The sequence below is a fragment of the Rhipicephalus sanguineus genome, chromosome 10, assembly GCF_013339695.2.
Source record: "Rhipicephalus sanguineus isolate Rsan-2018 chromosome 10, BIME_Rsan_1.4, whole genome shotgun sequence".
Taxonomy (NCBI): Eukaryota; Metazoa; Arthropoda; class Arachnida; order Ixodida; family Ixodidae; genus Rhipicephalus; species Rhipicephalus sanguineus.
The window spans coordinates 17,439,444-17,500,391 of record NC_051185.1 but is presented as its reverse complement, the minus strand read 5'-3'; the positions used below and the strand labels follow the sequence as shown (position 1 = coordinate 17,500,391).

At 47.5% G+C, this 60,948-nt stretch overlaps 2 protein-coding genes across 2 annotated transcripts; both read left to right on the top strand.

The window, feature by feature from the left end:
- The first annotated feature begins 1,182 nt into the window (after positions 1-1,182).
- On the top strand, positions 1,183-7,613 carry LOC119407145 (transmembrane protease serine 6). The gene is made up of 7 exons (XM_049419663.1): positions 1,183-1,299; positions 3,330-3,466; positions 3,995-4,083; positions 4,479-4,557; positions 5,309-5,504; positions 6,402-6,523; positions 7,267-7,613. Exons 1-7 carry the CDS (start codon positions 1,230-1,232, stop codon positions 7,423-7,425), a joined length of 852 nt encoding a protein of 283 aa, XP_049275620.1. The 5' UTR covers positions 1,183-1,229; the 3' UTR covers positions 7,426-7,613.
- A 2,753-nt stretch (positions 7,614-10,366) lies between these two features.
- On the top strand, positions 10,367-54,043 carry LOC119372372 (uncharacterized). Its single transcript, XM_037642845.2, has 14 exons — positions 10,367-10,690; positions 11,726-11,831; positions 12,549-12,603; positions 12,668-12,736; positions 14,157-14,212; positions 15,742-15,815; positions 20,093-20,198; positions 26,175-26,654; positions 33,311-33,384; positions 38,314-38,416; positions 38,509-38,563; positions 40,072-40,140; positions 45,334-45,389; positions 53,912-54,043. The coding sequence occupies exons 1-14, from the start codon at positions 10,572-10,574 to the stop codon at positions 53,957-53,959; spliced, it is 1,470 nt and encodes a 489-aa protein (XP_037498773.1). The 5' UTR covers positions 10,367-10,571; the 3' UTR covers positions 53,960-54,043.
- Positions 54,044-60,948: the final 6,905 nt, after the last annotated feature.

Below are 60,948 nucleotides of genomic sequence, written 5' to 3'. Positions count from 1 at the left end.
TTTTGGCGTCCATTGCGAATGCATTGAGCTGTCCGGACTAGTTGGTACTGATCGAACACTTCCACAATACTAGCGAACACGTACGAAGACTACACAGGAAGACACACAGACTACGCAGAAAGCGGTTGTCTGTCTCGTGTCGTCCTATGGTCTTTGTGCGCGTTCGCTAGTATTATGAAAGCGTCACTTGCGAAGCTTGTGTTCTTTAGGGCTTGGCCAACGTCGTGGGAGGGAAGGGGGGAGCACTGTGGCGAAACACAGTGCTCCCCCTTCTCAATTCTATGGCGAGGGGTTCGAACCCCTCGCCATAGCGGGAAGCTATGCGTATGTATGAGACAGTGAGTGTGAATTAACAAATAATTTACTTGTGAAGAACGGAGATGCTTGTTTGTGCTTGGAAGTGCGCCGAAATTAAGTGGGTTGATTACTTTACAAATTTTATTACTTCTAATTACAGGCCGCTTAAAGGCGCAACACGACTGAGGTCTTTAAGTGGTGTTGATAAAATATTGCGATCGGCTTTCAAGCAACGCACGATCGATATGAAGAACTCGTGCCATGAATCACGAAGTATTTTATCTAACATGGTAATCGAAAAAAGCCGGCACCTCACTGTCACTGTAATGAGTGTGGTTTCTGTCAGATGGTCCTCAGTAATCTAGCTGGTATCAGCAATCGCCAAAAGGAAGATACTATATGCCCCCTGTTGTAATATATCTTCTCTGGTTCAGTGCAGTGACGCATAGCCATTCTATTACATGCACATTATCAGCCCAGTAAGCGGAAATGGCAAATCGTAGATTAGTTTGTTATAACCGGTTTACTTTGAATACTCCTTTTCTAAACGACCGTCAGTGCTGTCTTCATTGTGAGGCAATCGGACGGCTGACGCTGTGCCGATTTTAGCTCCCCATTTGTACTTCTTTCTCTCTCTCTCTCTTTCTTTCTTTGATGAAATTTATCCACTTATTTCGGTGGTGAATGCGGAAACAGCAACTGTCATTCGTCTAAGGTCGTTTTTTTTTTTTTTATCGTGATCGAGGTTTAATCTTGACACTGCACGTGTTTTGAACTCGCGACTAAACTTATGTCTCATCTTCTGATACCGAAAATAAAGAAAGGGCAAGATGAAAAAAGTGGAAAGGGAAAAGTATGCCTACTTAAAGCAACGTTGAATAGCGCCCAACCTCACAACGATCGACCATCAAGCGACAGCCCGACCAGACGCCATGGATCTGCGTGCGATCGTTGTCCTGTTCGTTTCCTGCTGCATTTCTGGCCTATGTGGTGAGCTCCTTTGTCAGTGCGGAGAGTTGAAGTTGTTTCTTAGTTAGCCGTTGGGCGTTAGCAGCAATAACTTGCAAGAATTGGAATTTGGGCGAGTTTGTGGGAATTTGTATTGCGCAAAAGCCAGGACCACAAGAAGGAACAGCAAGACCAGACGAGTGCTGGATACGAACCCAACGTCCTACCGGGCTCCTTCGGAGGCAGACCGGAGCGTACATGCCACCACAGCCTGGTGGGACACTTGGTTCGCATCTAGCACTCGTCTGTGCTAGCTCTTCCTACCTGTGTCAGTCTTTTGCGCTGCTTGTTCAACAGTAATAACTTCCTAGCTTAGGCTGGTTGGTACAACGTTTGAAAAATCGAAACATTGCTCAAGGACGGGACGAATAGAGCTTAAACAAAGCGCTTCGTATGTATCAATCTCTCCATCCCGTGCTTTGAGCTGTTCGCTTTTTCGAAGTGAAGAGAGTGGCGATGCTTGCTTGTTGGTTCGTCATACTTTGCCGGGGTGTACGTTCCTCTTTTCGTACATCTACTTTTTCGCGCTCAAAACCTAGGTTTTCCAAGTGGTTAGCTGTATCCCTTGTCAGCGTAATGCAGTCCAGTATAGTCTCGGCTAGTTCAGTTTACTGTGGGTATGCATTTTGTTCTTCCTTTTTCTTTTTTTTTTTTTTGCACAAGCTGTCTGGTGTTCGGCTGTATCACCGGTCGCATAGCGCTGCCAAGTTCAATGTCTGCAGCAGGGCGTCTCTTTCGGAAGGCCTGTACAACATTCCTTTGTCTAGGGAAGCATGCCATACTGCCTCCCTCCTCGACGAAAGTTCATTCTGAATACGCAATGTGGTTAACGTGTCGTGCAGGATGCGTTCTCGGCATGAACACCATTTTAGGGGTTTGACTGCATGCAGCTGACTACATCAGTATTGTGCTTATGTAGTCTTCACGACAAGTTGCGACGCAGCTCCTCATTCTGCTAGCCCGTACTCGAACATGGCGCCCGCGCTGTTCAACGTCGGCGCATTTTGCCACGTGCTCAATCCATTTTTATTCCGCATGACTTTTTGCTTAATTCCTTGCGACACTCCTGTCAGTAGGTGGCCACTATTTTGATTTTCAGGTCACAAGGCCAATGCAGCGCACACTCCACGAAGACTGCCAAGGAACAGCGCATGCTCGTGCTCCTGTATGTCTTCCTGAAGTGGGCGCTGTACTTGCCTTGTGATGAACAACTAGCTAGCGATGTGTTGTTCATTCTTTTCAGGGCGTCTCGCTATGTTGTCTTTAGTCCCATTTCTGTATGGGCGAAAGTCGGCGTCAAAAGTTTAGGGACCGCGTCAAAGCCAACAGTCCCCGCTGCTACGACAGAGAGCTTCGAATTTCAATTTCCGGCCTGTTCTAAAACGCGCTGACATTACTATGCAGTCCACCGAATGGTCAAGTTGTTGGCAAGCAGCTTTCTCAGACCTATATACGGTTTCGCTGTTTACAAACACCTTGGCGAGTAGCCTGTAGGGATGCATGTTCCAAACGGGCGGCGCCAAAAACAAGGGACAAAGGAAAAACTACACAAGAGCGCCTTTGTCCCTTGTTTTTGCGCCGCCCGTTTGGAACATGCATAACCAGTTCCAACTTGCCCAGGCATCAATTCTTCTGTAGCCCGTAGGGTTTCAACACTTTTCACCTTGTGTCTAGCAAAATAATTCAAATATGTATTCTTCTAAGCTATGCACAACATTACGAGTTAGTCAAGCGCCTTTCCTTTATGTGAAAACGGAAAAAGAGTATACTTCTTTACTGTGACAAAAATGCGCTTTCCGCTTCGGTGTTCTAGAGCAATAAATAAAATGACCGGAAGTATCTTAGGGTACAGCACGTAGTCCTGCTATCGCAATCTTGAAACAGTCTATATAGTGTCCCCTGAACGTTCGACACCGACCGTGCGACAGTCCCCCTTGGCATTAGCAGATCCTTCCGAAGGACTGGTATTTCAATTACGGTGGTTGATGGCGGACATATCAGAGTTGCCTTCTCATTCTTTCCAGCGGCCTCGTTCCCGTACAAGCCCTACTGCCTGGCATGCGTGCCTAGCAACTGTGGCCGGCCCCGCGACCCCTGGGACCTGCTGTCCGGACGAACCTACGGCGGCTCCAACTCCACCAGGGGCCGTTACCCGTGGCACGTGCGTGCGCTCTTATACGCTAACGTTGGAGAAAATGAGTGGCTATATATGGACACGTTCATGAATGTCTTAGCTTGTACTTTCGCCATGGGTTCACGAATGTTTCGGGTGTTTATCCAGAACTTCGGTTTTCGGATGGTGTTACCAGAACACGGGCTTGGCTGGATGAGCGCCTGTGTGTAAGGGGGAAAATGGGAGAGGGTTGGTCTCGAATAAACTTTGGGGAGATGTCGGTTCGTGTGTGGGCGGAGGGGGTTAACTCGCTGTAAAATGTTCACGCGTTCAAGTAACTAGATTGTGGGATAAGGGTTTTTACTTCACGAAGACAGCATTCACAAGTCGGCCGAACACATGATCGTGTTCAACTGATACCCCCCCATGTGTCGATTTCTCAGTTTTAGTGCTAACTCTGCCTTTGCAATTCAGTTATTGCCAACCACTGTAATTTACTTTCATTGTCACGTATTTGACCATCTTCGTTGTAGCTTGCTAGTCCCGTGATGCATCAGTTTTTCTTTTTCTGTGCAGGCCATCATCTACGCTGACGGTCAACCCATAGGCGGTGGAGCCCTGGTCTCCTGCAACTTCGTCCTCACCACGGCCTACCTCGTTCAAGAGTGGGTATATCCGATTGAACTTCGTCAGTGCATGATCTCGGACACCACATGCGCAGTGTGTTTCAGTCCGTCCACTTCAGAACATTTCGAAAGCGATTGGCTAATGCGTGTTTCGTAATAGGCCGCCAGAATCGTGCAGTCCTTTGCTTTTCAATGATCAGTGACAGTTCACACTGCACATGCATCTCCCACTCCTTCATATTACCCATGCCCTATTCGACCTTTTGCAGTAGTCTACAATTGAAGGGCTAGGCGCAGATGCAGGACTGCTTATCTTTTGTCTTCTCAAACCTCAGTCTAGCCCTTCACTAACCGAACAATGTGTGCCACTGAAATTTCTCTAGTGCGGCTCATTCGCCTCGGCGCTATAACTGCATGTTCTTTTTCCTTTCCAGCTATCGCCCAACTCGACTCCAGGTAAAGCTTGGCAAGACCGACCTGGACAAGGAATCTCCCACGGAGCGCACTTACGCCGTATGTATGAATAGTCATCGCTGTAAGTCTCAGTCTGTCGACATAGCCTTGTTGCCCATTAGACTGTGACCAGTTTAATTTTTTGTGTTAACGTAGGCTGTACTCGTGCAGCACTGTCACCTGGATGCGCTCTCGTACCATAGTCTCCTGCGCACCGCCACCATCGTAACTCCGTAAATTCAATCGTTGTAGACACCCTATCGCAGATGAATGTTCTCGAATACAAGGTGTCGCTCGAGCCAACGTTTAGATCAGTGCTCTTCTATTTGGAGCGTTGGCTCCAGCGACACCACCTGTTCATGAATAGTATTCATCTCTTCAAGTCGCTGACCTTCTGTCTTGTTTGAACGCCGATCACTCGACGCGCGGGCGCTTTTGGCATGCGACAAGTCTCTTCCACTGTCATGCGAGCGCCATGGCAAAAATCTAGGCTGCCACGGCGTTATGACGTGGGCATTTGCTTGTGACCGCGGAAGCATTTATAGTTTCGGCAAGCTTGAGCCTGCCCTGAAGTGCCTTTATCATGTGCCTCTCCTCCTGCTTCAACGAAAAGGTGGAGGGGGAATGAAAGGAAGAAAGCTCAAGTTGGACGATCTTGCTTGCTGTTTCACTACCACAGACAGTCAATGCATGCTTTAGGAGCCGCAAAGCTCAACTCGGGTCAGCGACGCCGCGTCTTTTAATTTTACGACATTCCGGTAGCCCATTTCTGACGTCATCATAAACTTCATTTGTGTGCGCGTCTGTATAGGTGTACCAGCGTGTGCTGCATCCCCGCTGGGATCCCGAGCGCGACATGTACAGCTACGATCTGGCCCTCCTCCAACTCGAGCGTGAGGTGGACTTCTCTTCGGCCAACGGCTACATCAACACGGTGTGCCTGCCCGAGCCCCGCGTCGACGCCCAAGGCTGGCTCACGCTCACCAGCTTCGGATACGACCCGCAAGGCGAGTGCACGTGCCCCCGCGGTTTCTATTGATGCCTTGCGCGTGCCGACACGTAGTCTTGTTGTTAACGTACTGGTACAGCACGTTGACATCGATGGCGTCAAGGCAGCAGCATCACGTGACGGTTAACCAGATTCAATGCGATAGTGGCCGGAATGTTATTGGCCTCTGTGCGCGAATAACGTAAGCACCTGTACGCGATGTACTGGTAACATCGCCAACTTCGCGTCCCACCGTGTTGGTACTCCAACATGGTGGTTTCAAGGACATCAGTGCAAGCAATCTATAATGTGCCCACGCCAGCTGCGCAGCTTCCAGTAAGACTGCTGTGACCAGTGACCGGTACATGAAACGGTCCTGAAATGACACGAATGGTTAGTCTTCATTCTAGTTACTGGGATGAGATTGCAGTCATCTGCGTCACTTTAACCAGGCTTAGTGTACCTCTCGTGGTGTTGGCATGCTAACAGAGAAAGGACAGCATGGTCAACATGACTGAAGACCAAGCGTATCGGCCCATCACATGGTCCTCGCGTTAGAGCGTGTCTGCAGGCAAAGCTACGGCAGCGTGGCTGAACATTCCTGGCCGATGCGCTCGCAGAGGTGACATTTTGGGCAGATAATGCAAAGGGACTGGCTACGCTACGCGACGTGGTCATTGGAGACCAGCTTTCGACTCGACAATCGGGTCGAAACGCGCCAATTTAGGAGCAGCTTACGACAGAACTGTCCGAGCATGTAAGGAAAGGTTGAACGGAATTCCAGTCGGCTCACCCGACGTTGTCTTCCCCGTTTATTTGTTCGCGTATCCTCCTCTTTCTATTGCGGTACTCCCTCAACTTCTGGCTCGCCAATTGTGGACTGATATATTGTGAACTTCTCTATTCCTCTGTATAGGCCGGCGAAACAACCTGATGCAGGAGGTCAACATTGAGAAGCTCCGCAGTGACCAGTGTCCCCTCTTCAAGAACAAGCCGTACGCCTTCTGTGGAATGGGAAAGAAATCTGGAATCTGTACGGTGCGTATGCCCTGCCATGTTTGAGAACTTACAGGGACTCGATCATTCAGTCTCCACATTGCTCATAAGCGCAATCAACCAGTTCCAGCGAGATCTTAACGCACAGTAGGACCTATACTAACAGCACTGTCCTGTTTTCCCGCCTTCAGTCTTCAACGTTTGCGCTGCCCCGTGCAAATGTTAACTAGAATTTGGCAACCGCAGTTTTTGGAGAGGGGCGTAGCCAGGGGGGGGGTACAACCCCCCCCGAAATTTTTCAGTTTTGCTTGCGTATATATACATGCGCACATACAAACGCACGAACATACATAAAGTATGGTTGAACCCCCCCCCCCCGAAAAAAAATTTCTGGCTACGCCCCTGTTTTTGCACTTCTAGTCTGCGGAAACCAGCGAGGTGGTGGAAGGTTTAGACAGCAATTGACAACCACTGGTTTGCAGCACGACGCCACAATGCAATCCCTACGGATTTCTCGTAAAGGAAGTCTTCTAGTTCAAGACAAATTCGTCCTGGTCCGGGAATCGAACTCTGCCTTTCCGGGACGGTGGCTCTACCACCTGAGCTATCAAAGAAGGCAGCACAACTTTCTGCTTTCATAACATCTTTCTTTCATGTCACGTAACACTGTCCTTGCTACCGATTCTATATTGCCCCTCATTACGCGAGTCTGTTGATCATGGGACCACCCAGCACCTTTTATACACCAAACAAGTGTCACAGTATGCTAATGCACTCCTTTGCAGGGCGATCGCGGATCCCCTGTGGTGCAGATGGCGCCGACCGGAGAATTCACCCTCGTGGGCGTCGCCAACGACTACCAGTGCCAGCCGGGAGGTACCGACGTCTACACGCAGATCTCCTTCTTCCTCAAGTTCGTCTGCAACATCCCCATCCAGGTTTAAGACGAGCCCAACCCGCAGCGCCTGAACCTCGCATCGCCATTTCTGCATAGTCACTTCGCTTGTAGATAGCTCATCCAGCGCAGTACACGCTGTCATATTTCTCATTGCAAGTCATTGTAGATGACACAAGGGTTCACAAATCGCTGTAACTTCCACTGATGGGTCAATAAAACAAAGCTGGTATATGTGTGCTCCTGTGTTTGCTTTCTCTGGGCAACTTCCTATAGGGTTTTCATGTAACCATTGTAGGTGAGGACTCTAGCCAGAAATGTTTTTTCGGGGGCGGTTCAACCATCCTTCTTTTATGTTCGTGCGTGCGTTTGTATGTATGCGTGTATTATACACATGCAAAGTCGAAAAATTTCGGGGAGGGGGGTCCACCCCCCCCCCCCCCCCGCCGCTACACCCCTGACTCTAGCCACCGGTTGTAGTCGTATATTATGCTTGTAGTGTTCATCTTACTTGTCCCTATCTCTTAAACTTGCGTGAGGCAGTTTCTAGTCCAAGGTTGTGCTACGGGGATAGGTTGAACTCTGAAACACTGCCCTTAATTGACACCTGCAGTCATTTATTATACCATCATTGTTGGTATTCTCGATCCTAGTTTCTTACTGGGACCATTTGGCCTGTAACTGGAACCACTCGCCTACAAGCGAATCGGCAGAATTTGTCCCCGTCAGTTCAGTGCATCTAAGACTGCAGTGTATCCCCCTACCGCAATTCGGCAAAAATTTGCCTGCAAGTCAGCACGCGTGACGATGGCATCAGCATGCAGTTAGCGCATGCCCCCTGCCTTCGCCCTTTCTTTAACGTCCGGGATAGCCAGCCCCCATTTGGTATTAGAATGTTCGCTCTACGGGCCCTGTTGACGCTATTGAAGGACCAGCGTAGCCTGGTGGCTCGGGCTCGAGCAGCGATATATATAATCACCCGAGGGTTTTTGAACTAAAGATCGAAGTCTCCCACCTCTGTCTGGCAGGTCTACGATAGCTTTACCAGTTGGTTTTCCGATTGGTCCAGCAACCATACCTAATTTTTGAAAAATTAAAAAGTTGGGGGTTCAAGACCCCCCCACCCCCCTCTGGCTACGCCAGTGCTGTTGGCATAGGCGTGCGCAAGGTCCTCCATTATGGAAGGGCCGAGTGTCACCGCAGCGCCGCCCGCAGAAAAACAACTTCGCAATGGGTGCAACAATTAAAATGAAGCAATGACGTTCTGCTCACAACGAATTGTGGCCTGCCTTTGGTCCCCGGCTGCACGGGGTTAAATGTGCGAAGCAAGCCGTTCTTGAAATGCGACACCAGGGGTCCATCGGCCGTAATTATCGTCAGAAACCTCATTGCCATAGCTCTGCACATTATTAAGCAATACTAAACCGACAATACTAAACCGACTGAGCCAAGATATGGGGCTGACTTGGCGCCCCCTTAACCCCTCCTTCTGCGCACCCATGCCAGTTGGATTCCCAGTTACACATTCTCACCTAAATGTTTATTTCTATCTCTGGCAGACAAACAGGTAATCTGCACAACGGAAGGCAAAGTGGCGCGAAATATGTTGAACACTGGGCAGTTTCCTTTAGAAGGCGACGTTTATGACTCGCTGTAAAAGCGCTATCTCGCCGCTCAAGCCAGAAACTCGTATATCTGCAGAAAGGCGAGAACTAGCATTCGCACTCTATCTTTACATCGTAAGTGGCTGCAGCGTGTTTGCTGCAGGACGTGCTCGCAGTCACTTTCTTGTGTCGACCCCATCGAAGAAACGTGTGCGTCCACTTTCACGTACGCGCCGCACTCAAGCAAGAAATGGGCAAAATTACGAAAGAAGTGGTCACTAGCCCGGATGTCAGGAAGTCTGCGAGTCCATTCAGGTATGGTAATCATCGTGATTGTTTGTGGGGGTACACGAGAGGGAGTTTGCCGATTATGGAACCTCGTGATGGGATGGACTGGAAGGTGGGTGACCAGCGGAGCTGACGGATATAATCTAGTGCACTATACTGATGGGCACACTCCCATCTCTGCTAGCTCTCGAAGGCCTTCTTTCATAAGCGCGCTGCAACTCAGGTGTCCCCACAATGCACGGTCGACTCATACATGCCACGTGCGACCGCGCTAACGCAGCGCCTAGAATCGACTGACGTGGCGAAACACATGACTGAAGCTTTTACCGATCGACATCAATTGATGAAGTCATCTGACGTCACGATGACTTAACAAATTTCGGAGATCGTGACGTCATGATGATGTGATGACGCCATTATGTGACGTCATCGCTCGCTCCGGAGAGGTGGCGTTTTATTTTATTTTTCATCTCGCGGACGGACGCCGCAAAATCAAGGAGATGTGCAAATTACAGCTCAGCTCTAGTAATTTGTATTACACAAAGAAATGAACCTTCCGGTTACGTGCGAGGCTAGTCAGAAAAGAAATGTCCTTACGCCTGTGAGTCTGCAAATAATACGAGTAACACCTCTTCGACGGCTCATATGTTCTTCTTTTTGGGAGGGGGGGGGGGGGAGAGGGAGTACATGGACGTTTAAGAATATCTTGCTAAACTCTGCCGACTCTAAATATTACATTACTCCTAATTGGCGCTTCAAATGAATATATTAATTAACTATAGCATCTAGGAATGGTACACTACAGAAATAATGGAAGCGTTTACCAACTACACTGCCAATATCCCCTGCTTTTGGTATGTGCCATGTTCAGAGGACAACAACAGCTGCTGCAGTTCGGACCGAGCTTGTTCTTGTAATCGGAAAAAATAAGACACCTTTTTTTTTTTAAGCAGTGGTGTTCGTGCTACCTTCACAATGTTTACGCAAACCGAAGCTTTCATTGAAACGCTCATCTAGCACTGATCGTTCACCGCAGGCTTCGTTACCGAAACCGAAACTGCAGCACTCTCAGTATCCTGACAACCCTGTTTGTTTACCATTTGCAAAGTCGACCGTCTACAGCCACCGCACCGATAACCGGCTCTTGCCACGAAAGAACCTTGATCCAACTGTTATCTACATACTGAAGAAGTGTCCGCGCCACGACGTTTCGTTGCAGCGGCAGTTAAACGAGAGCCGCTTGTAACGTCCTTGTCTGACGAGGAAGGACACTCCGAGAGAGACATAACCGGTTGCGCGGTGCATGTTTACTACGCTTGTGTCGCGGCATCTGCGCCCCACTGTTTTGGTCAGAAGTATGTCGAAGGCAACGCGAGAAGTTATAACGTCGGAGCATGCTCCCAAAGCCTTTGGACCGTACAGGTGAGTTTGTTCGAAAGCCCAAAACCTTGTCGCCTGTGCACCCGTCTCGCAGTTGAAGAGCACTTCGAGACGTTCTTGTCGAGTTGTTGCAGTGGGCGTTGGCAGTTGAAGCAAGTTGCGCAAAATATGCGGGTAGGCCGGTGTTCGTCCAAGTTTTACCTACAGCGGGTCGCTCTCAAGTTGAAGAAGTGACACTGCTGCATTCTTGATTACGCACACATTACATGAATATCACTTGTTTCCAGCTAGCTCTCTAGCGCCGAACTAGGTCGTGAGTTATGTCATTCCCAGCCTGTTTTAGTCCACTGCATGACGAAGTCCTCTCAGTGTGTTATATGCTTGTAGTTAACGGAAAGTAACTTGCTGCTTCTAACTCGGCAGTAAAATTCTCGTTCATTATTTAACTTTTTCTGAGCCGTAGTATCTACGACGTGGCGCCGAGGTTGTTTGAGATGCTTAAACGCCATTAGTAAACACGTCATTGATCGACATACTTTTATCAGCACTCACAGTTGCAGCTGGAGTGGATCTAGCTATAGCTAAGATTACGTGCAAACAGTCCAGTACTGTTGTCACAAGGAAATAGCTGTTGTTAATGAATGTAACTACCATTTGCTGAAGCCTGAGTAACAGCATCAAATTCTCCGAGAACTCTTCGTAATTTGCTAATTTCTGCTCAAATTATGATAGTTCAACTCCCAATTGCAGCTGCAGCGGCTCTAGTCACACCTAAGATTATGTGCAAACAGTCTAGTACTGTTGTCACAAAGAAAGAACTGTTGTCAACGAAGGTAACTATCATTTGCTGAAGCCTGAGTAATGACATTAAGTTTTTCAAACTCCTCGTAATTTGCAAATTTCTGCCCACATTTCAATGGTGCACATTATGCGTTTCTTACAGGACATGCAGAGGGTGGTCTCGGGATGCTGTTTGTGTTATGTAAACCAGCATATGTTGAAATTTTGGGGTTGATAGGTTGAGGAGGACGTTGATGTGTCTTTATAGTAAGGTTAAGAATATTCCAACACTTGCAGCCAAGCCATTCGGGTCGGCGATACCATGTATGTGTCCGGCCAGATCGGTGCGGATCCAAGCACGAGCAAGTTGGTTCCGGGTGGAATTGCAGCTGAGACGAGGCAGGTGAGGGATGCTCTCGCTTGCTTTGTTACCGTTGAAAAAGGCTCTCCTCTTTCACGGCACATGCAGCAGCAACTGTGATGGCTTCATTGGGCATCCCCGAAGGCAGAACGACGAAACCAATGACTTCACCCAATCGCCATAATACTTGCAAAATTAATCAGCGTGAAAGACAAATACACAAGAAAACACGCACACACAGGACCATAATTCTCTCAGCGAATTGCATGGAGCTTGTAAGACATGTCTTGCACACTTGTAGCTATCGTACAGTTGCAGCCAATAAGACTTCTCGAGTTAACCTATGAGATAGGGCAACTGAAGGGATCAGATGCTGAAATAATTGTGCTGAATCATTAGAGATCGTTGTCTGAAATTTTCGCCATGTTAACTCACCACCATGCGTGCACTGTTTGCAGACGGGCTGCGTACAGACGTTAAAAAACGAAATTAAGCGATTGCTAGCCCTACAGCTTTGCCATGACTGCTTTTACTCTGTATACTATGCACGTAACTAATGTGGTCAGCACAAAGGTTTGTTCCACTTGGTTTTGATACTCCATACGAAATGGTTACATGTGGCAAAAAATTATTTCATAGTTAAAGTACAGTTTAATGTGACTTAAGTTTTATTTTGCCTGGCAACGCTGTGGCTATACAAGAAACAGATAATGTGCTTGCAAGCAGTTGTCTGTAAACATCTTGTTCCTCATTTTTCAGGCCCTGACAAACTTGACCAAAGTGCTGGAGGCTGGCCGTATGTCTCTGAAGTGCGGTAAGCTGAGGCATGAGTTGGTTGTTGACTGCACCTTCTGCATAATGTATCTGATCTCTTCCAGTTGCAAAGTGCACGGTGTACCTTGGGAACATGAATGACTTCCAGGAAATGAACAAGGTCTACGCCGAATGTGAGTACGAGTTTGTTCTCTTGTCTTTACACAAGGCCCGTAGCCAAAGGGGGGAGCAGAAAGCCCCCCCCCCCCCCTCCCCGGGATTTCGGTGAAGTAGGTGTCTTTACCAAAAATAATGAAAATAGGTGTTTTTCTCAAATGATTCAAGGTTTCCAGCAAGTGCCCCCCCCCCCCCCCCCAGAAAAAAATTCCAGGCTACGGCCCTGCTTTACTCATAGGCATAAAACGAACATTGCTGTTCCCACAACACGTACAATGCAGCTGCAACAGCAGCAAAAGTCTGACAAACATAGCACTACGCGTATCTTGGATATTTGCCCTTGGGGGTGTTCTGCTTATTGTCATCATGTTCCTTTCTGATGTCTTTCGGCAGCAGTTGTATATAACAGAAAACACACAAGCCAGTGTTGAGTACGATTAACTTCCCCAATGTCAAAGGCACAAAGAAAAGCACTGGTAAGCGATACTGTAAAATAGTCAAGAGTTTGGGAAAAGCTTGCCTGGTCAGGTACATGTCGCACTTAATGAAAATTACAGCCCCTGACCAAGTCAAAAAGAACAGTTTTGATGTTTTGGAACCTGTACAGGTTCCTTTTTCACAGTGCAGCAGTCATAGGGCTGTTGTCCAGTTATGTACTATTGTGTTCAGTATTAGCTACACCGCATGAGGGCGTGGTACACCACGTGAGCTCGTGGCCCAGCACAGTGCAAGGTTGTACAGTGATGCTGATCGTGGCATATTTTAAAGTTATTGGGAGAGAGTTTGGCTGTTCCTATGAGAGTGCATCACTCCCAATTGCTTGCTTTAACCTCTTGCCATTTATTTAGCTTTACTGAAGAAAATTTGCAGTTTGGGCATCAACCACGGCGGCAGTTACAATTTTTGAAGCTGATATCACAACAGGGCAAAACGAGAGCGAGCGTTAAAGCAAGTGGAGGCGATGCGCACTCGCAGGAACAGCCAAATCCTCCCCTGATAACTCAAAATCATGTCACGATCGACGCCACTGCAAAACCTTACAGTGTTCTTGGCCTTGGCTCCCGCGGTGTAGCTCATACTGAGCGCGATAGTACACAGTTCATGATGTAACAAACGGCCGTAAAAGTGGGGTATATTTTCGCCTGTTGTGTTAACAGTATCTGGTGTCGTCTGTATCGGCAGAGATTCGAGTAGCAGTCTTGTTGCATTTCTTTAGCTACGATTGTAACATTCTCGCCTAGCTGTGCAGTGGCAACTGCACCATGATACTCTTTTTTTTAGATTTCTCTATGCTTTAGGGCAACAATACGAAAATTTCCGAAATTTGTGTCAGTACTCCCTTAATCTTTTATTAAGACTATTTTAGTGTTGACGTTTCAGTTAAATGTCAGCACTGTACGTAAGGGATATAGTCTTACGCCTTTTCTTTTTCACCAGTTTTCACAGAAAAACAGCCAGCTCGTGCTGCATTTCAAGTGGCCAAGCTTCCTCTGGTGAGTCTACTTTTCACATGGAACGATCGTGCATGCATACATAGCAGAACCGTCTACAGTTATGTATAAAGCAGTCAGTTGAGCTAACATGCCGACTGCATGAATTGCTTGCGACAAGGACAGAATAGACGCTTCAGTCATTCGGATATGAAATCTTTCAGTATGTCGTAGAGGTCCACACAGGGTGATGTCGGCATCTAAGGGACGTCCATGTCAAGAAGTTTAGCTGCCATTTGTGATGACCCATTTCTGGAATTCTTGAGAATCCAGTTAGACGCCCATTCGCTCACCTCGCACACGTAGAAAATCGAAAGATAAGGAGCATACGCTCTTCTCTGATTTGAGAGACATGATGAGAGGGAGCTGACGACAAATTTACTGGTAGAGGGCACACGTAAAGCAGCTTCAATGTGATTTCATCTGTTCTTGCTTCATCGTGTCAGTTTTGGTCGAAATGTCTCATTCTCTCAACTTTCCACTGCTGTCTGACTTTGTGACGCTGTGCTGCTTTGGTGCGTCGTTTGCCTGTGTGTACATCCCCTTTCTCATTTTAGTAAATGTCCCCTCTCTCTCTCTCTTTCTTTACCCTTCCTGCAGAATGCTGCTGTGGAGATCGAAGCTATTGCCGTGGACTGCCAATAAGGACTCTCCGAATACTGTCCTTTTCAAATGTGCCCAAAGTTGTCACTTGACACTGCCGTTATTACAGACATATATGCTTCTATTTTTCGATTAAGGAACTTTTTGGGGAATCAAGTACAAAAAAAAGCACTTCATGGATTATACACGCACTTTGGTTCATGAACAGACTTGGGAACAGCAACAAAGTTGACTCATAAATGCTTCTGGTGGTGATACTGTTCTTTGCTGTCAAGTTGCAATAAATGTTGTCAGCGTAAAGGAGCCTTCTGTCTTGGTTCGATCTATTTGGTACAAGTGCCGCTCTTGGTAAAAATGATTCTATACCACACTTCTTTTATGTTTCAATGCGCGAGTTTGGTGGAAGCCGTCATTACGTTCACGACCAAAAAGATGCATCACAGTAATTGCACCACATGCTTGCATGGGTGCAGTTGTGTTGGCAAAAGACGCAGAAATTCAGCTTTTGCAAGCGTGACCAAAAACCCACATGAGGATGTAGTATGACATGGTTGACCTAGTTGAACTAGGCTGACCTAGTTGAAGCTGCAACCTGAATTTTCGTGACAACTCACTATTTTGCGGGTGTACTTTTTTATGAGCACTTTTTATTGTCTGTCACAGTGCAGTGGTGTACACCAAATTCATTTCAGTTTTCATAAAGGTTGACTGCACTACTGTTTCTAAACCCCCTGCATTTAGCACTTCATGCGTCCGATCTTATATCAAGTACGATTATATTACTTGATTTCTTCCTGGTTCATAAAAAAAAGTAAAATCAGAATATCATGAAACTGAGGAGGATTACATACGTACACACACTAGTACACACACACACATGGAAGTGTAGGACTTTCCATACTTAAATCTTCATATTTTTCCTTACACAGGAAGCCTGCGTTGAGATAGAGGCGATTGCAGTCGACGCGGAGCCGTTGATACCTGGAAGATCTCTTGCCAAACTGTAGCCGCTATGTGTATGTCAGTTCGTAAAAGAAAGCAAAATAATGAATAGAATTTTCCAGCACGTTGCTCTTCATTTACTGTGTCTGATGTGGTAACAAACTAGAAACTAGATGCTCCGGTTGACTCGCACACTGTTTCGTTTGTGTGATTTAAAAATGGTTGCCGTGTTTTTGTAAGCTTTGATAAAGGTTCACCACCTCGCTCCACTAGGGCCGCAATGCCAGCTTTGGAATCATAAATGCTGCATTCGTTAGTTCATGAAATTCATCGAAGCATTACACTGTGTGCAATGAACTCTTGTTAGTAAGAACTTAAAAGACCAGCAGAAATCTTGTTAGTCTTTTCGCAAGTTCAACAGAATTGAAGCACAAACTTCACTTTCTTTTAATGATGGGGAATGCAGATGTACACGTCACAAGAGAATTCAATGAAAATATACTGCATGTAATATAAAACTGTCTTTCTGTCTGTCTGTCCGTCCGTCCGTCCGCCTACGACTTTGTGCTCTCCTGGCCGTTTGTTAATGGGATGTATACTGAAATTGGTATGGCATAACGAACATAAATGACAGGTCATAACATAGAAATCATGACAGGCATTTCATGTACAGCATGATATACATGACATCGTCTCGGGGCGCTCGCGACCATTTAATTAGATGGACATATACCGAAATTGGTACGACGAAATATTTCTATATGGCAGTGGCGTAGGTAGAAATTTTTTTCGGGGGGAGGGGGGGGGTGGGGGGCACTTCCTTGATCCGACATTGGGTCCGGGCACATAAGTGGGGCCGAGTGTCAATTTGTGCTCTGTATCCCCTGGGCAGAACATTTCCGGGGGGGGGGGGGGGAGGAGCACGGGCCCGGTGTGCCCCCCCCCCCCTGGATACGCCACTGCTGTGCGAACATAAATGACAGGTGGTAATACGAAAGCCACGACGTGTATGTCGTGTACAGCATGATCTACATACCACGCTCATGGTGCGCTCGCGGCCGTTTCGCTAGGTTGATATACAACAAAATTGGTATTGCGTGACGTGACTGTATGACGAACATAAATCACAGGTGGTAACATGAAAATCATGACATGCATGTCGTATAGGGCACGATTTACACGCCGGGCTCAATCATGGTGCGCTCGCGGCCGATTCGCTAGCTTGGTATACCCCAAAAGTGGTATTTCGTGACGTGACTGTATACATATGACGAACATAAAATGACAGGTGGTAACATGAAAATCATGACATGCATGTCATGAGGGCATGATTTACATGCCATGCTCATGGTCTGCTCGCGGTCGTTGCGCTAGCTGTACATACAGCAACGTTGGTATTGCGCGACGCGACCGTATGATGAACAGAAATGGCAGGTGGTAACATGACAATCATGACATGCATTTCATGTACAACATGATTTACATGCCACGCTAATGGTGCGCTCGCGGCCGATTCGCTAGCTTGGTATACCCCTAAATTAGTATTTCGTGACATGACTGTATGACGAATATAAATGACAGTTCCTAACACGCAAATCATAACATGCATGTCATGTACGGCATGATTTATATGACACTGTGTTGGTGCGCTTCCGGCCGTTTTGTTAACTGGATGTACACCAAAATTGGTATTGCATGACATGAGTGTGTGACAAACATAAATGACAGGTCATGCATTGTATATACCAGAATATACGTTTCATTATATAAACGATTGTACATGGATTAAAAATATGGGATATATAGTGAGCTAGATGTCCTGACACGAATGACTTCATTTTCCTCAAAGAGAAACAAGGCGATGTCTGCAGCTCTCTGCTGGCTGCTTCGCATTACATCGACTCCCACAGTGCGTGGGATGTGCCGGATTTTTTATGTCAGTATGCAGAACAGTTTTCGTTCGTGTCCTTTTTGTAGGACACCAAGGCCTAAAGGGTTCAAATGTCGGTGGAAGGGCCTGCACTCCGTCTACGTCTACGGATAAGATACACCGCTCCTATCTGGCGGCAGCGGTTCTGGCTTTTCTGGCTTCGGTCGTGCCATGTGGTTTGCGACCCCTTTACCATTTTGGGACACAGTGAGCATAACAGGCCCTGGTTACAAGCAGTGCAGCTGTACGCGCAGCTGCCGATGTTGCTATAGCGAAGGCTCGCTGCACGCGAATAAAATAGTAGTAGCAATCGTTTTTTTTTTATAGCTCATGGCAACGGGTGTCATCCTCGTGGCACTCGGTATTATGCGAGGTGCCGCGGTATTGACGTCCTGCATGCGCTAGCTGTCCTGTCCACTTTCACTGTCAGCGTCTTCGACTCGGTGCACTTCGAGCTAACGATTCACAATGGGCGCCTACCAACTAGCCCAGCTCGCCATCTTCTTGGGTGTCGCCAGAATGCCCCAACGCGAAGTGGTCAACAATCCCCGACTGCCCGTCGTTGCAAGATTCAGGTGAGCCACCTTCTCCCCACGCCGTGGGCTTTGGAAAGGAAAGGGAAACGCATTCGAACCGCCGTGGTGGTCTTGTGGTTATGGTGCTCGACTGCCGACCCAAAGGTCGCCGGATCGAATCTCGGCCGCATTTTCGATGGGGGCTAAAATGCGTGAGGCTGGCGTGTGCTTAGATTTAGGTGCTCGTTAAAGAACTCCAGGTGGTCGAAATCTCCGGAGTCCTTCACTATACGGCGTCCCTCATGATTATATCGTGGTTTTGGGACGTAATGCCCCAGCAAGAACGCATTGGAGCAGATATGATGAAACAGTGCGACTTGAACAAGGACAACAGAGGAACGAAGACCATGGAACATGTGTTGTCCTTGTTCAAATCGCGCTGTTTCATCATCTGCTCTAATTATGAACCAACTGGCCCTCATCAAATTGTTATTAATGCATAGAACGCATGCTGACCAGAGTTTTGCTCGAGGGGCTAAGCATTGCTGAGGGAGGACTTTGGGGCGTAGCCAGAAAACTTTTATGAAAGGTGGGGGGGGGGGGTCGTTAACTATTACTACAGTACTACTACAAGCCATGGGTTATTCGATACGTTGCTTAGTTCTATCCTGTGCTGACCCTACCAGCCATATCCTCTCAAATGTTACTCTTAGCTAAAAAGTTACTCAAAAGTACTCTTAGCTAAAAACAAGTGTATTGGTCATCTATTCACCTATCATATTACGTCTAAGGCTAATCCAACTCATAAACCATGCATGAATGCGGCATCTGCAGTTGATAACATTGTGTATGCTCGTGCATGCGTCTGTATGTATGCGTGTACTTATCAAGGAGGTTAAAAAAAATTTGTACTTATACACGTGCAAAAATTAAAAAAAAATTGCAGAGAAGCGACAGAGAAACGCCAGTGCCGGGAGTTACACGCACCGCGCTCGGAGCAGCAAACAGTAGAAAAACAGTAGAAAGGAGGCCATACAGCAGAAAATAGGTAATCCCAAATCAAATCACATAATTACAAGAAAAGAACAGAAAATTATATAAAATATCGCATAATCACGCGGAAAGGAAAACACAGAAGAGTAGGAAAGAGCAGATTATTATCTTTATTATTATTATTATTATTATTATTATTATTATTATTAATATTATTATTATTATTATTAGTGTTTGATTTGCATACACAGATGCACAAGGACACACAGAAAAGAGGGAGAGAGCAGGCCGGCAGTTGCCACCTAGAGGTGCACAACGCCTGCCTACTCTTCCGGGAGGAGGGAAGAGAGACAGAGGAAAGGAAGTTAGGAGGAGAGAAAGAGCAGATAAACGCAGGAAAAAAATACATAGAACAGAGCAGATAAACACAACATATACACAGGCGAATCAATGCTCCACAATCCGCACAGCTTTCACACGGGGTGGAGGTTGCTTTGATTTTTTTTGTCAGATTTAGTTTGACGTTCACTTATCTTCGACGTTTCAAGCGATCATACATCCCTCCATGAGTGTCCGGAGGGGGGTGCAAGGGGAGGGAAGCGGCAGCCCCCCCCCCCTTGAAATTTCGGATAATATTTTTCTATGTAGTAGTAATAAGCTAGACAGCTTGATAAGCACACTAGGTCTCGCATATCTGTGTGAAACGGCCTTCAGGATTGCCAGCCAACATTGCACGTTCCACACTATTGACTAATCTGGCTACCTGTGCTGGAAGCCAACCCCCTCCACCCTCCTCATGCGGATGCACCCCCCCCCCCCCCTGGAAAAAGTTCTGCGGACGCCCTTGCATCCCTCTTTCATGTTTGTTCTTTCATGTTTGTTCATGCTCTCGTTTTTCAGCCAGGCTATCCGTGTCGGCGACACCCTCTACGTATCCGGCCTAAGGGGCATCGATCCACAAACTGGCAAAGTCATCGCAGGTGGCTTCGCGGAGCAGACGCGACAGGTAAATCGGGAGTCGTGATTTACACTTTTTCGAATTTTCTCCGCTATTATCGTTGCTGTATCGTATGCAATACAGAAACTAATTATGTTCGGGGAGAGGAGGGGAGGGGGGGCTCATCCCCTTTGATGTATGTTAATGCGTGCGTTTGTGTGTGTGTGTGTGTGTGTGCGTGTGTGTGGTGTGGATACTGTCACGTGGACGGGGCGTTGACGAAGTCAGTAGTCGGCGTGTTCAAGACGATATACTCTTTATTTGAGCGAACTTGTGCCCAAATTGGAAGGGGGGGGGGGCATTTAGACAATATGACAGCTACCGTAGCCATTAGAAAAAAAGGTCGCGACTTCTGAACGGGGATTTGACGTCAGGTTTCGAGAAAGATATCGATATTGATATCCAGAATGACGGAAATCTGGACGCCGACTTTGAAATAGTACATAGCGTTTTTGCTCCACGGCTATTGTTTTAACACATGTAGGCCGGATGGGTTGCCTGACGAAAAAGAGAATGCTTGAGGCCAGTCGCGTCTGCGCAGCTCATGAACATACTTATTAATAACGAGAAATATGGGGCGAAGACAGTCGCGTGCGGGCCGAGCAGCTAGCGAAAGGTCCGTGCATGGGCTGTGTGATGGTCTGTACTTTTGAGACGCATTGCATACAGGCTAAGGTGGCATTTTCGGTTAACCCTACCCGTCTTTCGCACCACCAATTTTATCTCTCAGACATTCTCCGTAACAATAGTGTCATTTTATTTCAGGCCCTGCAAAATCTGAAGTTGGTGTTGAAAACTGGACGAATGACTGTAGAGGATGGTGAGACGAAAACATTAATTTCGTGGACTATTACCGTTACTACTACACTACAACGTTAAACTGGCGTGTTTCTGCCCCCCCTCCCCTCCCCACCCCTTCACCTTCTTATACCATCAATGCGTGCGTTGACTTACAGTGGTAAAGTGTACGGTGTTCATCACAAACGAGAGCTACTTTGACGTCCTGAACACCGAATACCTGAAAGGTGAGGATCAATATACTAATGCGAAATCGCGAAGTTGCACGTTGTTGGACGCTGCATAGCTGCACGTAAACGCGACGCTCATGTTGCTCAAATAAGCTGCTCACTGTTGATGATATCGATAATACCATAATCGATTATGTATGCAGTTTTCAACGAGGCACCGCCGGCAAGAACGGTCGTCCAGGTAGTATGGCTGAACGAGGTACGCATAAGGGAGCTTCTCTCTCTCTTTCTCTCTCTTTATATATATATATATATATATATATATATATATATATATATATATATATATATATATATATATATATATATTCTAAATACTACAGATAACACCCCCTATACTTTCCTTGGCGTTATTGTCTGTTAGTTCTCATTAATATTGTGTCTAACAAAGAAAACGAGCCCTTAAGAGTCGTCTTCTTTCCTTCATTCATAACAAGGGTCTCGTTCTGGCAGACTTGATGCCTTCAGGTAGTATGCGAGGGATTATTGGTCAGCTGCCAGCTCGTAAAAAGATCACGTGCTACGTGACGCCAGAAAGGCAGAAAAAGAGTGTTCCACACTCGCCGCCATGGCTGCGAATGGCGCTGACTAACACTCCGAGGTTTAAATGCACATATATACCCCATAAAGTGGACGGGAGGATGACCGCCGCCGTAGCTCAGTGGTAGAGCATCGGACGCGTTATTCGAAGGTCGCAGGTTCGGTCCCTGCCGGCGGCAAGTTATCTTTTCGTCCACTTTACTTTCTTCACATTTATATTCTAAATACTACAGATAACACCCACTATACTTTCCTTGGCGTTATTGTCTGTTAGTTCTCATTAATATTGCGTCTAACAAAGAAAACGATCCCTTAAGAGTCGTCTTCTTTCCTATATATATATATATATATATATATATATATATATATATATATATATATATATATATATATATATATGGTGAGAATTAATGTGGAGCCCTGGAAAACTGCATATTGCAATGGGCGGCTTAACGTAACTATACACATTCTGTTTAGCTTTCATTCCCAAGTGGCCTTCGTAGCCCTCCCCGATTGGTGGAAAATTTTTCGGGCCGCGTCCATTTTGCCTGTCAATCGAACAGCGACCGCAAACCGCAAAAAAAAAAGAACCCCATGATGTCAAAATGACGAGTACGCCGACATTATGCACCCAAAGAAAAAAAAGAGAGTCAATTGACTCCTCTTTGCTACGCCTACAACTCTCGTTAGAGAGTCAGGTTGACACTCTTCAGGAGAGTCGTGGGGCGCACGACTCTCCAAAACAGAGTTAGCATGCCTTTTTAAAGAGAGTCATACATCCCACGACTCGCCTAAAGGGAGACTCTCGAAAGAGAGTCACCCATGGAAGAGCCACATGTGTAGCAAAGAGGAGTCAACGGACGCCCTTTTTTCTTAGAGTGTATGCTCAGACGAACGTGAAATTGTGCGGAATATCAGGCGAGATCCCGCTTTCCGAAACCGAGCAGAAAACGGTGGCGAACTGTGTTATGAAAGAGGAGAAACAGCTCTCTGGACTGCCACGCAGAACGTATTTATGCGCAAATAAATTCGCTGGCGCCACCAGCTAGGAGTACCAAGGAAAATTACACCATCTCCCGCTAAAGGGGACCATGAGGCGATGCGAAGCCGGAGCACTTGCACGATCGCGTTCCGTTGGCGTTCGTTGGGCATGCTACCGACCTCGCGTCGTGGAACGCGAAGAGGGACGCTACGCGCGTCGTATCTTCCATCTAGCCTGGCCGTTAATTCTCACAGGGCTAACGGGGAACGCGGTCGACAGGCGGGCGAGAGGGGGGCAGCGTGGGAGATGAGAGAGAAGCGGAGGGGACGCGCATGCGCTCGAGCTCATCGCGGCGTTGCGCAGGAGAGAATTTCGGCATGTCTAGCCCGCGTTTCAGAGGAAGAGTGGAAAGGGGGAGGGGAGAGAGAAAGCAAGGTGGGAAAGTGGAGAGGGGAGAGGACAGGGTGAGTGGAGAGGAGGTGTGTGGAGAGGGTATGCGCATGCGCAGTAAGGGTGGTCACGCCGCACACCACCACCGGATTGAGCTCCGCCTTAAGATACTTCGCATCTAATAATGTCTGCCGAGCAGTGGTTACGGTGCTCGGACGCAGACCCGAAAGTCGCGGATTCGATCCCGGCCGCGGCGGTCACATTACGATGGAGTCGAAATGCAAAGAGCCCTTGTACAGGGCTATGTCAGTGCACTTTACATAACTCCAGGCAGTCGAAATTTCCAGAGCCCTCCGCTGCGGCATGTTTCCTAATCATATCATGGTTTGGCACGTAAATCCGCAGATATTATGCGTACCCATGGCACATTGACCGGCGGCCATCCTCTGTTGCTTTCGAAACGGGGTGCACTTTCGAGCTATTCAATAAAAACGCAGTATTATTGGGCAGATTAATGCGACGGAACGTCTTTACGTCATTCCTTTGAATCCCATGACAAGCGAGAGTAGTGGGCGTGGCCCGGGAGATTTCGACCAATCGCGGAGCGTTGTTGGCGGACTCGAAGTCGAAACAGGATTCAATAGTTTCATGTTATAGCGAACGTGGTCCAGAAGCTAGTTAATGATGTGCACGTGGAACACGTTATGCGGTGGACCTTAAGATAAACGTAGAAGCTGTCGTTATATAGCTTGTAAACTGCGATTCCCAACTTTTATGTTTTTTTTTCCTGTTTCCAGGATTCGCTCGTGGAGATTGAAGCCATCGCAGTCGATACGAAAAACACGTGGTGCTTCGCACTGCTTCGGCCAAGCCTGTAGTCGAGGTTGCTTGGAATTTACGTCATTAAATAGAACTCGTTTTTTTTTTTTCGTATATGTGACGATGCGAGAATCATCTTGCTGTGCCAACGCGTAGCGAATTACCCAGTAAAAATCGTGGTGCTAAGTCTGAAGGAACAGCTGGTCTGCTTATTTATTTATTTATTTATTTATTTATTTATTTATTTATTTATTTATTTATTTATTTATTTATTTATTTATTCATTCCGAATTTACGCATAACAGAGGAGAGGGACAAAGCAGATATGGTAGAAATAAGCAAGATATAACATGTGCATATGCAGCATAACTTAACGAGGCGATACACGTTAAACGTGCCAACATAAGATCATAGAGTTTCCTCCAATACTTACTAGAGGAAACTCTGGCGCTAGTGTCTATGGGAGCTGCAACGCATGGCGCTTCAGCCAGCATGGGAATGATGGGTAGTACACGGATTTGTCTAAAATTCGTTCTTTCGGCTACGTTTGGCTCCGCGTCGCCTGCATCCGCTTTCTCGGAAAACAAGTTCAGCAAAATGAAGAAGAAAGCGCGTGTCGGTTCATGATGATGATAATTTTCTATCTACGACACACGGCCAACTCCTCTGTAAAACGGCGTTCCCTGTTGGAATCAACATACAGCTGAACTCATTCACAACTTCGCCATTCACCCAAAGCTCTGATGCTGCACGCATTGGGCATGGGCCGCTCTTCTACCGAGCAGAAGAACAAGAAGAGGAACGCGACCTGGGCCTCTTCAGCGCACTCTCCGTAGTGGGGTGCGACGTCCACAATGTAAACAACAATTTCCGACCGAACTCGTCGCGTAGGCCTTGCCTCTATAGCTGCGTGTTTCCATACCTTAAAGAGCGCAATAGCAAAACTTCCGGTCGCCGTCACAAGCGGAAGAGTCACGTGACCTGAGCAGAAACGTCACGTGTGATGTCACTGGTATAGCGGCACGTCGCTGCCGACCATGGCTCTGGCAGCGTAGTGATTCTGGCATAATAGTGGGAACCACGAAGCGGCACGGCGTAGGTTACTGGACCCCGCCAGTGACACGAGCCAACCGCCGACACTGGCAAGGTAGCCGTACTTTGTGCAACGCCAGGCACAGTATTTCCTTTCATTCAAATTTTACGGTGGTGGAATGACGTCATACGGTGACGTTTCTGCTCACGTCACGCAACCCTACCGCATGTAACGGCGCCCGGAAGTTTTGCTATTGCACTCTTTAGGGCCTGGAAACAGGCTTCTTAGCTATTCTAGAGCCGGAAGTGAATTGAGATACTGGAAATGCTATAGAGACATTTAACCAACAATGGTCAATGCCACCCTACATTAGAATAGATGTTTATTTCACGAGCAATGCAGATCATGAGAGAACAAAATGGAACGCATCTCCACGAAGTGAATGATGACGAGTGGGCGAAGCTAGGTCCTAAGGTCCATAATATTCAGTCTACGTTGTAGTCGCCGACTAAGTATAAAGGGTTTGTGCTTGTAGGTGTTTCATATTGTTTTGTCACAAATATGATTGTTGTTCGTATATTGTAAACCTTTTTAGGGGATATTGCACGGTGCCGTGCCGTGAGCACGGACACCACACAACGGACAAGCCTAGACCCTAAGGTGCTTCGCCCCTAAAAACATTGTCCTGCCCACGCCAGTGCTACTGGTACGTATTAAATTAGTAAATGCGGTAGGGTGATGACAGTACGGGAGTAGACACGGTAGAGCAGGAGGCTACCACACAATATATTCACGAATCGCGGGAGGGGTGTACTGTCGACGTCAAATGAAACCCAAACCGCGGCAAACATCAGCTCCGTTCAGTCATCACTGTGGACATGCGCAGTGCTGCCCAACCGGAGTGCTGCGCGCCTGAATGGCGATGACTGGTCGCGTTTCATTTGACGCCGATAATACACTAACGTGCTTAAGGTGACCATTCAAGTTACAGAAATCTGTCTGGTTGGGAAAGAACTTGCGGCTGAAACAGTGAGACCAACCGAGGTACTGTCAGTACCTTGGTTGATGTCACTTTCAACTAACGTTTTCCTTGCATACAAAGAGAACGAAAATTTCCAAGGACACATGCATTCTGCAGCTTTTTTATTGCCTCACTGTGACGGCACATCTCCTTCCTCGGGAATGGGCTCCAGCTTCTTCGCCAAGACGGCGGCGGCTCCAGGCCCGGCGTGCAGAGAGGCGTGGACGAAGCCGATGGCCGTGGTGGCTCCGAAGGACCACGTCACCGCGGTCCACATGTCCACGAAGTACATGAGTGGCAGCGCCACCGCCACGGCCAGCATCAGCCTGTGGTTCTTGCCGCCGATCATCGTGGTCTCGGTGCCCCAGATGGTCGCGCGGTCCCCTTCCTCGTGGAGCTTGAGCGCTGCGCAGACCAGCACAACCGCGGCGACGGCCAACACCAGCGTCACTTCGCCAGTGACGTTGAGCGCCAGGACGGCGAGCAACAGGGCGAAGTAGTTGCCGCGAAAGGCGTCCAGGTTCGAGGAGAGACGATCGACGAACTCCTTGAAAGACCTCGGAGGCGAAACTTTCCCGGGGTCCAAGCAGACGCTCCACGGCTGGGCGCGGTTGAACTGCTCACAGCACCAGAAGATGATGGTACGGCTCAGGTCGGACTCTTCCTGAGCCGGGGAGAGACGCCTTCGAAACGGCGCCGGAGTCACAATTCGATCGGCGACCGCCGAAGCATCGTCCGATTGAGTCTTCGGTTCCGGTGACTTCGGTTCCGGAAACTTCGGGATGGAGCTGTCGAAGGAGTCGCCGATGTCCCCTTGCTCGCGGTTCATGGCGTCGGACTTTGGTGTTGAACGCGACGCTGTGCTGCAGCGAACGGACGCCGGTTGGAAGACGCTGACGTGGGCCTGCGGGCAAGGTACCGGTCGCGTGTCTCGTGCAGCCGGCAACCGCCGAACGCGCTCCAAATTCACGCGCTTCGGTTCGCTTTTGTCTTCCTCGACGTCGGCGACTGTTGTTGATGTTGATTATCCCTTTCCAATGGCACCAAGGAGGTTTAAAAAAATAATAAAATGCTGGAGTGGAACATCTCACATCGCCTTACCGGATAAAGTGAAACCAGCGCTTGCCCATCTATCTCGGAAACATGCTTCTTTCGGAGATTTTGGAGATAAAGTTATTTCGCTCTGTTAATGTAAAATAGGTTAGTTATTAAATAATAAACCGCTGTTACCGACGAATGTCGCATCTTGAGATGAGTATTGATGACTTGATCTCTAATAAAATTTCCCGAGATTTTCAGGATTCCTGAGGAAACCAGTAACACAAAGACACACGTTTAGCAGTATGTCCTGAAAAATTTGCCATATTAATCTTGTAGGGCGCGGGGTAGTATTATACTGCCCCTACTAATATGGTGACCGCTGCCGCTGGGTGCAGCTTCACTCATGAAGAATAATTTGCACTCCAGCAATTCTTTTTCATGGTACTCGAATGCCACGAATCCTATGAGGCGGCAGGCCACAAACGGGGTACTATTATTGTAGAAATTATAATTGTAATACTAATTAAATGAGGAAATAGAAAATATGCGAATAAAGATTATCATCATCATCATTATCAGCCTATTTTACGTTCACTGCAGGGCGAAGGCCTTTTCCAATGATATCTGGTTTACGCTACCTTATGCGAGCTGATTCCAGTTGACTAAGAGCGTCAAAGCAAATTAATGAGTCTCTTGTGAGAGCATAGGCTTTCGCCTGTGGCATCCTTAGCGTTAGCTAAAGGGATCGTCCAGGGCCGTAACTAAGGGAGGGGGGGGGGTTCTGACACCCCCCGAAATTTTTTCATGATTTGCCTCTTCGGGTGATACCAAAATATTTGCACGCCTTCACAACGACCACCAGTTGCGAAAGTTAGCCGTTCTATACACACAAACACCCTCCGAAAAAAATTCGTGGGTATACGGTCCTGGGACCGTCACATACTTTTTGGCGATGTGTGGCAGTGGACATGTTCGTGTTACGGGTGGTGCGCTCATGCCATTATGTCTGTACATTCACACAATTTTAAGCCGAAAGCCTTAGATGCCTCATCAAACGCGAAAATTGACCGTCGGCGTCCAGCGGCGTCAGGGACAACACGAGTTAAGGCCTGACCACACGTACACGTTGCAGCGTGTCAGCGCGTGGCGTGTAGACTCGGCGCCGCGCCCTTTCCCTATGAAGAGAGAAGGCAAGTGGCTGCACGAAGCTGCGTGCCTTCTCTCTCTCTCTCTCCATATAGAGAGGGCACGGCGATGAGTCTATTAGCCGCGCGCTGACGCACTGCAACGCGCACATGTGGTCGGGCCTTTATGCAAAAAATCATCACGTGGGGACATCACCATATCACGTGACCATGACGTCACAGATCGCCAAAATATGTGACGCCACAGTGACGCAATCATTACATCACTGTGACGTAACATCGCATGATGACGTCATCACATGCCATCGTAGCTTGGTCAAAGGTGGTCCGATAACGGAGGCAGTGCAAAACCACGTTAGATGCAGAAAGGATCTGTTGAATTTTTTTGCCTTCGAGTTGTTTAAGGTGAATGCATAAGGAACCATAGACGTGCGTAAGGGGGGAGGGGGGTGCGAAGGTTCATGGCAGCGCACCCTCTTCCTACTAAGTCAATGTATGGGGCAGATATTGCGCCCCCCTCCCTCCGCCGTGCGGACGCCTATACAGGGTGTTTCAAGAAATGTGTCCAACCTTCTCAAAAAATCAGGAAAATGCGATATTTGCTCGGGGCTTTTAGAATTGCTTTTTCTGTAGCGGCAGGAATCTTAAAGTAGCTAAGGACATCATTTAGGACAGTAATTAAGAAAATTACATTAATTAACTTTTTAATTAGTGGAGTGAGGTGATTGTGTCAAATGGGAGAATTGAAGTTCTTCATGCGAGGAACCCATCGGAGCTTTGAGATTTCGAAAAAGCGTCCTCTAGTAATTGTTGTGGCGTAATGAAATTCAACGAAATGCAACGGCTTTACACAGCGAAAACGATAGAATTCGGTTGAATTTCATTACTTCGTAATTATTACTAGAGGCGGCTTTTTCGAAATTTCAATGTTGGGATGGGTTTCTGGTACGAAGAGCTTCAATTCCCCAATTTGACACAGTCACCTAACTGCACTAATTAAAAAGTTAATTAATTTAACTTTCTTAATTACTGTCTCAAGTCATGTCTCTAACCATCTTAAGATGCCTAGCGCTACAGAAAAAGTCGTTCACTCATTCTGGACGTGTCAGAAAAATATGGCAGTTGCGTTATTCCATGTTTCTGTTTAGGTTTCGTCATTGAATTTGGTTGAATTTCATTACTTCATAATTATTACTAGATGCCACTTATTCAAAATCTCAAAGTTGGGTTGGGTTTCTGGCGTGAAGAACTTCAATTCTCCCATTTGACACGACCACCTAACTCTACTAATTAAAAAGTTAATTAATTTAACTTCTTTAATTACAGTCCCAAATAATTTCTTTAACCATCTTAAAATCCCTGCCACCACAGAAAAACCAATTCTGAAGGCAGCAATCAAATATCGCATTTTCCTGATTTTTTTAGAAGGTTGGACACATTTCTTGAAACACCCTGTATACTATAAACGTTGGTATAAGCGACCCTGTGAGTTTTGCTGTCCACAGTATATGATGACGCTTCTCAGGACTAGTATATTCGTTCAGAGGGCTTCGTTGCTAAGAGCTGCAGTATCGTATTTGTAGCGCCCTGCTGCGACACCTTACAACTTCATATTCTAAGATGTCTTCTATGGCCATGTTCCCGAGACCATCGCTTTATGCCGCTTTCAGTGCATGCTGATTGTCTGGTTAAGGAGGAAACGCAGGCGGGGGGTTTTTTTTTTTTAGACAATACAGATTTTTTTATAAAAGTCCTATGACAGTAAGTCTCCCGTCGTTTTCGCACTCGAACTCTACGTCGAAGCGGAAAAACTCGTTAATTAACTTCTAATTATGAACTTGAGCGCAGTTGTTTTTATTAGAAAGTTGCAGTTCATGACGATATACGGCATACCCACTTTTTATAAATCAGAAAAGTTGCACATAATTCGATATATCCATCGTCAAATTTTAAGGACGATATCGAAACTGATCGCGCCCGTCGCGCACGAAACGCGACCGCTCTGTTACTTCAGACCGCCCCCCCCCCCCCTCTCCCCAGAAATAAATTTCTGGCTACGTCACTGTGGAATACTGCCCCTAGACGGCAATTCGCTGTCGTCAGTATTACAGCTACTGTATATGGCACCTTTAGGAGCCATACACAGTAACTCTATAGAGTAGAGTTGTCTATACATATTACATTTATTGCATACAGTAGAGTTACTCTATACAGATCAGTTACTGTATATGGCTCCTGAAGGAGCCACATGCTGTAACTTTTTAGGGTAGAGTTACTGTATACAGTGGAGTTACGCTATACAGATAAGTTAGTGTGTACAGTAACTATATGGAGTAGAGTTGCTGTATAGGGTAGAGTTGCTGTATACAGAAGAGTTACTGTATACAGTAGAGTTACTCTATGCAGATGAATTAGTGTATATGGCTCCAAAGGAGCCACATGCAGTAACGTTATAGGGAAGAGTTACTCTATACAGTAGAGTTACTGTGTACAATAACTCTATAGAGTTGGTGTATACATTAGAGTTACTCTATACAGATGATTTACTGCTCCTAAAGGAGCCATATACAGTAACTTTATAGGGTGATGTTGCTGTATACAGTAGAATTACTGCATACAGTAGAGTTACTCTATAAAGATGAATTACTGTATAAGGCTCCTAAAGGACCCATATACAGTAACTCTAGTCAGTATATGCGTGCCCAGTCGTGAGCGCTGTGGTCCCCGGGAAACACTTGAGGAATGTTTTACGCGAGTGTCTTAGATCTAGTGTATACAGAAACTATATAACCGAGAAATGCAAAACGCTCTATACCGTGCGCATGCGCGTACCTCTAAAACAAGCTCTTCGAGGGTCACCCTTCTCTGGACAACTTTAATTAACCCGGACTTTGTTTATTTCTTTTTTAGATCGTTCAAGCCCGTTCCACGAGCCTCATCAAAAGCCAAACGGTGATGGATAAGGGAGCCCTGTTTTTTCGAACAGAGCTTGGTCACGATTCGTTTAGCGCGCCACCGTAATTGCACTAAAACAGCGAATTAAAGGCCGTCTATGAGGACTCGCGCTTCGCCTGCATAACAAAGCGTCGAATGCTTCTATAAAAAGTCAATTAAAAAATAACAATTATTGCATCTTCCGGGTCGTTGCACGCCTCGTTAATAGCCGAAGACAAGCGATCGAAATTGGAGTGCGTTAGCACGTTCTTTTTTTTTTTTTTTTGCGACTCCGAGATTCGCGACTCGTGTTGTGGTTCGCCCCTTAACTACACGGGCTAGTTTTTCGCCTCTGTCGCTCGAGGGTGGGTGTTTATTTTGAACGGAACCAAAAATTATTTGACCAATGAGCAGTTTATTGTTTCATTTCACACTCTTAATTGCGCCTAGAAGTATGCCAGGCGTTTCGCTGTGGGCTGTGAGCTGTCGTTAAAGTATCTCTCTTGCGTACATGCATCAGCAGTTTATATACTGATATGTATACATACTCTACATGGGTGGTCCCGCTCGTCTGAAGGCAACGCGTCGTTAGACGTATAGCTGCTCGGCTTGAGTGGAATTGAAATCTATACCCTCCTCACGTCGACGCATATTTCAGGATGATTGAAACGCGATGTGGCATTAAATTTTCGAGGCAGACTCCGCCCCCTCCCCCTTCCCCACATACCACATATCACAGTGTGCCCGAGGGTTTTCCTCCCATAATTCAGTCCTTGTCGTACAATACTCCTAAGCGGTAGTGCTACAACGTGGGGCTAATTAAATTTAACTACTTCAAGCAGGCATTCTTGTACACAAAGCAGGATGCGCAGAGTGGCTTGTGTATGGGCTAAACGAATGCGGAATGGAACAACGGCTCGTTTTTCTTTGTTAGACACAGCGTACTCACACCGGCAGACAATGTCACCAAGGAACGTACAGGGTACGTGATTTGCTGTCTTCTAACTGTAGGGTAGTAATTACGATATAAATGTGATGAAATCAAAGCGGACGAAAAGACAACTTGCGCCGGTAGGGAAGTTGTCTGTTCGTCCGCTTTGATTTACCGTACCACGGCATTTCCGTACTTTCCGTACGGTATTACCGTCACTGACGAAATAGCCTATTGGCCAAACAGGCGGATGCTTGAACGACCGTCTGAGAGAACACGTGTACAGGCATAACGGCTTTGTGCCCACTCATCTAGCCCACCACTGCAAACAATGCGGTTGTCAGTCTCTCCTTGAAGTGCACCGTTTTAGAAAAACATAAATAGCAAAAGAGCAGGCGAGATTAGCGTATCATGTCATATACACACACACGGAAACGTGCATGCCTGTTTGCCTTCTAATTCCCTGCACAGGTAGCTGTGATGCGAGTGTTTTGTTGAAAACGTGGTAGCCTGCTTTGCTGACGGTTGTGATGTGACGACTTCTTTTCTATCTCTGCGCGGACACTGTGTTTTTGTTGGTCTTCTGCGCTGAGCTTCTGTATATATTGCATTTTCCCGCAATAAAGCAGTGGTTGTTATTTCCGCGCCATGTCTGTCGTTTTTTTTTTTCCGTCCCGTCTCTAGCGTTGCTCGTGGTGCTATTGAGTACACAACACTATACATGATGACGTGACCATAGGCGTACGCAGGGTGAATTAATGCAGCATAGGCGTGACATAGCACCTCCCCCCCCCCCCCGCTCTTCCCGTCCCCCTCAACTGAGGCCCTTACACAACGCAGTGCAATCAGAACGCAATGCAAAGACGAGTGTTTCGGAAGAAGGTGGCGGGGGGGAGGGGTCTCCCCAGCCTGTGCTCACGCCTATGCACGTGACGGACGTGCGCATTTAGAAAGTGTCCGCACTTTGAAGATCATTAACTTTTACAAGCCCGGCGCTTCGCACGCTGAAATCTTCGAGGGGGCGTCTGCAGTCCCGAACGCCCAGTGCGAGGCGCTGCTATCGCTGATATCAGCAGGTAGAAGCCTCGCCGTTCTCAGCAATGCGTTTTACGATGCACTAATCTTAACACTCCCAGCGTGGTTGCTATCTCCCAAAACTGCTATCGCCTTCTTGTCCGCTCCAAGATTACTTCCTCGGAAGACGTGGATTCTGCCCGGATCACTTCTTGAGCTGCCGTTCGAGCTTGAAGCAGCTAGAGACTCGGGATCATGCCAGAAGCGAAAACGGTCATCAACACACCTACCGCCCCGGCAGCCATAGGACCATACAGGTAAGCAACAACATAGAGGCAATGCTAATTAATGACAATATCTAGGGTCTTACGTGCCTAAACCGCGATATGGTTATGGGGCACGCCGTAGAGGAGGGCTCCAGAGGTTTTGACCGTCTGCATGGTGTTCTTTAACTTGCACCTAAATCTAAGTATACATGGGCGTCGTCAAGAATTTGTCTCGGGGGGTGCAAACCCTTGTTGCATCGCGGCTGGGTGAGCGGGGGAGCGCTCGTGTAGCTTAAGTGGGGGGCAAGTGACGGTGTGGCTTGAGGGGGGCAAGTGCCCCTTTTGCACCCCCTCTGCCGACGCCTATATGGTATACAGGCCTCTAGCATATATCGACTCTACTGAAATACGACCGCCGTGATCTGGATCGAACCCTCAACCTTCGGGCCACATGCCGAGCACTGTAACCTCTGTACCACCGTGGCGGACATAGAGGCATGCGGCATCTGCTGATGGAATCAGCTTTCCAAAACATTTCGTTCATTCAATGGCATTGTCTTGCGCGCAGAAGAGATTAATTGAAAATTCCTTGTTTTTATGGGGAAGACGGATGTCTTAATTGGCGTATAACTTGGCTACGTGTTAACGGCAGCACAGAAATTAAAAAGCGATCGCTAAGTCCTAAAATTAAGAACAATCGAAACAAAAAGGTGCATGGACTTGATTAAAGTGTCGAGTTGGGCTTGTTGCTGTATAATTGTGGCACACTGCAGCGCAAAAGATACCGAGATGAATGCACTGTTACGAGCAAGGGTAATTTTAATGAGAATTAAATTCCTCAACACCATAGTGGGGCGTTACCTGACAACAAAAATGTGCCGTCAATATCTTTTGATAATGATATAATAGTGCGCTTGAAAAACATGCTCCACTAGTAACAAAAAAATGTTTATTCAAGAGAAGCTTATGAGCTACAGTTTCGGTGGCGTCGCAAGCGAAACACCCGGCGCCGGCGAGTGTACAGAAATGCGACCCTCGAAGATTCGCCGGCCACACGCGTATCTGTATGCGCCGTTTTCCAGTAATTGGCACTCTTTCGATTGTAGGCTTGTCGGCGATCGTCCCTTTCTGGTCGGCGATCAGCCCTTTCTGAATAGTACAGGATGTCAGGCACGCCTATGCCAAGCTTGCCCCGATTTCTCCGAAAGGGGAAGGGATCCGGATTTTTTTTTTAGATGCGAAGCAGCTTTTGCTAGGGGCTGTGTCCGGTGTCGGTGGTGGCGTCCGCGCTCCACTGCGCATGCGCCTACTCTCTCTCCCACTCTCCTCCTTTGCGCATGTGTTCGGTCGCCTTCTCTCCTCTCCTCCCCCGCCCCGCAGCCGCGGCGCAGCCTCTTCTCCCACGTGATGCAGCCGCGCCGCAGTCACAGTCTAACCCACTCTCTCCTCTCCCTCCCCCATTTCATGTGTATGTAAGCGCGTGCGCTCGGTCGACTTCCGTCATTCTCGCTTTGCTCTCGTTCAGATGAGTTGCAACGTCAACGTCGGCGCCACTCGTTCACTCGGCGCTAACAGAAAGCAACGCACAAACACAACGTAATGATAACACAAACAATAAATACAAACCTCACGCACTAACGGAAACGCCGAGTGAACGTAACGAAAACTTGGTGTGCGCCCACAGTGCTGCTTGGCATCCCCTCATGGTTCCCTTCAGTGGGAGATGGTGCATTTTTTTTAAAAAGTATACTAGCACTGTAAGTGCCCACTATGGCCGTATATCGAAGAGAATGCATCTCTGCTATCTGATGAAAAAAAAAATACGGCCAAAACCAGAGGGAGAAGTCTGGATTGTGAACATATGAGTGCTATGTGGAGTGTTTGAACCTGCTAAGAGCGAGGGCGCGGGTTCTACTCCCGTCCACGGCGCCCGCATTTCGATGGAGGCGAAATCTAAAGAACACCCGTGTGCTTAGAGTTAGGTGCACACTAAAGAACCCCGGGTGGTGTGATTTAATCCGCAGTCCCACGCTACTGTGTGCACTTCGTATTTTTGTAGTTATGGCCTAGCAAAAATTGGCACTAACACTCTTTATGTCATATACGTATATACGTATATGTAATTTGTTTACTCACTACTTTTACCATTGTTTTTTGCCCTGCCTGTTATAATCCCTCAAGGGATTGACAGTATATGTAAATAAATAAATAGATAAATAAATAAATAAATCACATCGTGGTTTTGGCACGTAAAGCCCGAGCACTCATTAGTGTCGTGAGCACCGATTGACACTCTTGTATCTTTTCCAGACACTTCCGGTTGAAACCTTACTTCCGGTTTTCCGAATATTCAGGAAAAAATCTTGTACAACATAAAACTGGTACGGAATTAATGGTTCTGATTCGAGTTAATACTTATACTGGATACACATGATATCGGAGCATAAGCTTACTTAAGATGAGGGCAAATTAATCGTCGGGATAATAATGAAAATTGAGTAAATTCATAGCAGGGCTGGGCAGAGATACTCAGAAGTGTATTCCGGAATACAGATATCGAAATACATGAACTGGAAGCCTAAAATACAGATACTGAGATACATATTTGACTTTAACGTAACGGGATATTTCGGAGATACTTTTGCAATAAGACGAAAAAAGTATTCCGGAATACAGTTACAGCGATACAGATACTGGAATACTTTTTTCATTTCAAGGATGCTCATACTACGCAAAGACACTTATTAGTGCAGCATAATGTTGTAATTAAAGTTACAGCGCATCGAAACGTTCAGTTCATTTATTTATTTATTGCAGTATCCTCAGCGCCATTAAGTCATTGCAGGGGAGGGGGTGGACAAAGTACATAATTAGTAATAATGACATAATTACAAGTATCAATTGCAATAAAAATACACTATTTCACAGCAACAGGAACAAGGATTGGACACCGAAATCGACATACTTGGCGAACAAACTAAGCTATGCTAGACATAGCACACTTTAAGCAAATCACTCGAATCACTAATGAACACCAGTGAATTGAGAAAAAACACACATTTATTTTGAAGATCTGCTTTGCTGAGAAGGTTGCTTTGTAGGCTTCTCAAATAGGCTGTCTTCTAACAGCGTCGCTTCAGCCTCAGCACAAGGCTCACGAAAGAAAAATGTCTGTCTATCGCTGAAGGCGAGCACAAATTCGTGTTATAGTGAATAAATATCGCCTTCATAGCCGTATTGCCCCGCAGCGTGGCGATATCTCTTCTCGGGTCATCTACATACCGAAACACTTCCGCCCTCACTTGGGTTGTTCTGACTGTTCAGAATCCGAAGTCTGTCCCCATTTTCGGAATCCTCAGCCGTCTGACCCTGTCGGCTTCAATGAAGCTGTCACCACCACCAACGCTACCAGCACCCATTTCAGAAAGCCGCAACAGGCGAAGTCGGCTCCGGCAGTGGGGGAGCCTGCTACCACAAAAACCGTTTCACGCATGTAATCAATTAGGAACGCACCCTGACATTGGAGAGGTGGCTGAAAGCGCGTCAAAGATAGCCATCTTATAGTCACTTCCGCCGCGACTACGGGAACTGCTTTTGGAAGTGCCGCCGCTTTGAGAACTGAACGCACTCGTAGCATTGCAAAGCCTGTTCCAAGACGGTATCCGCGCGGGGGGTCGCGAAGTAATGGCTTGCCACCCGAAAAAAATTAGGCGTGCTGCACTGACCTTGAGAGACAGCGACTTTCGTCGGCAGAAGCTGACAACACTGCCCCCGCGATTCTGCTGTCTGCGGCGTCGCGCGCTTTACCACATGGACCATTCTGCGCTTGAGGGGAAACCATCGCCGCCCTATCTGTCGGCGACCGGCGGCGCGCCTTTGCTTGTCTTGACACAAAAAAGAAAAAAAGAAACGCCATTCCCTTATTGTAAACACGCCTCAACTCATTTCAGACACAAAAAACAATGTAACGAAACACCCGTGTCCTGCATAGTATCGCGATACAGGCGATACATCGTAAATGTATTTCACTACTGAGATACAAATACATTTTTCAAGTGTATCTCGATACAGAAATACAGATACTCAAAAGTATCTCTGAAATACTATCGCGATACTCTTGTATCGCGGTACTGCCCAGCCCTGATTCATAGAAAGAGCAGACGGTGTTCTTGCGAGCAGCTGGGATCGTTGCTGCACCTGGCGGAACAGATCTCAATTACGCGCTTCTTTCTACGTGGCCTCTGGGATCCACTTAGGCAGCGCGACGAACCATAAAGTTAACTCAAATGAATACATCATGGCACACGAACGCCGAAGTGCAAGTCCCACTACCAGACACCTACGTCAAGAATAAGGGTCGCCTCCACTTCTTTATTATTAGCGTTTAGAACACCCCTGGAACTACGACATACGTATGTACATCCCTCCCTCCCCTCAAAGAAGAGAGAGAGAGGGAGAAGAAAAAAGGTTGCGTGTTACTATTTTCGTTGAGTCTATGGCTCTCTTTAAAGAGACACGTTAGCTTTTTTTTTTTTCACTCTAAGAAAAGAAAATCGAGTATTTTGCCCAAAACTAAATCGTCATCCACCTCGCGTATACTTTCCTCGCGTTATAACCGCGGTCCTCGCACCTCCCGGTCACGAACGGCGTGCGCTCAATCAGCGTGACATAGCATTCTTGATAGGAAAGTCGCGAGAGCCGGGTTTGCAAGACGGGAAACGCGATCAAGCCAGATGACGATTATTGTTGGGTGGCAGAAATATTCCCCAAGTACTCGCCTTTTTCTTAGTGTTGGGTATCACGACTCCCCGATGGGAGTATAATGACCTCGAAAGAGAGTCCACGTGTCTCTCTAAAAGAGTCAAATGACCTTTTTTTTTTTCGTTTGTACGGTGGAGGCGTGGAGTAGATCGTGTACATTTAAGAAAGGCTGCACTTCACATAAGTAATGCCTTCTCTTCATTTCTTTTTTTTTTTCAGCCACGCTGTTCGTGTGGGCAACACCGTGTACGTGTCTGGACAGGTGGGCTCGCACCCAGGCACGAATAAATTCGACTCCGGCGTCGCCGCACAGACGAGACAGGTATGCACTGGCATCCGCAAACGCGACCTCGTGATTATTGTGGCGCTTATTAATTCATTCCTCCTTTAAACTTCCGCTCATTCGAAAAACAGACCCTCATCAATCTTGGAAACATACTCAAGGCAAGCGGGATGAACCTCGATAACGGTAATCTGCATTTTACGTTTATTCGCGAAACGCGAGCTTCGCCAATGGAAACCGAAGTCGCTGTTACGTAATGCGGCAAAACAAGGCCTCACACGTGCTCAAATACACCACCTAATAAATGGACGGTTCGCAAAACTCTGCAAGACGGCTTTCCTGCGAGGTCTTTTTTTATCAACCAAGCAATCTCGTTCACAGACTGCTTTTCTCGCTCGTTGCGCTTTTGCAATTCCTAATTTCACTGAAGTTACGCGAACGCTACAAATGATTTTTTTTTCCCAAAAAATTACCCTGGGATTGTCACGCCTTGTTGTTGATTCTCAGCCTACGCATGGTGAACCTGTCCTTCAGTGGACACACTTTCACTGAAATTGGGAGCGGCAAAAGCCCAGCCAGCGAGAAAAGGTGGTCTGTAAACGAGAGGGCTTGCTTGAAAAACAAAAAGAAAAAAAAATTAGGGTAGCTACGCACTAGTGATGCTTCTTCTGCTGCTGTGCCTGGATAGCCAAGTGTTTACGGCGCTCGGCTTATGACCGTGGGTACACGGGTTCGAATCCCGCCTCGCCAAAAAATATCATTTTGTTTTATTTATTTCTTCTCCTCCTTCTCTCCACTTCACTTCTCCTGTCCTCCTACTTTCCTTCCTCGAACGCGTTTTTAGGACAATGCTATGCTCTCCTTTACCTTCTCCCCTCCTCCTTTCCCTCCTCCTCAGCCTAACAGAACTCCTCCACACCCCCACTTTCCTTCCCCACCCCTTGCTATGCAGGTTTTTGCAAACCGTCTGTTTAAACAAACAAGCAAACAAACAAAAAAGAAACTTTGGGCCGAATTCTAAAAATTTGTCGTTTCGAAGTGTACTTTAGTATTGGCCGGATGCCGTCACGAATAATATCTCCAGTGAGAGGATTGGATAAAATTTTCTTTTACGGACATTCCAGGTGTAAGATGTTCTCGTGAATATGGGTTGTTTTTTCTAAGTATGACGTTACAGATTTTGACTATTGGCATCTTTTTAACGTTTTTACATTTCCGCCAGTGTCTCTTAAAAGCAATTTTCATCCCTTATAACGCAGATAGTTCTGAAATCACATCCAGTAAACTATGTAGTGAACCAGTATATCTGGAAGCACACTGCACCGCTCCAACCTATGAGATCTCTCTTATCAACCTAATCTATGAATTAACATTCGCGAACGAAGATGGCCTGACAAGCACACTACATTAGAAAGTAAGTAAAGAGTCGTAGTGAAAAGTTTACCGGATGTTTTTTTTTTTTTTGGATATGAACATTATACGCAGTATTGAGGCTATAAGCTTGAGTTCCTTAGGAACGTGTGTCTGAAGAAATGGTCTTAGAAACTTATCTAATTCCCAAACAATGCTTTTCATTGATTGGGGTTGCTTGTGCCTTTGCTGTTCCTAGACGAATGTGTCGTTTGTAGCGTGTCGTCGCGCGCAATGTAATCAAATGACAGCGCTTGGCATTTTTTTGACATTCCCCAATACAGTCGTAAAGTGCACGGTCTACCTGGCGTCAATGGACGACTTCAGGGACATGAACAAAGTCTACGCGGAATGTAAGTGCAGTGAACCTCGTTATAACGAACACCTGGTATAGCGAATTATCTGTTATAGCAAACTAAGTACGAACTTTGGTTGGACACGCTTCATTTCAGTGACATTTATTGTTTATATAACGAAATAAAAAAAAAACGCGAGAGCCGCCACGATATCGGCTTTAACAAAGAAATATTTGACTCGCGCGATGATCTAAACACGAAAGTTAGCATAAAAGCAAAATAAGTATTGAGAGACTCTACAACCAAAATTTTTTAATCATTTGAATCTCCTCCTTCTTCAAATAAATGTGAATACAGTTGAAACCCGCAATAACGAAATCGGCGGGGGAAAGCACAAAATTTCGCTCGCGGGAATTTCGTTGGCACGAGAATGCGGCAGAAAAGACATGGAATTTACAAAAAAAAAATTTATTTCCAAAAGTCAGTAAGTTTGCTTTGGCGGGCCTTACCATGCAGCATTTTCATGCTTCTCGATCGGGAATCTCGTTTGCCACGGCACAAAGTTCGCCCCATGCACTGGTCGGTGACGGCGGCACTGCGCTGTCACCAGTACCGTCATCAAGTGCGCCTACAGGCAAAACTTCTTCCGGCTCCGCTGGATCAGCGCGGATCAGCGCAGAATCGTCGAATTCTTCGGCGATGTCAATTTTTTTCCTGCCCTTTTCCACCTCACTGATGATTGCAGCCTTATCTTCCAGCGTGATGAACTTGCGGTTTTTCGTTGGAGGCGGCATCTCCGCAGGCAGCCAAATCGGACGAAGCAATCGCAACACACAGTTCACGTTGCACCAAGCGACCAAGCAAACGCTCCACAAATGGCTCCACACACGCGACAATGGATTTGGATACGTAGTCCGCGATAACGAGCAGGTGTCTCGGCAAGCCATCATCATCACCATTGTCACCAGCTTTATGTTCTTTTGTAAACAATGATGGCGGCTGCTTCTCAAGTGCGCTGCAGCGATAGTTTTGCACAATTTAAGTGTAGCATGAATGCACTTCAGCAGTTTTCGAATGTAGTTAATGTTGCGAGAGCAGATTATTTGCGCACTCGTGTTTCAAAAGTTTCGTTAATGAGGGACAGGGGTATGAATATCTTTCGTAGTCGCGAGTTACGAAATGCATTGACTCCTATGGACGTTCGCCGGTGTTCCGAAAATATTTCGTTGCGGTGAGAATTTCGTTCCCTCGGGATTTCGTTATCGCGGGTTTCGACTGTAGAGGCCTGTTTTATCGAACGAGCATCGTTCTGTTGTAATTTCACGTTGTCATGTTCCGGTCAACTTTCTTTGAAGGGTCACAAGGAGACAACTAAAGATTACCTCGTTTATAGTGGGTTTAGATCCCAGGATAACGCGTTTTTGTATCTAGCAAGGTGTGTGACCGGGCTAGTTGGTATTCCATGTGTTTCACGCGCTGTTCACGTCACTTTGTATCTAGGATTTTTGCACGAAACACATTGCCAATTTGTTAGAGCTGATTTGTATTTCTATTGTTACAACAAATATCGGATATAACGAACAAACTTTATTGTTCCGATGCTACTAATAAAGTGGTTCGACTGTAACAGTAAGTACAGTCGCAGCGGAAAAAGATTGGCACACGTGACCGGTGGCCGGAGCGGCAAGATTGCGACACGGGGCGCTGTTTTTCCCGAGCACGCCGATATCGAGAGTGCCAAGCACATTCCATTTTTCAAAGAAGGGGTGGCCGGCGGAAAGCACTGCAACAAACAGCTTTTTCCGGGCAACTGCGATAAAGTTACGGTTTCTCGCAACTCCAGCGAAAAAAAAAAAAAAACATGGCTGATCCCTCTGTCATAGGAATCGGTATAACACGAAAGTGAAACGTGTCTTCACAGACGTAGTTGAGCGTTTGTTGCGCATTCTTTCGTCCCAAGGGCGAAGGAATGAATGCTACAGCAGCAAATTGTAATGTCACGCGAAGAACGGCAAGCAGCTCGAAACTTGCAACGCGCTGCTCAAGCAGAAAGGACGCACGGAACGAACATACACAGGACGAGAGCGAACTAACTGTCACATTTGTAACTTATTTCTGCGTGAGCACCGCGCTCCTTTCGCAAAAGCAGCCGCTGCACTGAGCCAAGTGACCTTCGTGCTCTCAACGCGAGGCGTACAAACCACCGCGATCACGAGATAAGCGCACGCACAAGCGACCACGCCCTGTAGAGGCGGGCGCTTGTCGCAACGGCGACGACTTTTCAAACGCGCTCTTCGAGCCCTTCGCGCCATTATAGTGAAAACGAAAACACGCTATAACACAGATCTCTGAGTACAGCCACCGGCAAATGGTGTATATAAATAGCTCGCCGTTAGCCTTGCGAAGAACGTGCCGTCCGTGGCCGAATCGTTTCGCGCTTCGCGCTGCGGGGCGAGGTGTCGTAAGTTCGATGACCCCCCGTCGTTCGGTGACGGAACTTTTTCTTCTGTTTTTTTTTCTTTGCCCACTGTTAGTCTTTATATTTTACAACGTCATATCCGTGACGGAAATACGTCAGTGGAGCCGTGGTGGACCCTGGCATAAAACACTTTCGTGTTAAAAGAAAAAAAAAAGAAATCTTGTGCATAGCCACATCTGCCGATAAGCAATGAACAAGAGAGAGAAATAGTAGAGAAGGAAAGGCAGGGAGGTTAACCAGTATAGGACAACCGGTTTGCTACCCTACACATGGGGACAGGGTGGGGGAGATTTAAAGATGGAGGAAAGAGAGAGAGAGAGAAAGATAAAAAGATAGCACGACACAGCACACATAGAATCAGTCGGTCACTCTTGCGTGGTAGCATAGCACACATAGAAACAGTCGGTCACTCTTGCGTGGTAGTTGGTCACTCCTGCGTGGTACGCGACATTTCTGTCACAGGCGCTTGGCCAAGTTCGTCGCTCTCAAAAACCTCAGCAGTGCCTTCGTCGCCTTCAGTTGTGATGTCTTCTGTTGACAACATGCAAGTATTGTTTGAACAGACATTGGTCTACTATCAAGGCGCGCTAGAACGGACGCCAATGACTGTCTCTGAGCATTATATACCGGACAGTCGCACAGGACGTGGTGTAGCGTCTCCTCGCAACGACAGGCATCGCAGAGAGCGTTGTCGGCCATTCCAATTCGAAAGGAATAGGATTTCGTAAATGCCACCCCTAGCCACAAGCGATAAAGCAGTGTGGCCTCTCTTCGGCGGAGTCCAGTTGGCATACAGACATGCATCAAAGAGGACAGGTGGCGTTGACGATTAGTCCGGTTGGTTTGGCTGCTTGGTGGGCACCATAGAGCGAGCGTGATCTCCTGTGCAAGGCCTCGAAGACTGCTGGCAGCGTCAGACCTTGAAAGTGGGATGGTATCTTCCTGTGTGCTTTCATGAGCTGTCCGAGCGGCATTATCGGCCTGTTCGTTCCCTATGACGCCGCAGTGACTTGGCAGCCATTGAAACGTCACGTGGTGCCCTTTCTCATATGAAGTGTGGAGAAGACCTCGAATTTCAAAAACGAGCTGTTCATATGGCCCGCGACGCAGAGCAGATAGCACAGATTGTAGGGCTGCCTTTGAGTCACTGAAGATAGACCAATGTTGAGGTGGTTCCCGATTAACAAAACAAAGTGCAGCGCGCAGAGCAGCTAGTTCCGCAGCTGTCGACGTCGTGGAGTGGTCGGTCCTAAATCTGATGGTAATAGCTCTTGCTGGGACAACCACCGCACCGGACGAACACTGGATGTTTGTGGAACCATCTGTATATATATGTACACTGTCCGCATACTTCTCGTACAAAAGAAGCAGAGACAGTTGTTTCAACACAGGTGACGACAGCTCAGATTTTTTCCGGATCCCTGGTACACTGAGTTGAACTGTGGGTCGAATAAAACACCAAGGGGGCATCGGTGGTTTAGATGCAGTGGTGAAGCCCGAAGGAAGTTTGTCGTTGTACTTGACGATAGTTTTAGAAAATGATGCGTGGCGCCTCTCTGAAGGCAGTGTTGCAAGGTGATGACAGGGAGCACGTGCAAAATGTCTGATGTGCGTTCTCAGGACTTCCACCGTAATGTGAGTTTGCATTGGATGGTCACGAGCAATGGGCTTTCTCGGATGGGCCAACAGCAAGATGGGCTGCTTTCTGCCGGTTCGCCGGCCACGCCTGCTTTGGAAAATGGAATGTGCTTGGCAATCTCGCTATCGGCGTGCTCGTGAATACCAGCGCCGCGTGTTGCAATTTCGCGGTTCCGGCCATTTGTGCTAATCTTTTTTCCGTTGCGACTGGGTACGTGGTACTGTAAAATTGTGCGATGGCGCAATTTTCGCCTGTACTATTTTTTGAAAGGTTGCTATTTTTAAGATGTATCTAACTGCCTGAGATCACCAAAGAAATTTGTGATGTTCATATCTCGGACACCAAGGAACGTTATAGGCTTTATTTGTTATCCTGTTCTAACCAGCCATTAACAGACCGCCACTCTTGCGTGGCACGCGGCATCACTGTCGCAGCCGCTCGTCCGAGTCCGTTTCTTCTAAAAACCTAAAAAGCGCCATCGTCGCCTTCAGCTGAGATGTCTTCTGTCGACGACATGTAAGGATGGTTTCAACAGACATAGCCCTGTTGTCAAGGTGGGCTAGAGCGGACATCAGGGACTGTATCTGAACAATATATTCCGGACAGTCGCACAGAATGTGTTGGGTGCTGTGTTGTGTTCTTGACTGTATAGGCGTCTTTCAACCTCCCTCTGCTTCCCACTGTCGCCACCCCTCACCAGTGGCGTAGCCAGGGGGGGGGAGGCACACCTAACCCGTGCACCCCCCCCCCCTGAAACATTTTCCCCCATGGGCTACATAGCACGAAATGACACTCGACCCCGCTTATCTGCCCAGACCCAATGTCGGATCAAGGAGGTGACCCCCCCCCCCCATCAAAAATATCTCTGCCTACGCCACTGCCCCTGACTGAGTACATGCTAGTTCAGATGGTTGTTCTTGCTGCACCGAAGAACCCACAGCTTGCGTTCCAGGCTCTTAAGAAGGCATTAACATGCATACGTATCGTCATGCTGGTAAATGCGGCATCTTTTTCTGATTATTTCTTTCATTATTCAAAAAAAATGACTAGTGTGAGTTTGATTCGCTTTGGCTCTAGTTTTAATCATACTGCGTGAAAATGTCATTGGGCTGTGTTTTCAACCTTGTTGCAGTTTTCCAGAAGGACTTCCCAGCGAGAGCTGCTTTCCAGGTGGCAAAACTACCAGAGGTACGTGTATAAAAATCCGATAATACTAGGGGTGTGCGAATATCAAATTTTTCGAATACGAATCGAATACGAATATCCACCTTCGAATATCGAATCGAACATCGAATATCAAAGGAAAAATGCCTCCACAGTAACAATGTTTTATTTAACATGTAGCTATTTGAAAAAAAAAAAGCATTAACAGCCTGGGGGTGGCGCTTTGATCGCCACAATGTGAAGACGCATCTCACCTGAGCTCTTCGATGTTTTTATGGTAAATTGTGCAGCTTATCGCACAGTGAGCGGAAAACTGAGCAACGTCTCTGTGAACGTTTTTGGTGAGTGTACACTGCCTTTTCGAAGCATCAGCAGCCGTCTTTTTCTTGGCTACGACGAACGCTTGAACGGCGGACTGCTCCCTTAGGCTTAACAGCGCGAAGGCCCAACTCGAGTGCGGTCCCGGCGATGCCGGCTCGGTGAATCCATCATCATGCCGCCGACGCCACCGCACCACTCGCATTCGAGTGAACCGAACGCTGGAGCTTCGTATTCGCCTAGCAGGAGAGAGGCCGGAAAATTGGACAGCAGCTCCTCCAGGATGCAGACAGCGCGTCGAGCGAAGCACGCCGAGGACAACGGAACGCCAAGCGAACGCCGAGTAGCAGCAGAAGATGCCGGACTACGCCCCTTGAGGGAGGTGACCAGGAAGACAGGGCCACCACTAAACGACCAAATGGATACCGAGGATACAAGCGACGATGGGGTGGGTGCCAGAGACGCGCGCGACGACGAAGGGAACGCAGAGTGGTCTCTGTTTACCAAGCGGAAACCGATCCGGAAAGTCAAGCCCGAGCAGCTTCGCCTCGAACGGGTAAGTCGACCTCATTTTGCTCTCTCGATCAGGCCACTTAATAAGGTACATGTGCATGATATACCTAAACAGGCTATAACGGCTGCACTAGAGATGACAGCTAAAAGTTGGGAGCTAGCAGAATTAGCGATCTTCCGTTACGAATCTGCAGCGAACTGCATAAAAGTTACAGTGAGGGATGAAGAACATGCTGAACGGCTTACAGCGCTGACACGATTGACTGAAAAAACGTGCGGCCGAGTTCGTATGTATGAAGTGCGCATCGAAAGAGTTCCGACACAGAGAGCAGGTAGCAGTCGGGGGGTTATCAAGGTGCGTCCCGACCAGACTATCGACTACATCATGGACCACTTGAGATGCGAAACGGCCACTATCCTTGACGCGCGGCGACTTGGAAAGACGAACATGCTGCTGCTGACGTTTAATACGCCATCAACCCCAACGAGGCTCGTATTTGACTATGAGATCACAAGGGTGTACGAGTACAAACCGAAAATCATAGCCTGCTATAACTGCCACGGATTGGGACACATTGCCAAGTACTGCCCTTCAGAGGAAGTTTGTAAGCAGTGCGGCCGAAAACATCCTGAAAATGCGGAATGCGATGAAGAGCTGTTCTGTGTTGCCTGTCAGAAGCAGGGCCATATATCACTAAACTCAGCCTGTCCTAGTCGTGCACCGAAAGACTTTCAGAATCTCAGGCATAATGCAGAGGTGCCGCAGAAGACAGTCAGCTGGTCTGAAAAAGCACAAGCGGGCATCCTCAAACAACCTGTGCTATTAGATGAACATGAGCAACAAATAAAAGAGTTAAAAAAAGAAAATCAGCAGCTGAGAGCCATGCTACAGGAATTGCTCGAAAGGCTGACACCACAGCAGCGAGATATACCACCCCAAACGCCATCTCGGGAAGGTGAACAACCTTCACCGACAGCTAAAGCACAACGCGGCCGATCAAAAAGTCGCGTCGGGCGTTCTTCGAGTAAGAAAGTTACGGCGAATTCTAAAACGCCGCCTTACACCGGAGCTGCGCCGTCCCAGCAGAGTAAGACGCCCTCAGCGTCACAGCCTGTCACTGCTCAAGACTCGGCATATGCACAGATGTTGAGCATCCTAAGGCAAGAAAGGTACACTGAGACTCAGCGTTTAGAAAAGAATCTACGGGAAGAATTTCAGGCTGTAACTAATGCAATACAAACACAGATGCAAACACTTTTCATGGAAATCCACAAAGTTCTGCAGACTCGAGATGACGAACCTAAACGGCGTAAGCCGGCAGATTAAATATGGCTACACGACCTATAATCATTCAGTGGAACTGTCGCAGCTTCACGCAGAATGGTTCTACACTAAGACAGCAAATTAAGCAACTCAAACCTCTTGTCGTATTGCTACAGGAGACAAGAGGACCATGCAGAGTTCAAGGTTATCGCACCTTTCAAAAAGCTACCATACTACATCAGGGCAAAGGAAATCAGCAAGCGCAAGGCCAGGCCGCTGTTTTAGTTAGGCAAGACTGCACTGCTACCGAACTCCAAATTCCACACCCAAGTAACGAATTTAGAGAGGTAGTGGCAGTTAAGCTAAGTCCGCAAAGACATCGTCCAATGGTTGCAGTCTCCGCGTACTACAGGCCTTTAACGAGCAAAGATCGGAACGACTCTTTTGAATGGCTGCGTGAAGTAGAGGCACAGGCGGGAAGCCTTCCTATCTTAGTGGGCGGCGATTTCAACGCCAAACATCCAACCTGGGGCTACACCAAGGCTGATCGGAGAGGGCGCGTATTCCACGATGTAATAGAAATGTCGACTTTGAATATATGCAACTCACTGGACACGCCAACTCGTATAGGGCTGCACGCGAAGCAGCAGGACACGACACCCGATTTGACGCTAGCCTCTGCCGGGCTCGTGCGGCAGTGGGAAGTTAAATCGACAACATGGGGAAGTGACCATCTACCCATTATCATTACACTCAATCGGAAAAAGGTTAGAGAGAAAAGAGAGGTACTTGTTTTTGACTGGGAAAAATTTCGAATGGCCACCGGAGATTGTTTTACAGATTTCGAAGGTTTCAGCGCTGCAGTCGCTGAGGCGCGTCCATACGCCAGGGAATATATCCCATGCAATGACACCGCGACGCACATGGATATGCATCTAGCAAATCTCTGGCGCAAGGCTAATCGCCTAACACAACAATACCGATATAAAGGAAAACGTCATCGGGACCTCATGCGTCTCAAGCGCCAATACCGACTGATAAAAGAATACCAAGAAATGCTCGAAGCCGACGCGTGGCACGACACGTGCGCAAAGTTGGGTCGAGAACCTGGTCTAAAAAGGCTATGGCAGATTCTCAGGAGCCTACTTGGAAAAAAGAAAGGCGCGCCTCCTCTCTCAGAACTCTTCCTACGGGAAGAGCCCACATCACTAGAGGACCGCGTCATTCATACTTTTTTCCCACATGCTGCTGAAACACCACCACTACAACTGCCATATATCAGGATAGCCGACCCTAGAGCGGAGCTTGACACACCCTTCACGCTAGGTGAGCTTGTAGCAGCTTTGGCCCAGAGCAAAAAGAAGTCCGCCCCTGGACACGTTGGAGTGACATGGCAAGAACTTCGCAATCTCAGCGACGAAACACTAAAAAAACTTTTAACTATCATTAACGAATCCTGGGAATCCGGCCTTGTACCCGATTCCCTTAAACTTTCGCTCATCTATCCTATACCGAAGCCAGGAAAAGACCATACAAAGCCAGCGAATCTGCGACCAATAGCTCTGACTTCTACAGTCTGCAAACTCATAGAGCGAATGCTGAACACACGGATACAGTACTACATCGAATACGAGAAACCCGGACTACACCCTGCGCAGGCAGGTTTTCGGCCGAACATGGGCACACATGACTGCCTGTGGTTACTTCGCAGAGTAATCAACCGCAAATCTCGTAAACTGATGCCAGACTATATCCTTGCAGTAGATATGCGCAAAGCATTCGACAACGTGAAACAAGAGGCTATACTACAAGAATTGGCAGCAAGGTATCCCAGCCAAAAAGCATATAATTGGATTCGCAGCTTTCTCCAATGTAGACCAATCAGGCTCCACGGCAAAGCATCGGGTTGGAGTCCGAGGACCTATTATCTGGATAGGGGTGTACCCCAGGGCTCCATCCTCGGTCCTTTGCTCTTTAATCTGGCCATGACGCGTGTGGCAGAAAGGCTTGAGCAAGAAACTTCGGCCCGTTTTACTATCTACGCGGATGACATCACAATATGGACAGAAGCGGCGGATTATCCCGACGAGCAGAGCATGCAAATTGAACTCCAAGCAGCTATACTCACCCTCATCGATACATTAGGTACCCTCGGACTGGAGCTGTCGCCAGAAAAGACGGAATTGATTAGCGTGGACGCAAAGAAAGCGACCAATGCAAGCAAGCAGATCACACTACACATCGGCGAAAGCGACATTACATCTACCAACGGACAAATTAGGGTCCTCGGAGCACAGATTGCTAGTTGCAACAGTCCCCAGCAATGGATCCGAGCCTTAAGACGCACGTGGAGCCCGATGTTGCACATGGTCCGACGCATTTCCAATAAACACGGTGGAGCAAGACAGAAAACGTGCCAAACACTTGCCAAAGCAGTCGCTATCGGAAGGATTCTTTATGGGGCACCTGTGTATGAGTTCTCCGATCGAGACCTCCGTGACCTCGAGAAGTTACACAGGGCGACCCTCCGTACGATAGCTGGACTCCCGAAGCACACGAGGAACGAGGAGCTGCTCAAGCTTGTGCCGATACCACCAATAAGGGACATAATCAATGAAGCACGAATTCGCATGCGATGTCGGCTTGATAACACACCACAAGGCAAACAAATCATGGCATGGGACAACAGAGTTCATGCGCCGTTGGGGCACGAGGACACGACCACAGCACCACCATGGGAAGCACCGCTGAGCACACGGAAACAACAACGCCCGATCGCTATGCGCAACACAAAAACCAGGCAACTCTTCGAGAAAAGGCAGCGCCTCAGAAAACCTGAGAAAACCATCGACATCTACACTGACGCAACAATCATACACGAACAAGCTAGTATGGCCTGGGTCAGCACATCCGCATCCCGCTACAATGGCTATCACAGTTGCCAGCTTCCCGGTGGTGCACCCTTACATGCAGAGTTGTTGGCCATATGGGGAGCGGTCAACACCATTCCGATTGACGCAAGTAACACAGCAAGCGAGAGTCTTCGAAATAGCTTTCGTATACTGACCGATTCATACGAAGCGGTGGCTGAACTTACAGCAACAACGACTGAAGATGCGGTGGCCAACGATATTAGAAAAAAGTTAAAGAGATTACAGGATTGCGGAATCGATGCGGAAATTTTGTGGACACCGGGACACACTGGCACGGACGGGGGAAACGAAGCCGCTCATGCGGTCGCCGCGCAAGCGGGTGGGCTTGACTATTCATTGAGCACCCCACACCCCAGTTCGTCGCCAAACCTGGCGGACCTCAATCCCTACCTAGAAATGCTGCGCGCAGGCTCTCCTAGCAGAGCATTTATGCATTATATTCGCGTAAAATTGAAAACCGACAGTAAACGAAGGCTATTAGAAGCTACACCAGCACCTCTATTAAGCGACAAGGGCGGACTTACTCGCCAGCAAGAGATATTTCTGAATAAGGTTATGGCCAATGCAGCATACACACCACATGTACTTGACAAATGGATTAGGCCCAGACAAGCAATTGCAAACACTTCTCCCCGATGCCCACATTGTCAAGAATTATGCAGAGCAGATTTACACCACCTAATTTGGATTTGCTCAGCTTTCTCGCGAGGAAGAACACGCATCCAACACTTGCCACGCGACGACATAAGCGCTTTAGGAAGCGTGCTACAGTCGAATGATGAAGCACAAAAAGCACTTGCGAACTATGCTAGTATAAGTGGCCTGTTTCGAGTGGTGTAGAAGAGGTCGACGATCTCGCGCGAGAGCGACTCCATTGAACTTATACCGAAAACGGATTCGCACCAAGTCATGTTAATTTATTGTGCATATGCTGTTTGCCGAACAATCCCTTCCCCACCTATTCCCAAACTGCGGCCGAGCGCCTTCCTCTCCTGTGAAATAAAGGTTCAATTCATTCATTAACAGCCTGACTGGCAACACAACATACACTGCTATCTCCAGAACACAATGTCCAGGCTAGCACAATGCACATCACAACACAATCAAATATGACGGCACAATGAAAGTAATGACTAGATGTTATCACGAAGAAATATGAGTTGCTCCACATGATCAGGCAGCAGGCGCTCCCTTCTAACAGAGACAACCCCCCTGCCACTGAAAAGGCACGCTCGCTTGGAACAGAAGTGGCTGGTATAGGGAGGTACATGGGGCAAAGCTTTGCCAGACTGAGGTATCTGAAGGTGCCTACAGTCCGCCACCAGTCACATGGGTCACTGTCTTTCTTCAGAAGTGGTCCCACATAGTGAACGAGTGGTAGTGCGGCACGTTACGGCCGCATGATATTGAAAATGTACGGTTACATGATCGCCAACAGCGCTGAACATCGGACATGCACGAGCAATAAATCATACGTATTGGGGCGCTCGTTGCAGGCAGATATCGTGCCTCCGTGTACTTACGATGTTTATCGCTCCTCTCGGCAACGTTTTTAGCTATACGAACGCAGCAGAAATGTGGAAGCCGAGTTATTTTATGCATGATAATCGAATTGCATATTCGAATTTTTCGAATATTCGAAGTTATCGAATATTCGAAACTTTTCGAATACACGATTTTCGAATCGAATACGAATATTTCGAATGTAATATTCGACGAATATTCGAAACTTTCGAATATTCGCACACCCCTAGATAATACCTAAGCATTTCTCATAAGATTTTGTTAAATTTTTTTATTTCGGTAGTACGGATGCTTTAACGGTGATTAAAAAACAAAAACAAAGCATGCTTACTGTAGAGGGCTGTTAAAGAGACAGGGCGTGCAAACACGGAGACAAGAGAGAAGTCAAGACACCACAAATGCCGTCTTGCGGCGCTTGTGGTGTCTTGACTTTTCTCTCGTTCAACACTACTTGAGCAAAACTTCTTAAACAACGGACGAAACAGACACGAACAAGTGCCTCTCTGTTTCGTCTGTTGTCTAAGAAATTTTGCGCAAGAAGTGTTCATCATGGAAACTAGCTCGAACCCACACCTTGTCCTCTCTTGTGTCCGTGTTTGCACGCCCTGTCTTTTTTACATGGAAACCTACCAACTAGCTCAGCTCTCTGTTATTCTAAGCTTTATTTGTAGAAGACTGGTATATCCCGTGATGCTTACAAATCTCACTTAACCCAGTGTTTTCCTACGAAGCTGTTTCAAGGCCGCGCAGCGAACACGACGTTGCTTCTGTAGTGCGAGCGTTTTCCACGGCGTGGCGCTGCTGTTTAATTTTTGCATAGAGGGACCTTAATCTTTTGCGCGCACACATCACCACGAAGTTCGGCGTGTTTCCGTAACCTAAAAAACACAGAAACCCAACTTCCGGTCGCCGCCACATGCGGGATAGTCACGTGACTTGAGTAGAAACGGCGCATGACGTCATTGGTAGATCGGCACGTCTTTGTCCACTCTGGTTCTGGCAGTATAGTGATGCTGGTAAAAATCAAGGACGCTCAAGGACGCTTGAGCTCTGCCTTCAAGAGTAGAAGAACGCGATAGCGTAATCGGGCCCCGTGCTCATCGCCTTCAACCGCGACACAAGGAAACTCTGTGCGCGTAACATTGGCTGTTTCAAACTATCCTAGGATGCCTACTGCAAGTACATTTGCTACGTGCCCACCACGCCATAATCACTAGACCACCGTGGCGGGTCTTTGTAATGGATGGGCAGCTTTAAGCCGCCCATTCGTTGCGCGATTCACATGTTTTGACGCCTGGAGCGATTCTACGATTTTGCCACGCAATGTTACATGCGTTAAAGACACTCCGGCCCCGACATATTATTATAGCGTTTTTTTACGCAGCAGCTTCAAGCAGTGGCGTGGCTCCGTGGTAGAAGACCTGCTTTACACGCAGAACGCCTGGGTTCGATTTTCACTATGACCAAAGATTTTCTTATTATTGCTTTATTTGCATCTATCGCGAATTTTTGCTCACGGACAACGCTGATTTTTCGCCAACAACCAACGATGCCGACGCCGACACGGGAATTTCTGCGAAATGAGCTCTTTAACGCTATCGCGTTAAAACAGCGAGAGCAGCGAAACGGCACTGCCTAGGCACTGCCGAGCAGCGAAGTGGCACTGCCACCCCAGTGACACGAATCAACCACTGACACACTGGCAAAACAGCGATGCTTAGGCAACGCCAGATAGAACATTTCCGCTTCATTCAAATATGCCGGTGGTATGGCGTCGTGCGTGACGTTTCTGCCCAGATCAAGGTCACACGACTCTCCGGCGTTCCTTGGGGTACGAAAGCACGCGAAGTTCGCACGGACCAAACCTTCATCTATTTCCCCGGGATTCTCACTGCAAAGTATTAATTGCACGACTAGAAATAAGCGTGTAGCTCGGCGAAGCTGGTGGCCTTTTTAAACACTGTCCTTTCATTGTTTTTTTTTTCTTGCCACAGAATTCACTGGTTGAAATCGACGCCATTGCAGTAGACTTCGCCGCCTGAAAGCGAGACGGTGATGGTACACAGCCTTTGAAGTCACGGAGCTCTACCTGCTATAATAAAGTGTACTAAAGATGTCTTCGTGTATTTCGTAGTCTTGAAGATGATCAATAAATGTTTAACCTCGAAACAGTTTACCGGGGTAGAGTGTACTAGAACAGGCGAGTGCTGGGAACGGCCGCATCACCAATGTACAGAAAGTGAAGGGCATGGGTGAAGGGTCAATCTGCTTGTGGCGCTGCGATCGGTAGTCTGCAATGCGTCGCCGTTTAAGAGTGGCGCGCGGCTCTGCCAAAGTTCGAAGCTCGTTTCGAGCACTCCCCTGTTCTAGTACACTACAACCGGGGCAAGCCCCAGTTACTCTAAGTGGGAGTTTTCCTCATTACGGGGACCCTCTGGCCTTCGATGCCTCCTTGGCCGTGGCGACGAGACGTCGTTGTTGAAGGCACTCGGAGACGAGCATTGGCCTCGCCTTCCCACGTTTCGACGAGGTCACCGCTTCCCGTTCTGGCGTAGTAATCTTTTGGTGAGGGTGACGCGTCTGCGTTTAACTGCCATCGACACTCGAGAATTAAGTGTGCTAAATTTTTCGGTACGCTGCACTTTCGACAGAGTTATCGGTGTAGCTTTGGGCAGGCTCTATGCATGAGTATTCAGTGGGTACAAGTATTAAGGCGAACGCCTTAGATGCCTCATCAAACGCGAAAATTGCCCGTCGGCGGCGTCAACGCGAGTGATGCAAAAGTATCACGTGGTGACGCCATCAAGGCGTCGCAAGTCGCCAAAATTTGTGACTTCATCATGGCGTCACTATGACGTCACAAATTTTGGCGACCTTTGAAGACATGACACCACAGGTCGCCAAAACAGGCGTGACAGGATATGACGTCACGTGATGACGTCACGACAAGACATCGTCTCTTGGTCAAAGGAGGGCCGATCCCGGAGACATTGCAAAACTACGTGAGGTGCAGAAAACTTCCAGTGCCTCCGATCTCGGAGGCAGTGCAAAACCACGTTGGGTGCAGAAAGCCTTCGGAGTAAATGGGGGGGGGGGGGGGTCAATACGATCGACTGAGACGAAAGAGAATTTTCGCCTTCGAGTCGTCTTAGGCAAATGTATACGAGACCGCGTTAACGTGTCTTTTGAGTCTGGTGCTTTCTTCTTTGTTGGGCTTTGAGTGAGGTGGTCAGTACGCCCTGCGTTGCAGCCTGCGATGTTCAAGGTTCGCTCAATAGGTAATGGGCACAGTCCGTGCCCCAGCGGACTCAGGCCAGGCGTCTCGATAGTGGAAGAAAGTGACCCGACAGGCGTGATCGCGGGCCACGGCATGTGCCGCTTCATTCCCTCCCAGCCCCTCGCCCAGCCCCAGGAAGTATTGGCATAGCCAGAGGAGGATGAGGGGGGTTCAAACCCCCCGAATTAAAAAAAAATTGCTTGTGTGTGTATACACGCACACATACCAACGCACGCACGAACATGCATAAATGCTAGTCGACCCCCCCCCCCCCCCCCCCCCCCCCCGCTCTCCCGGAAAAAATTTCGGGCTACGCCCCTGTAGCTCAGCCCATTGAAATGGCTTGGTAGCTTCCAACCACCCACTCGATACACAATTCACATGAGGCGATGCCAAGTGTCATTCTACGCTTCTGCCACATAAGATTACACCCGTTAACATGGCTCCTTGCCCGACATGACGACTTTATAGGTTGGTTTTTTTTTTTTTTTTGAAGCAGTTTCAAGCTCTGCCGTGGCTTTCTGGTAGAATACATGACTTCGACGCGGAATACGCGGGTTCGATTGCGGCTCGAACCATGATTTCTAGTCCTCAGTTGTTTACCGAGGTCACGTGGGTTGTCTTACTGCACGTCGCGGCCAGCGCTAAACACGCACTTAAAGGAGTGGAGACAACAAAATGGGACGGTACACGGTACACTCATGACAGCATGGCATTTGCGTGCTTGCAAGAAATGCTCTGGCGAATTTCAATAGGGAACAGATGGCTTCAAGGTAAGTTAATCAGGCGAAAGCCTTATTAGATGCCTCTTCAAACGCGAAAATTGACCGTCGGCGTCGGCATCCCGCGTCGGCGGCGTCAGCACGAGTGATGAAAAAAAAATCACGTGATGACGTCGCTATATGACGTCACAGATCGCTAAAATTTGTGACGTCATATCACGTCACCACGTGACATCGTCGCTTGGTCAAAGGTGGGCCGATCACGGAGGCCGTGCACAACAAGGTCAGCTGGGGCAAAAGCTTGCAATGCCTGCGATCGTGGAGGCCATGGCGCAGAAAGATTTCGGAGGGCGGTGGAGGAGGATCAAATCAATGCACCGACTGAGAATAAAAAAGAAGAAGGCTTTCGCCTTTCAAGTCGTCTTAGGCAAATGAATAGGGACTCTGTCATCTTTATTTTGAAATACTGAAGTCTAGAAACGAAGTGTGGCACATTTTCCAGACTTGTCGCGATAACCATCAGTGAAAATGTCAGGAGAGTGTTACAAAAGGTGTGACGTTAGAGGTACGTGTGTACGCAAATATGATGACCACTTCCCATTTCACTTCGATGATTATTGCGTAACCACGCTGGTAAGCCTTTTGAAATCTTCGGCCTCCGTCCGGACTCTCTCGACTCGAGGCAACGGTGCTTTGTTGACTGTGGCTTGGTGTTGCTTTCACCAAATCTTTTGCCTTCCGAATCGGCATGGCAGAGAGTGCTGCTTGCAGTCAGTGTGACAGCGAAGAAACGATAGACCACGTTCTTTGTCGCTGCCCTCGCTACAGCTCGCACAGACTGTCGCTAGCTGCTGTGTTGGCCCGCCTTGACGACAGACCCCTGTCGGAACAGTCAGTGCTGGAATGCCGACCCGAACTGTCTGCACAGCGAAAATCATTTAAGGCCTTACTGAACTTTTTGCGTGCCAGTGGCCTATTGAATAGGCTTTAGTACTCCCGCTTTACAGCTTCCTTTTGTTTATATTTATTTTATCGCGCGCCTGCTCTTCTCTCCGCTTTCCTTTCCATCTTTCTTTCCCTTTCCCCTTAGTGTAAAGTAGCAAACCGGATGCTACAATTCTGGTTAACCTCCCTGCCTTTCTCTCGTTTTATTATCCCTCTCTCTCTTTTGAAATTTCGTATTTTTCGGTTCTTCGATGTTTCGTCGCCTCTGAATTAAATTATTTTGGTTGCATTTTCTGACTAAAATTGTATGCGAATCTCGCATTTTTCAATTTTTCGAAGTTTCGTCGCATTTTAATAAAAACTGCAGGGATATCTTGAGCATTTCTGAGCGCGGGGTTCACCGCAGAGGTGGCGAAATGCTTGAGCGTCTGATTCCGATGCGGTAAGTCCTGAGTTCGATTCCCAGGGCCGGCTGCAAACCGACCGATGTTTTCAAATCGGTAGAGGTGTACCCCGACCGGGGGCTCGGTTCTCTTCGTGTACAATTTCGAAATGCATCCCGATCTTTTTTCCCCCTGTTTATTTCTATCTATTGGTTTTTTTCTCTCCCTCTATTTCTTTCTCTTTCTTACTCTTTCCATCTTTCTCGCAATTTCATTCTCTCTCTCTTTACTTCTCACTTGCTTCATCTTTCTATCTTTTTCCTCTCTCTTTTCTTTCGCTCTATCTCTTTGTGCATTTCGTTACGTCTATTTCTCCCTTTCTCATTCTTTCTAGGCTTTGCTTTACTCTCTCACCTCCTTTCCATCCTCCTCAACCTTGAGTCCCTTTCCCAGCCCCTTTCTATACTATAGTACAAAAGTCTACGCAATGCCTTCCTAGCGTGTCTGGATGGCCGAGTTGTTAGGACGCTCGCCCTCGTATCATAGGTACGCGGGTTCGAATCCAGCCTCTTAACGAATTTTTTTGCGAATAATTTCTCTCTTTTTTTTTCTCTCTCTCTCTCTCTGTACTCGTTCTTCACCCCTCAGAGTTATTACAGGCCACGCCAGAGAAATCGGCGCACGTGTTCCGGGAGCGAAGCACAAGAGGACGAACTTGAGTTGGCCTGATCAGTTGGCTTCACCGCACTAGATGCCCAAAAGCAGTCGAAAAAGTTGAGGCCCTTATCACCCACGATAAGGCTCAACTTTTGTCTGACGTCACGGCTTGAAGCGATGGGCATAATACACGTTCTTTCCGAGCTAAGGTTCCCCTAATGAGTTGGCTTCACCGCGCTAGATGCCACAAACCAGTCGAAAAAGTTGAGGCCATTATCACCCACGATAAGGCTCAGCTTTTGTCTGACGTCACACCTTGAGCGATGGGCATACTACGCCTTCTTTCCGAGCTAAGGTTCCCCTAATGAGTTGGCTTCACCGCTCTAGATGCCACAAACCAGTCGAAAAAGTTGAGGCCCTTATCACCCACGATAAGGCTCAACTTTTGTCTGACGTCACACCTTGAGCGATGGGCATACTACGCCTTCTTTCCGAGCTAAGGTTCCCCTAATGAGTTGGCTTCACCGCGCTAGATGCCACAAACCAGTCGAAAAAGTTGAGGCCCTTATCACCTACGATAAGGCTCAACTTTTGTCTGACGTCACACCTTGAGCGATGGGCATACTACGCCTTCTTCCGAGCTAAGGTTCCCCTAATGAGTTGGCTTCACCGCGCTAGATGCCACAAACCAGTCGAAAAGTTGAGGCCCTTATCACCCACGATAAGGCTCAACTTTTGTCTGACGTCACACCTTGAGCGATGGGCATACTACGCCTTCTTTCCGAGCTAAGGGTCCCCTAATGAGTTGGCTTCACCGCGCTAGATGCCACAAACCAGTCGAAAAAGTTGAGGCCCTTATCACCCACGATAAGGCTCAACTTTTGTCTGACGTCACACCTTGAGCGATGGGCATACTACGCCTTCTTTCCGAGCTAAGGGTCCCCTAATGAGTTGGCTTCACCGCGCTAGATGCCACAAACCAGTCGAAAAAGTTGAGGCCCTTATCACCCACGATAAGGCTCAACTTTTGTCTGACGTCACACCTTGAGCGATGGGCATACTACGTCTTCTTTCCGAGCTAAGGTTCCCCTAATGAGTTGGCTTCACCGCGCTAGATGCCACAAACCAGTAAAAAAAGTTGAGGGTCTTATCAGCCACGATAAGGCTCGACGAAGAAAAAAAAAACTTAATCGCAGCACTGGGATTCGAACCTAGTCCCTCACGCTCTCACAGCGAGTGCCTTAACCACTGAGCTAAGCACCGACGCTTCCTTGGCCCACATGAATGCGTCCCACGGACAAAAAAAAAACAACAAAAACCTACCGCGCAGCACTGGGATTCGAACCTAGTCCCTCACGCTCTCACAGCGAGTGTCTTAACCACTGAGCTAAGCACCGACGCTTCCTTGGACCGTATGCACTTTAACCACATGAATGCGTCCTACGGACAAAGAAAAAAAAACAAAAACTTACAGCGCAGCACTGGGATTCGAACCTATTCCCTCACGCTTTCACAGCGAGTGCCTTAACCACAGAGCTAAGCACCAACGCTTCCTTGGCCCGTATGCACCTTAACCAAATGAATGCGTCCTACGGACAAAGAAGAAAAAAACAGAAACTTACAGCGCAGCACTGGGATTCTAACCTAGTCCCCCACGCTCTCACAGCGAGTGCCTTAACCACTGAGCTAAGCACCGACGCTTCCTTGACCCGTATGCACCTTAACCACATGAATGCGTCCTACGGACAAAAAAAAAACAACAAAAACCTACAGCGCAGCACTGGGATTCGAACCTAGTCCCTCACGCTCTCACAGCGAGTGCCTTAACCACTGAGCTAAGCACCGACGCTTACTTGGACCGTATGCACCTTAACGACATGAATGCGTCCTACGGACAAAGAAAAAAAACAAAAACTTACAGCGCAGCACATGGGATTCGAACCTAGTCCCTCATGCTCTCACAGCGAGTGCCTTAAACACTGAGCTAAGCACCGACGCTTCCTTGGCCCGAATGCACCTGCACCACATGAATGTGTCCTACGGACAAAGAAAAAAAAACCTTACAGCGCAGCACTGGGATTCGAACCTAGTCCCTCACGCTCTGTAGGCGAGTGCCTTGCCCTTACAAAAATGCATGTAGACAGTCTATAGACTGTCTAAATCTATTTTTGTAAGGGTAACCGCTGAGCTAAGCACCGACGCTGGCTTGGTCCGAGTGCACCTGAGCCACATGAGTGCGCCCTTCCGGCAAAGAAAAAATACGTACGCCGCAACACTCGGATTCGTACGTAGTCCCTCACGCTCTGAAGGCGAGCGCCTTAACCGTGTGACATAAGCACCAACGCTCGCTTGGTTCGAATGCATGTGAACGATATGAATGCGGTCAGGGTGCACTTCTGGCAAAAAGGGTAAGCCTTGGCAAATGTTGTATTTTTCGACTTCAGAATCTATCGTCGTACTTTATTAAGATAAACTGATTCTGTCGGCTATTCTCTCAAAAAAAGGTAAGAATATAGCCTTTGGAAATCTTGTATTTTTCAATTTCTCAAACTTTAGTCGCATATATGGAAGTTGATGTTGTGTCCATTTTTGAATAAGGTTTTATTGGAAATATTGTATTTTTCGATTTCCGAATGTTTCGCCGCATTTCGATGACACTGATTTTGGGCGCATTTTTGTATGAAATGGTTAGCCTATATATAGCCTTTGGAAATCTTGCATTTTTCGATTTTTCTTTGTTTTGCTGCATTTCAATGAAATCGTTTTTTGGGTCCATTTTCGAATAAAATGGTAAGCCTATAGCCTTTGAAAATCTTGGGCTTTTCGATTTTTCTTTGTTTTGTTGCGTTCCAATAAATTGATTTTTGGGTGTCATTTTTCAATAAAATGGTAAGTCCATACTTCCCATTATGCCCGCCAAGCAAGCTCACATTGTAACGCGAATTCATTACTCGTCGCCCTGACATCAACGCGAGAAGACTTTCGAGCACTCACGAGTCACTGACATACATCTCGCATCTTGCCGCCGGCTGTGACGATTTTCACCT

Bases quoted from the DNA above. Each gene is read 5' to 3' on its own strand.
- LOC119407145 (XM_049419663.1), top strand. From the start codon at position 1,230: ATGGATCTGCGTGCGATCGTTGTCCTGTTCGTTTCCTGCTGCATTTCT. The intron at 4,558-5,308 runs GTATGTATGAAT...GCGTCTGTATAG, and splicing joins CCACGGAGCGCACTTACGCC to GTGTACCAGCGTGTGCTGCA. The intron at 5,505-6,401 runs GCGAGTGCACGT...TCCTCTGTATAG, and splicing joins CTTCGGATACGACCCGCAAG to GCCGGCGAAACAACCTGATG.
- LOC119372372 (XM_037642845.2), top strand. From the start codon at position 10,572: ATGTTTACTACGCTTGTGTCGCGGCATCTGCGCCCCACTGTTTTGGTC. The intron at 15,816-20,092 runs GTAGCCGCTATG...CTCGTTTTTCAG, and splicing joins GGAAGATCTCTTGCCAAACT to CCAGGCTATCCGTGTCGGCG. The intron at 45,390-53,911 runs GTACGTGTATAA...TTCTTGCCACAG, and splicing joins AGGTGGCAAAACTACCAGAG to AATTCACTGGTTGAAATCGA.